This window comes from Girardinichthys multiradiatus, chromosome 15 (assembly GCF_021462225.1).
Source record: "Girardinichthys multiradiatus isolate DD_20200921_A chromosome 15, DD_fGirMul_XY1, whole genome shotgun sequence".
Classification (NCBI taxonomy): Eukaryota; Metazoa; Chordata; class Actinopteri; order Cyprinodontiformes; family Goodeidae; genus Girardinichthys; species Girardinichthys multiradiatus.
The window spans coordinates 38211498-38283586 of NC_061808.1; the positions used below are offsets into that span (position 1 = coordinate 38211498).

Below are 72089 nucleotides of genomic sequence, written 5' to 3' on the forward strand. Positions count from 1 at the left end.
TTAGGGTTTATGTATCTTGATTTCAAACAGAGAGGGAGTGGGAACTGGTACTAGCAGCCCCTAGATGTTGCTGATAAAAGCATAACTCACTCCTCTCCTCCATCTCCATCCTGTAATCTTCTTGCAGGATAGTGGCCAGGTCACTACATGATACTGGTGGAGGAAAACGCTTCCTGACTTGCTCCTCCAAAACACCCCAAAGTGGCTCAATAATATTTAGATGTGGTGACTGTGCAGGCCATGGGAGATGTTCAACTTCACTTTCATGTTCATCACACCAATCTTTCACCAGTCTTGCTGTGTGTATTGGTGCATTGTCATCCTGATACACGGCACCGCCATCAGGATACAATGTTTGAACCATTGGATGCACATGGTCCTCAAGAATGGTTCGGTAGTCCTTGGCAGTGATGCGCCCATCTATCACAAGTATTGGGCCAAGGGAATGCCATGATATGGCAGCCCAAACCATCACTGATACACCCCCATGCTTCACTCTGGGCATGCAACAGTCTGGGTGATACGCTTCGTTGGGGCTTCTCCACACCGTAACTCTCCTGGATGTGGGGAAAACAGTAAAGGTGGACTCATCAGAGAACAATACATGTTTCACATTGTCCACAGCCCAAGGTTTGCGCTCCATTGAAACCGACGTTTGGCTTTGGCATGAGTGACCAAAGGTTTGGCTATAGCAGCCCGGCCATGTATATTGACCCTGTGGAGCTCCCGACGGACAGTTCTGGTGGAAACAGGAGAGTTGAGGTGCATATTTAATTCTGCCGTGATTTGGGCAGCCGTGGTTTTATGTTTTTTGGATACAATCCGGGTTAGCACCCAAACATCCCTTTCAGACAGCTTCCTCTTGCGTCCACAGTTAATCCTGTTGGATGTGGTTCGTCCTTCTTGGTGGTATGCTGACATTACCCTGGATACCGTGGCTCTTGATGTATCACAAAGACTTGCTGTCTTGGTCACAGATGCGCCAGCAAGATGTGCACCAACAATTTGTCCTCTTTTGAACTCTGGTATATCACCCATAATGTTGTGTGCATTTCAATATTTTGAGCAAAACTGTGCTCTTACCCTGCTAATTGAACCTTCACACTCTGCTCTTACTGGTGCAATGTGCAATCAATGAAGACTGGCTACCAGGCTGGTCCAATTTACCCATGAAACCTCCCACACTAAAATGACAGGTGTTTCAATTTCATTGTCCAACCCATGTATGTGCAACAGGTGTTGTTCAACAAAACGCAAACGCCCCCTGTTGATGCTGTTAGAATATCCAAAGCCATGTGGTTCTGAATTATCATGGCTCGCATAGTGCTCATTTCTGTGTTTTGGCCCTCTTCTACTATTATGGAGTTATTCAAAAACACCCCTAATCGGTAGCTTAAAGTTTCCACACGCAGCATTAGTTTGCCCACACCTATCCATAATAACAAATTGTACCAAAAACATCTCAATAGATCTACTGACCATGATGTCAAGACAATAACTCTCTAAGAGACGCATCAACTGGTATGAAGCCATCACAGCTACAGCTGTGAAAAAACTCCTGTAATGACATATTTTTACATGTACATTTCTTGTATGTATGAAAGACTTAACAATATCTGCATTGTTGTAAGCTGTTGTAAGCATCAGACATCACTTTTATTTTCTTATTACATGTCAGGAATCCGGGGGTTTGTGTTCTGTATGGGTCTATCTTTTGGAGTCCCTAGCTTCTCCACTCGAGGGCGCACTTTCACCTGTGCATGAAGCGTTGGAAACCTGAGTACTGGAGGTGTGCTGCACACCTGTCAGGAATCAAGCTCGTTTAGAGGAGCTGGCTGCCAGTCCTTGTCGCTTGATTGTTAATCTATAGTGGTAAACCAAGCCTCCTGAGTTTCCTTATGTGTCTGAGTAGCCTGACATTCTCCTCTCTGCTGTCTTCCGGCTTACACTGGAGTATCCCAGGGCCCTACAGGGGTTGGACAATGAAACTGAAACACCTGGTTTTAGACCACAATAATTTATTAGTATAGTGTAGGTCCTCCTTTTGCGGCCAATATAGCGTCAATTCATTTTTGGGAATGACATTTACAAGTCTTGCACAGTGGTCAGAGGGATTTTAAGCCATTCTTCTTGCAGGATAGTGGCCAAGTCACTACAGGTCCTTCTCAAAATATTAGCATATTGTGATAAAGTTCATTATTTTCCATAATGTAATGATGAAAATTTAACATTCATATATTTTAGATTCATTGCACACTAACTGAAATATTTCAGGTCTTTTGTTGTCTTAATACGGATGATTGTGGCATACAGCTCATGAAAACCCAAAATTCCTATCTCACAAAATTAGCATATTTCATCCGACCAATAAAAGAAAAGTGTTTTTTACAAAAAACGTCAACCTTCAAATAATCATGTACAGTTATGCACTCAATACTTGGTCGGGAATCCTTTGGCAGAAATGACTGCTTCAATGCGGCGTGGCATGGAGGCAATCAGCCTGTGGCACTGCTGGGGTCTTATGGAGGCCCAGGATGCTTCGATAGCGGCCTTTAGCTCATCCAGAGTGTTGGGTCTTGAGTCTCTCAACGTTCTCTTCACAATATCCCACAGATTCTCTATGGGGTTCAGGTCAGGAGAGTTGGCAGGCCAATTGAGCACAGTGATACCATGGTCAGTAAACCATTTACCAGTGGTTTTGGCACTGTGAGCAGGTGCCAGGTCGTGCTGAAAAATGAAATCTTCATCTCCATAAAGCTTTTCAGCAGATGGAAGCATGAAGTGCTCCAAAATCTCCTGATAGCTAGCTGCATTGACCCTGCCCTTGATAAAACACAGTGGACCAACACCAGCAGCTGACACGGCACCCCAGACCATCACTGACTGTGGGTACTTGACACTGGACTTCTGGCATTTTGGCATTTCCTTCTCCCCGGTCTTCCTCCAGACTCTGGCACTTTGATTTCCGAATGACGTGCAGAATTTGCTTTCATCCGAAAAAAGTACTTTGGACCACTGAGCAACAGTCCAGTGCTGCTTTTCTGTAGCCCAGGTCAGGCGCTTCTGCCGCTGTTTCTGGTTCAAAAGTGGCTTGATCTGGGGAATGCGGCACCTGTAGCCCATTTCCTACACACGCCTGTGCACGGTGGCTCTGGATGTTTCTACTCCAGACTCAGTCCACTGCTTCCGCAGGTCCCCCAAGGTCTGGAATTGGCCCTTCTCCACAATCTTCCTCAGGGTCCGGTCACCTCTTCTCGTTGTGCAGCGTTTTCTGCCACACTTTTTCCTTCCCACAGACTTCCCACTGAGATGCCTTGATACAGCACTCTGGGAACAGCCTATTTGTTCAGAAATTTCTTTCTGTGTCTTACCCTCTTGCTTGAGGGTGTCAATAGTGGCCTTCTGGACAGCAGTCAGGTCGGCAGTCTCACCCATGATTGGGGTTTTGAGTGATGAACCAGGCTGGGAGTTTTAAAGCCTCAGGAATCTTTTGCAGGTGTTTAGAGTTAACTCGTTGATTCAGATGATTAGGTTCATAGCTCGTTTAGAGACCCTTTTAATGATATGCTAATTTTGTGAGATAGGAATTTGGGGTTTTCCTGAGCTGTATGCCAAAATCATCCGTATTAAGACAATAAAAGACCTGAAATATTTCAGTTAGTGTGCAATGAATCTAAAATATATGAATGTTAAATTTTCATCATTACATTATAGAAAATAATTTACTTTATCACAATATGCTAATATTTTGAGAAGGACCTGTACGTGATACTGGTGGAGGAAAACGTTTCCTGACTCGCTCCTCCAAAACACCCCAAAGTGGCTCAATAATATTTAGATCTGGTGACTATGCAGGCCATGGGAGATTGAACCTCCACACTCTGCTCTTACTGGTGCAATGTGCAATCAATGAAGACTGGCTACCAGGCTGGTCCGATTTAGCCATGAAACCTCCCAAACTAAAATGACAGGTGTTTCAGTTTCATTGTCCAACCCCTGTACCTCCTAACAGGAACTCCTGGATGGTTTCCTTCACAGCCAGCAACTTCAAGGCTCCTCATTTCCCTCTCCTCTGTGCAACCAGTTTGCCATCTGACACTTAAGTCAAGATCCTCTGACATCTCCTGTTTCTCTGCCCTTTATTTCCATCTCACACACACTCGGACCTAACACCCAGAGTCTGCTCATTCCCCTCACGCTGCAGTCCATTTCCCTTGTGAAGAACCTGGTCAGGACCAGATCTCTTTAACCATTTAATTATTGTATTCAATAAACCTTTTAAAATATTTCAATCTCCTGCGAGTGTTGTGCATGTGGGTCAGGCACTTAAAAAAAACCATGACATAACTAGTATCCAGGCCTCTAAGCCTTAATGCTAGTTACTTGTTTTGGGTTATGTTTTAAAGTTAAAAACCAATTTATACAATACATACATTAATATTTGTGTTAATGATATATAAAAGTACATGTGGAGCGATTGAAACACGTGGTTCCTCGGGAACAAAGTCCTGGTAGACTGGCTGGAGCTGAATGGACCAGGATACCAATCTGTCTGTGGTTCTAGAGCACCTCATATCTCGCGCAGCAGGGAAACATTATGTGGATGGGAGAAAGGCACATCTCATTTAAGGATCCAGGGTCAGGTCTTTGTTCTGCAGTTAGTTATACGAATGCTGAATACACAAACAGCTGAGCTCAATTCGTTTCTCGGACAGCAGAGAAAGAGAGGTTCTCTTTTTGAAGTTCTGGGTTGAAGTCTTCTTTCTTCAGGCATGTAATAAGCTGGTCTCTGGTTTGGATCCAAAGTTCTTCAAAGAGGGGGACTTCTTTCAAATGGCCAGCAAGTTTGGGAGTATTATCTAGCTAGGTTTCTGCATCCAGCACGCTGCACTTCCTGACGTGAGAAATATCACCAAAATGCTAGTTCTTGTCTCTGTGCTGTGCTTTTATAGCTCTATGATGTCACTCTGACCGAGGGATACCTCTGTAGGGAGGGAACTCCCTCAGCCAATGGGTTTAATTCATACTTAGGTGTAAAATGCTATGACTGTTGGGATTTGGAGTCACACACTATTGTTTGTTCTCTGGCATGTTGTCATGCATGTTAAGTTACACACAGTCCTTTGTTCAAATAATTAATTCCCATTACATGTGTCACACCAAAATGTTGCTACACAAATGATGCATTATTCATTATGTTAGATTAGTTCAATACCTTTCTTGCTTAAATTATAATGAAGGCACTCAGAATTTTCCGATCAACTTATAACCTACCAGAGAAATTTCATGTGCATAAAACCTCCCTGATGAGAAAGTTGACCAACAGCTACTATTGGTGATCACATACAAAAGGTAAGGCACATTCGGATCTTATAAGGCGCATTGTCCCAAATGACAAACAAAGCTGAGCTTCACCACTAAGGCCATTTGGTCAGGCTGCAGCTCACCATCCCTTTACCACTTATTAAGTATGTTACATTGGTGGAACATTGTGGAAAGGTCACTCTTTGCTAGCTCCATCCGTTGGTGCAGCCCCTGCCAACTTCAACTGGCAGCAGCTTCCTGTGTCAGAATAAGCAAACATGAGAAAGAGCAAGATGGTAGTTTGCTTTATGTATTTGTTTATGCTTGGGTCTGGAGTGTCCACTGTGCTATAATGTACATGTACAATATAGCACAGTGGATGCTGTAGAAGTATTTTCTCTGATTACTTACAATAAGCATGTTGTGTTTCATGTAATCCATTTCATAGTGTGGAGATTTAAAATGCAGGTAAATTTCAGCTTTTCAGGTGTAGCAATTTCTTCATATAGAATTTTGATTTAAGTATGGTTGCAGAGAGTAGTCTTTTCCTCTCCAATACAATTAAACACTGTAAGTCTTGTAAGGGACAGTAATATCCATAATACCAACCTTCAGCACTTAAAAGCCATAAACACAAGACAAATGTTCATCAGCTGCAAAAGTGAGCTGTAATCAATCATGTGACTTAGCTGAACAAACAGATTATTTTCTATGCAGGAGAGTGCTGATGCTGACATAAGAATATAAATGAATGCATGCTAATTGTGAAGAATTTCCTTGTATAGAGGCACACAAACAGATGAAATATACTGGCCTCATCTAAGTGGAGAGAAAGAAGGAATGCTGACTGATCACCAGCAGATCTACTGGAGGGTGAAACCAGCTATTAGAAGTACGACAGCAACACCATGTGGACATAAAACACACCACCTCCAGCTCTGAAGAAGACATCAGAGAGAGCCTGTGTGTTCACACTGAACAAAAATGCCAGTTCAACAGAGCCTTCTTCAAGCTTTTTCTGAAACACTCTATGTTTTAAAATAACTCCTAATAACATATTCTTACCAAAACTACTACATCATGATCAACCAGAAGTCATACATTGATTCAAGCAGATATTTGGAACAAATATATTTTTGTTTTTGAATGTTTCCCATGGATTGTTTTTAATTTTACTGTGTGGGATAAATGTCACATGAAAGATGGAAAACGGTTTGAAAACTTCTGATGTATTATTTTTTTACATCATGAATACCTGAATATGTATAGGGTGTGTTCATTTTTTAGATTTGCTCTTAGTATGGATAAGTATCTAGAGTTATTACAGCTTCCTGATAAGGTCACGTACCTCAAGAAAATTACGGTCATCAACAAGGTGGATCCATATGTACTGCCTGTTAGTTTGTTTAGCGCAAATCCGGACGATTGGCCGTACAACTATTTCATAGCCACAACATGGGCAAAAGTCCATAATAAGTTCAATATTGCCTTTTTTGGATAATTAGATAATGGTGATATTACTAGATAATACATAACAGTAAAGGTAAATCACAGCCTACAGCTTACTGCAGTAGGTCATTCTTCAGTAGACTCTTTGTTTTGTCCAACAGCAACAAAACAACACGCCATGAGAACCATATCTTTACATTATTTTTTTTTTAGCTGAAATAGGCTTATAGATGTTGGTAAGATCAGGTTTATTCTTGGGTTGATCATGCCTGTTCTGTCTCATTCATGGCGTGATCTCTTCACTTTCATTTGGCATGTTCAGTGACGGCCAGGTTTACATGCTTTCTCTTCTTCAGTTCAGTCATGATGTGGCTTGATGCCAAATGGCGAGTTTCCTAAGAACCAAAGGTGAAATGAACTGTTGAGAATTAAAATCATTTAGTTTTATACTATGTGTTCAGTTTGCATGGGTATGCATAAAACTGAAATGTATAATGTATTGTGAAACTAGGACCACAGGGAGAGGGGTCACAGCAGGGGAGAGGTCACAACAGGCTTCAGGCTGGAAGAAGGGTCAACCTCAGGACAGGATGTTTGCCAGCAGCTGTAAGCAGTAAAAAGCTGGCTGTTGGGCATGGTATAGATAATAAAGTACTCCCATGGGGGGTGGCTGATTTACAGACGCGTCATTAGGGACCTGTGGCTTCGTAAATAATTCCTGGAGGGGAAGTTTCAGCAGTCAGCTTTGAAGTTCGTTAAAGGTATAAAAAGCTTTAACATTGATAGTGAAACAGACCACTCAGAGAAAACAGCCTAGCTTTGCTGACCCGAGTCTCTCCCTAAGGCCTTAGGTAATCTTTCTTCTTTTGTATTATTCTTTTGTATTCATGTATGCATTGGAAATCATTGAACTTATATATCAAATTAAACTTGTGTTAATCTTAATTTCCTACTCTCTCTGTTCTTTCTCACAAAATCTCGAGTGGGTGAGGTTGAGGTCGTGTGTTATTAGTGGTACAATTATTTTACCTCAACAGAACTTAGAGGCAGTGGTTCATATGGTCTTATTTTCAGATTTTTACCAGCATGTGATGTCTTTTTGAGCACAGGTCTCAAACCACATGCCAGCGCAGGTAGTCACAGAAACATTTCCAGGTGAAAGTATTTTAATCACCTTTGAAATAAGTGATTAGAATAATTATTCCATGGGAGAGGGATGGCTCTCGCTATTAACAACCCTCTGTTCAATATCACAACAAATTAGTTCATGCTCATTAGTATGAGTTGTGCTTGCCTAGTGGTTTGGAAAGGCTCCACTGGGAACTCACTTTATTACTCCCTGTGTGAGGAGCATGTAATTAACATTCATCAACTGCTATGTTTATAAAACAACCACCCCACCCCTATAAATGTAACTCTGCTATTATATATGTGTAACAAGCCCAATCATGGAGGGGTTGGGCATGGAGTGTTTAGAAGGTTATCCCACAAGTTGTGGGAATTGTGGTTTTAAAGTACTTCAGTGCTTAAATGCATGTCCTGCATGAAGAATAATGAGCAAAATATGAAAGTACAGATATATACAAAATGAAAGTAGTTGATACGGTTGCTTGGTCACTCCAAGCAACCACTCCAGCAATACTTTGTATTTAATACTTTCATAGTATGGTTTGGGTCAATGTTGACCAAGGCTAAGAATTCCCTCAGATTAGTGTCTAAACAGAATCCTGAACTACAAAATAATTTAGAATGTATAAAAAGGCTACTTAATATCTGAATAATTAATAAGGCAGAGTGGACTTCATTAGCTTTTACTGGACTGGTTTTTTGAAAACATTATCCAATGGCACATAATAGCATGCCCTGTTTTGCCTTAGTAAAAGCTAAAAAGGCTTCACCTTTAATTCCAAACACTACCTGGGCCGTTTTGTGGCAGATTTCTTCATGCTTATTTCTGAAAGAACTTAACTTTCTGGAAACCTTTTTATTCAGCTGGGACCTTTTTTTTTTATCTGCGTTTCCACTGTACCAGGTCAAATCGGTAGATTACATCCCCTGAGCATATCCTCCTCTTACAGGAGTAATCTCCTCCCACCTCCTCCCAACAGCAGATTCCAGAATGTCATTAAAAACAGTCAAATCAGAGCAAAACAACATCAATCTCAGACTTTTTTCATAGCTGTTATGGGTTAAAGCCACTGATTGCCATTGTGCTAAAATGTTTAGGTAGAATAGACTTTAAATTACCTTGATGTGGTGTTTTTTACTTCAGGATTTTCTTCTGTTCTTTTTGTTAGAGTCAAAGTCTGGTTCCGCATTGAAGAAGGGCACTATTATTCAAGGACTTCTGATATTATTTGAGTATAAATTGTTTACGTAAATGATGGTAAGGAATGAAGGGAAAGAAATTTAGTAAAACTTACAATTATATAATGAGTTTGGCTACTTACTAAAACTAAAACAGTTCACTAAGTTTATTATTACTGCTGTTGAAAAATATTTCCATTGCCTAGATCTTGGGCTTTTACTTATATCATTATTATTATTATTATTTATTTACTATTATTACTATTATTGTTGTTTTTAGGAAGACAGCGAGAAAATTTCAGCCTTTTAGTGTTCAGGGGACATAATTGCTGTGTACACACACTTCCTGATGGAGCTGCTGAGCTTCGGCGAAGAATAACACCGAGAGAAGCAGCTTGACGAGTTGGAAAAAGTTGTTTGGCTGTCCAGTGGACAGGGAGAAGCGTTTCCTAAACATGGACGGTATTCTTCGGCTTCCAGAACAGGAGTGGTAGAGAACATCCCCATGTCACTGCTGACACATCTATAACGAAGGGTTGGATTGTTCAAGTCCCCATAGCTAACAGCAGCTACCAGGCTAGGAGGCTAACGTAAGATGGCTATCTTTCACATGTAGGCCTTGGTAGAATAACCTGGGACTGTAGTTTGTCGAAGGCAAAGTCGTGGTTCATTCCGCTCTACATTGATAATGTAAGATTTGCATCGTCGAATTAACGACTAGAAAGCCAAAGTTTTGCTTTATGAGTATGGTGAGTTTTTTTTTTAAGGGACTGTTTCTGTTAGCCCTGCTGAGTAGCTGCTGTCATTATGCCGTTCTGACAGCTTGCAACAATGTGTTAGAAACATGGTTCACCCAATTATTCATTGAATTAGACATTTTTTAATAACATTATAACCAAACGATTGTGCTATTTTTATTCTTGATTTGTTGAATTCGGCTACACCCTTCTATTCCTAATTTATGGTAATTACAAGTTGTTATAAACATTCTCTCTATCTTCCAAATGTCTCTTTTTTTCAGTAGTTTGCTAGCTTATTTTAGCTAGTAATGTCTCAAACGTTGCCACCCTCTGATATGCTGGAAACACCACCTGGATATCCGTTTGAAGAAATAAACTATGAGGATATTGAAGTTGAAGAGGTGGGTTGCGTCCATAGAACATGGCTTTTCCTTAATGTAGTATTACTTTGATCCTGATTGGTAATCACTTTGTTGTTAATTATCTGAGTAGGTGGTGGGAAGAGGAGCTTTTGGGGTTGTCTGCAAAGCCAAGTGGAAAGGCAAAGATGTTGCAATCAAGACCATTGAGAGTGAATCAGAGAGGAAAGCGTTTACTGTTGAGGTACTGTTCATCTTTACTTACAGCACTGTATCACGTACAGTAACAACACTGCCAAGATGTAAATCCTGATTTTTGATCAGTTGGTTTAGGTTTAAAACATAAATGTGTACTATATTATGTGTTATCATAGTAATCACGGCAGCATCCATAGGGTTTTCTGGTTTGCCACTAGATCACCTTTGACTCTTACCTGAACTCTGCTGGACCCCTGAAGGTCTGATGTAGTATTTGTTATGTATCCATCAGTAAAATATCTTTTAATTCCTGAAGGACATGGAGCCAAAATGTCACGAAAGTCAAAGCTTGTATCTACAAATGGTGACACTCAAGTGGAGTACTTTCTACTTTGAAGTTGGAAAACTGGTGGGATTTGCTAACTGTTCTGGTGTTAACTTCTAGTAGAAATATGAGCCAATGCAATGTACAGTGGGGAGTAGAAGTCTTTATTTTTTATCATAGGTACTTTCCAACTTTGAGTGACAGAATCTAAAACAAACATCCAGAAAATCACATTGTGTGATTTTTAAGTAATTAATTTGCATTTTAATCCATGACATGAGTATTTGATCACCTAAACACAAGTAAGGATGCTGCTCTCACAGGCCTGTTAGTTCTTTAAGAAGCCCTCCTGTTCTCCACTCATTACCTGTATTAACTGCACCTGTTTGAACTCATTATCTGTATCAAAGACACCTGTCCACACACTCAATCAAACAAACTCCAACCTCTCCACAATGGCCAAGACCAGAGAGCTGTGTAAGGACATCAGGGATAAAATAGTAGACCTGCACAAGGCTGGGATGGGCTATAGGAAAATAGCCGAGCAGCTTGGTGAGAAGGCAACAACTGTTGGAGCAATTATAAGAAAATGGAGGAGGTTCACGATGGTGGTGAATCTTCCTCAGTCTGAGGCTCCATGCAAGATCTCACCTCGTGGGGCATCAATGATCATGAGGAAGGTGAGGGATCAGTCCAGAACTATGCGGCAGGACCTAGTCAATGACTTAAAGAGAGCTGGTACCACAGTCTCAAAGAAGACCATTAGTAATACACTATGCTGCTTTGAATTAAAATCCTGCAGAGCACGCAAGGTGCCCCTGCTCAAGCCAGCGCATGTCCAGGATTGTCTGAAGTTTGCCAATTACCATCTGGATGATCCAGAGGAGGAATGGGAGAAGCTCATGTGGTCTGATGAGTCAAAAGTAGAGTTCTTTGGTCTAAACTCTACTCAGTGTGTTTGGAGGAAGAAGAAGGATGAGTAACACCTCAAGAACACCATCCCTACTGTGAAGCAGGGAGGTGGAAACATCATTCTTTGGGGATATTTTCCTGCAAATGGGCCGGGACGACTGCACCGTATTGAGGGGAGGATGGATTGGGCCATGTTTCAGGAGATCTTAGCAAACAACCTCCTTCTCTCAGTAAGGGCATTGAAGATGGGTCGTGGCTGGGTCTTCCAGCATGACAACGACCCGAAGTACACAGCCAGGGCAACTAAGGAGTGGCTTTCTAAGAAGCATCTCAAGGTCCTGGAGTGGCCAAGCAAGTCTACAGACCTGAACCCAATCAAAAATCATTGGAGGAAGCTGAAATTCCGTATAGCCCAGCGACGGCCCAAAAAACCTGAAGGATCTGGAGAAGATCTGTATGCAGGAGTGGTCCAGAATCCCTGCTGCAGTGTTTGCAAACCTTGTCAAGAACTACAGGAAATGTCTGATATCTGGAATTGCAAACAGTGGCAATAAAATGCTAATTAATTACTAAAAAATCCCACAATGGGATTTTCTGGATTTTTGTTTTAGATTCATTTACTCACAGTTGAAGAGAACCTATGATACAAATTAAAAACTTCTACATGCTTTGCAAGTGGGAAAACCTGAAAAATCAGCAGGGTATCAAATATTTGTTCTCTCCACTGTAGTTCAGATTTGTATGTGTTCAAACACAATAGGAATATCTTCCATATTAGAAATGTGTGCCGTAGTGCGACAGTTAGGGTTGTCAAAATAATCGATATTTCAATATGATCGATAGTAAAAAACTAAATTATTTAAAGATGCGACCCCCACCTCCATTACTTCTCCGGTTAGTTGTAAAGACATTGAGGGCTAATGTGGCTAATATCATCAGGCAGTGGAGCCAGATTAAGGCTGACCATTAGAGCAGAAGTAGAAACCCATAGCTACCTACCGTGCTGCTGTTGTTGGTCGCTAAAGAAAATGTGCATATTTACCTGAAAGACAGAAACTGTTCAGACCTGCTGAATATATTTGCCCTAACCCTGGAGAAAATCCGTGTTCACACTAATATGTTTTGTATGCACCATATTCGTGGTTGTTTTTAAAACACAATTTATACATACTTTATTTGTCCTTCTACTGTAAAATGACTTATATCAACATTAAATTAACAGACCGATGAAAGCACACAGTGAAACACTAAAAATAAGCAGTCATCTTCTACCGCTTATTCTGTACTGGGTTGCGGGGAAGCTGGTGCCTATCTCCAGCAGTCTATGGGCTGGAGGCAGGGGACACCCTGGACAGGTTGCCAGTCCATCACAGGGCAACACACAACCATGCACACACTCATTCACACACCTACGGCCAATTTAGAGGGTCCAATTAACCTAACAGGCATGTTTTTGGACTGTGGGAGGAAGCCGGTGAGAACCGGTTTGCATGCACGGGTAGAACATGCAAACTCCTTGCAGAAAGAACCCTGGCCGGGAATCGAACCCAGGACCTTCTTGTTGCAAGGCAACAGTGCTACCACGTGCGCCACCGTGCAGCCGGGTTGTTTCATTAGAATGGCTTAAAAATACGCCATTATAATAATGTAAAATAACTGCGCGACTAAATCAAAGGTACATCCCTAATGGATATTAATAGAAACTAAGTGTTATCTTGTCTTCTGTTCCAACAACCAGGGAAGTAAAAGTTTTAAATTAGATATTTGTTTTTAAAAAAGGGCTGAATTGTGCACTACCTATTGGGTTTCCTCTAATTAAGGAAGTTGAAATATAATCATATTTTTGGTCTTAGCTAGAAAGAACCCTGTGCCTTCAAAAGATGTTACAGTAGTATTGAAAATGGTATTGAGTGTCAAGTGTCTTTCTTAGTATTGGTATCGAGTTTGAAAGTTTAGTATTGTAACAATCCTAAGAGAAATTGCCAGAAGTGCTATTAAATAGTTTACACCAGTAAGTGGTCTGAAATCTCTGGAGTTTTTACCTTGAAGTTCTGACTTCAGGGCACTGAAGTCAGACCACTGTTCTGTAGCACTGTTAGACACTCATTAAAAATACAAGGGCATATACTAATATGATCTGCCTTGTCAGGTTATTGATGTTGTATCAGTGCCACATAATTTGGAGCATTTCATGCTTTCTAATTTGTCATAACTTTATAGCTGACACCTGCACCAAAGATGTTCTCGTAACACTGGAAAAGCAATGGTACATTTTGCTCCATACATCACAGAATCTCCATAATATCCAGTCTGCTCTTTATTTTCTTCTTTTAAGCATACACTGCTACTGCTATTTATGTTCCTTTTTCCGGCTGGTGTTCCCTTTGCGGCATCTCTCTAGTCTTTAGCATACTGACAGACTTTCAGCTGAAGATTCTGAGATGTGCATGGAGCTTCAAAAGAAGGAAACTTTTGTTCTGAATTAATCACAGGCTATCTACTCAGGGTTGCTTTTGCTTCTTTTTGTGTGACCATCTGCCTCAGCCCAATATTATAACTGTTAGGAACATGCCTCATGTTAAAATTTTTGCAGAGTATTAGCTTGTGCTGCTTTTGTATTTACTATTCACTCCCTGACAGCCACTAAAATAACTTTATAAGTATTGTAAATGCCACAAAATTCTTTTTTTCATAAACTCTGCTTACGCCTCTTGCAGGTATTGTTTCTGTAAAGACACTTTTAAGCCTTTTTATCCTTTTGAAAAATGAGCAATTTAATTCCAGAATGTATCAATACTTTGGCAAATAAGTGTGAAAACATGGAATAATATCAGAGAATTCCACTCACTGCAGTCACTCTCCTAAAAACAAGATAAACTGATAAGAAAGTAATGCTGCCACACTCTGGAAATGGCAGCAGCATAAGAGGAGTTAAAATAACAAACAACACATTTAAACTTACCTGCACACTCGACAGTTGTTGCTTTAGAAGAACAAGATGAGAGAATATTTTTGCTAAAACAAAAAAGTAACCCACCCATAGACTGCTGCCAACTGCAGCACTTTAAAAGTCCCGTGAAGCTTCTCATATGCCTGTGTGTTGCCAGCCAGCTTGACTAGCAGTATTTTTATTTGTCGACTTCATCTACACAACAGGGCAACACAAGAACAACTTCCTTTCTTAGTTTAAGAGTCAAACATAGATACAACATGGTTTCAAGTTTAAATCACTGGAGCTCCAGTTAAAGCCATGTTGCAGCAATATTCTCCACTCTACTTGATTGCATTATTGCAGCTAAACAGTGGTTGGGCCGTTTTTTTTTAACGTATGTACTTTATTTAGTGGCATCGCCACTACAGATGTCAGTGCGTTACTTTTAAGCTAATGAACATTATTAAAAACTATGGGTAATATTTGATAAGGATTCTACATTTAAAAAATCCAGTTGACTCTGTTGTCACCCTTTTTAAATTGTCCAGACCTGGAGATGACCATTCATAAAATATAGTCAATCAAATGTTTAATTTTATCTTCTAACACCAGTTTGTGCTACAGCACCATGTTTTACAGTGCGTCCAGAAAGTATTTACAGCGCTGCACTTATTCCACAATTAGTTATGTTACAGCCTTATTCCAAATGATTTTAAATTAATCTATTTCCTCAAAATTCGACACACATCACCCTATTATAACAATGTGAAAGGCGTTTGTTTCAAATTGTTGCACATTTAGTACAAATAGAAAACAAAAAAAACATTTAAATTCACAGTATTCACAGCTTTTTCCACGAAGTTCAAAATTTAGCTGAGGTGCATACTGTTTCCACTGTTCATCCTTAAGATGCTTCTACAGCTTAAATGGAGTCCACCTGTGGTAAATTCAGTTGATTGGACATGATTAGGAAAGGTACTGTCTATGTAAGATCTGACAGTTGACTGACAGAGCACAAACACCAAGCATCCAGTCAAAAGGAATTGTTTGTAGATCTGACAGGAGAACCTTCCAGAAGGACAACCTTTGGATGGTTGTCCTTCTGGACAACCATCTCTGCAGCAATCCACCAATCCTGCCTGTATGGTATAGTGGCCAGACGAAAGTCACTCCTAAAAGGCACATGGCGGCCCATCTGGAGTTTGTCAAAAGGTGCCTGAAGAACTCTCAGACCATGAGAAACACAATTGTCTGGTCTGATAAGACAGTGATTGAACTCTTTGGTGTGAATGCCAGATGTCATGTTTGGAGGAAGGAGAAGCAGAGAGGACAAACGCTGCTGTCTGGATGGTAAAGCTCCAAAGTTTGCCTGAAGAAGTTACAATTTTGAGCTTTATGTGGAAGTTTTTGTCCCAGCCACGGCAATTATGAGGATAAAGATTAAAGCGCAAAACTGTCAACGTTTGACCACGGTGAAATTAGTTTTAAGTTGGATATTGGATATTTGTTCTCTGTGGATTGAGCAAGGTTTTTCTATTGTTTGAACTGATGTAGGCAGTGTGATTACGGGCAGCTTCTCTCTGTCTGCTCCCTCCTACTGCAGCCGGTGGTTTGCCCAAAGACCATCCTTAAATTTCCGAACCAAACACGCTGTTTTATGGTGGTATTGTTTTGTGTGTTTTGTTTGTGCGTCTAAACAGTGGATTTATTTTTGTTTGATCTTCTGATGTTATTAAATACAGCACCCATCTGTTGATGTATCCTTTTTCTCTTCTTTCAGCCTTCAGGCATGGGTATAATAGGCATATAATTTGTAAATAGTAAAATTATATTTCGGTTTGATCCACTGCAGCCATTGTGGTCATTAATATTATTGTATTTGAGTTTTCTTAACTTATCCCTGCACTACCTCGGTAATATACTTCTCATTCCTCCTGGTCCCATGGCCAATCAGTGAACAGCAGTCTTTTCACGTCACAAATGGTCCCTACTCAGCCCCGGTCGTACTTACTACTAGTTTTCTATTTGTAATGAATGTGCAACAGTCTCAAACAAACCTCTGTCACATTGTCTTAATGGGGTATTGTGTGTAGAATTTTGAGGAAAGAGATTCATTTGAAGCCTTTTGGAATAAGACTGTAACATAACTATATGTGGAAAAAGTGCAGCGCTGTAAATACTTTCTGTATGCATTGTAACTATAAAGGCTAAACTTGTTATTGTCTTTCATTAGTCAACTGTTTTTAACATGTGACACATCATTTCAGAGCAGCAAATATTGCCAGCTGATATTTTCTGCCTGGGGCCATTTTAACGGGATATATTTATTTTGCCTGTAAGCAGTTCAGATGTTATTGCAGAGAGAATGATCTATGATGCTTCTTCTTTGTCTCCAGCTCAGACAGCTTTCACGTGTGAACCACCACAACATTGTGAAGTTGTATGGTTCTTGTAAAAACCCGGTAAGTTAAGTAAGGTGTTACTGCACACTATGCAGCTTCTGTCTGGATTATTTGAAGAGGGTTTTCTCTGGTCTTCTCTTCCTTTAGGTCTGCCTCGTGATGGAATATGCTGAAGGTGGATCATTGTACAATGGTTAGTCCAGATACTGTTCTGGAGAACAGTACATTATGCAACGTGTGGTGGCTTCTGTTACACTCTCTTTGGCATAAAGACCACAGCTGTGAGATGAGAAACAGCCCTGTTTCAGTTGATCCTTTCACTGTATGCACGATCAGTTACTTGTTTGGTTCCTTGACAAACCTGTCATTGCACAGTGACTTTCAGTGCTTGTAGTGGTTGGGCATGTTGTATATATTCTAATGGAACTTGAGAAGATATGAGCAACAAAAATCAAATTGAAAGTAAGATTTGTATGTTATCCTTTTCACCAAAGACAGACGAGCACACAAAGTAACTCCTGATTTCTTGCATGTATGTCCTTTTCTGAGTTAAGAATGAATTTCCACTTTACATAATGTAGGATTTCAAATACTTTATCTAAATGTTACCTCCACTATGTCACAGGCATTCCGTTTTTTACAAGACCTTTGTTTGAAATCCAAATAAACTTTCAGTGGTTTGCTCTCAAACTGAGCACCAGCTGTTGGTAGTGCAGACGGACCATTAATGGCTATTCACCGAGTTCACGGAGTGAAGAAAGCCTCTGCTCAGGTCTCTGGTCAAGTCAGACAGGCTGATTTATGTTAATTAAAGAAGCTGGAAGGTGTGCATTGCATTAATTAGAGCTGGAGGTATTTAACACAGCCTACTAGGCTTGTTTTTGGTTTCTGTTCTATAATCTCTCTTGTTCCAAAGTTACTGAATCTCTGTAAAAGTTACTCATTGGACCCATATTTTAGGACCATAGCTTTGGTGATCTTTGGTTCTTTGGTTCTACTGTGAATGCTGTTATCAACACCAATGTGCTAGTTTTAGCTTTTCTATTGCTGAAACAGCTTCTAGATGGAGACAGTCAGCGCGAGTCTTTTGAAATGTTGAGATATATGACCTACAGGACCCAGTTTGCTGCCTGGTTCTATGAGTCTGTTATCCATGGTGGTGGTTGTTTGTGACAGTGTTCTCTTGTTCACAGTGCTGCATGGTGCTGAACCCCTCCCTTATTACACAGCTTCCCATGCCATGAGCTGGTGTTTTCAGTGTGCCCAGGGTGTGGCCTATCTCCATGGCATGAAACCAAAGGCTCTCATTCACAGGGACCTCAAACCACCCAAGTATGCTGCTCCTGCTCACTATACACACTGCTGTCTATCATTTCACTATCACTAAAGGGCCTTGACCTTACTTTCTGATCTTGTAAGGAAGGTGTTTACAGACAGCATACCTGGTTAAGCTTTTTCATATTCAAATAAGCTTGTTTTGAAATGTAGCTTGAACTAGAACACTAGAAGTTTACCTCGACAAGTAAATAACCTTTTACTTTCTAGGTCATGAAGCTGTCAAACTCTGCCTCATATTAAAAATGTAGTTGATTAAAAAAAGTAGGGCTGCAACTAAATATTATTTTGCTAATCGAATAATCTGTTGACTATTTTTTCGATTAATCAGTTAGTTATTGGATATCAAAAGGAGCTTAATAGGAGATTTTTTACAGAATTTTAACGAGGTGAAGCTAAGGCTGTGCCACTTGAGGAGTTCTGGATAGAGCATATTTACAGGCAGATAAGGTTTTTCAATCTTAAATGCAAAAATAATTTTGTAGAATTTTGGTCTAATTATTGTTCTGAGTGGGTTGATCTTTCAACAAATAGTATGTTTTACAGTCTGTATACTACAATTAACAATTATTCGATTACTAAATTATTTGACGATTATTCCAATAATCGATTAATCACGATTAATACAATTAATTGTTTCAGCCCTAAAACAAAAACATAATACAATACTGAAAATGTTTAGTTTAATTCAAAGACTTGGCTGCTTAAAAAATGTCAAGTTGCTAAATAGAGTCTGTGTGGTCAGAGGTTTGCAAGTTGTCCCTGTTGAGCAGTAGTGAACAGGTAAGCATGTACACACGATACCAGGTCTAAAACTGCCACAAACAATCCTCCCAAGGAAGCAGGGGGGGCTGCAGTAGAGCTGCAGGGGAGCACAAGATTGAAAGGTCCTAAAAAGTTATGTTGCCTCCTAATTCAGTATATCTACTCCACTGTACAGTTAGTGATATATATTATTTGATCAAATCTTTGAGATCTAGTATTTTTAAAGCACTTTAAACATGTTTAAAACCGATTCATTCATAGATAACCTAACTTATTCTACTGCATCACTAAGCATTAAATCACAAATTATTTTCTAACTTTTCAAGTTGTGTTTTAAAGACCAAGATTTTCCAGTGTTCCACATCAAAAACAAGACTAGAAGAAAATTAGTAAAATGTATTTTATTTTAAAGACAAAAAAATATCAAAATTTGCAATATGTATTTGAACTGCTTATATTTCTTTTATTTTCTCGTTTGAGCAAAAGGGAAAATTAGCTCTCTTTCACATTGTTTTTTTCCAACACAAAGAAGCAATAAAGTAGGAACTTAATTTTTGTTAAAAGAAAATAATCTGCTCCTTTAACATTTACTAATAGAAAAATTATTTTAAGGTTTATTCCAGGTCAAGAAGAAAACAGATACAATACAAAAAGAAAAAAAATAAGTATAATATACTAAAGAATACAAAAAAGAATACTAATAATACGTATACCAATAGAAAAATAGTAGTAGTAAACGTGTTATCATATAAGAACCATTGAGTTACTTTGCTAAAAGAAACCAAAGTATAAAACTACATTTCCTTAGCCTCATAGCATAATTGCCTAAGTCATATTTTGACTTACGGTACATATCAATAAAACCATATAATTTGATAACTGAAAAATGTATTTTTTCTCAGGTGAATTTGGTACAGTTTCTTGAAAAATAATTTAATAATCCTAGTTCAATTCCCAGTCCTATAAATAGGAAATATAAATCATTCAACTAATTGCAGCTGCGAAGATCAGCCTTTGGTCAGTGTTTCTGCTTTGGAAGTCTAGTGATTAGAAGCCGACACACATCTGCCAGAGGAGAGGGAGATGTGAATAAAACTCTAAACTAAGGTGTAGTGTGTTTGTGTTATGCATTCGTGTAGTATTGACAGCGTTCCGAGTTACACTTTATGTAATATTAGCCATGTGGTTATGTTTACCAAGGTAAAAAGAACCAAATAATGATTATAGAAAGGAATGTCTATGGCTGAGAGGGTGTTTAGGAACCAACATCACATGGATCTCTAGTTTTGCTGACCAACGTGGAGCAGATGTTTTCATGCTTCACATTATTTCTTTCTCTTTGTTTTTTCACTACATTCTTTGTTCCAGTCTGCTTCTAGTGGCTGGTGGCACAGTGCTAAAGATATGTGACTTTGGAACAGCTTGTGACATTCAGACCCACATGACCAACAACAAAGGAAGTGCAGCATGGATGGCCCCAGAGGTATTTGAAGGTAAGTGTAAGTGGCATCCTTGCTGGCCTCCTGGTTTTTTTGGAACTGAATGCATCCTCATTTGTTTCTGTTTGTTCATTTTTGCCCATTCTCTCTGAATGACCACAAACGCTTTCAGGTATTTATTTGTTTTCTTTCTAGCACATAACTTTGTGCTGGCACACTTTTCACTTTAATTGCATCTTGGCACTGGATACATTAATCGTAAATTCATCCTCAGCCATCATAATCTTCTGGTTTATTGATGGTAGTCGCCAAAGCTAGGCGAGAAGATGGATGGTTTGGTACTTGTGCCTTTATTTCCCCAGGGACACTACACTGTAGAATTTGTGTTCTCATTCAGCCAGGAGCCTAACATATCGCTATAAGATGAGATGTGTTCCTGGCGAGAAGGTCAAGAGAAAAGATGAAATAACATCTAGTCATTATCTTGTTTTTGGAGGCGAGAAACACGACTCAAATGCAATTAAACAACTTACTTCTGGCCTCTCTATGAACTCTTCACAACTAATTTGCATCGGTGTGAAGAGTAATCAAAACACACCAGCACAGCAAGTTTAGAATAGGTTTGTGATATGGACTTTTATTCTTCAACAGAGGCCATGTAATTAAGCAACACAGGAGCTGTTCATCAGTAAAAATTGCTTGCATATTTTCATCCTTCTCCCTTCTGAAAGCAGTGAGGAAATAAAAACAGCTCTTCTGCTGCTCTGTTTTCTCTGGCACATCTTTCTCCATCATCTTAAATTTGCCACAGAGAATTGATTTTATCAGTCATCAGTATGAGAGGAAGAGTTTTGTCTGTTTGAAAACGTTTGTGGGTCCCTCTGTATTTGCAGGCAGCAATTATAGCGAGAAGTGTGATGTTTTCAGCTGGGGTATCATTCTCTGGGAAGTGATCACTCGCAGGAAGCCCTTTGATGAAATTGGTGGACCAGCTTTTCGGATTATGTGGGCTGTTCACAACGGTGAGTCACAATTTGTGTATGAGTGCGTCTGTCTGTGGGGGGGATCTAAAGGCCGTAGTCTAGCTGTCAGCCACTGCCATAGACATGTGCAGCACCACCTGCAGTTCATTGTCTTGCACAGATTGGTAAATGAAGACAAAAACATTACCTGGGAATATGTTTGTCAGTATTAAATCTGTATCACTGGGTTTTCGCTAACTCGTTCTCAGGATTGAGGATGTAAACAGTTTGATTTTTTTCCTATTTGTTCAAGCCTTAAAGTTTTTTTTTAACTTGATTTGTTTGGATTCAGGTACAAGACCGCCACTGATTAAGAATTTGCCCAAACCCATTGAGAGCCTGATGACTCGCTGCTGGTCTAAAGACCCCTCTCAACGGCCTTCCATGGAAGAGATAGTCAAGATTATGACTCATCTAATGAAGGTAATATGTCATCTCCCATTGGTCTCGCCATCTGCACTTTTAATGAACCCGTGGTGGTCTTCCACCTGTAGAGCAGCCACAGCTAAGGAAAGATGTTCATTCAACCCTAGTTAGGCTGTCGGCTGGTTCACATCTATTCATGGTACAAGGAGTAGAGCAGTCTGTGAACCTTTGTCTAGACCAATAGGAAAATTCATATTAAGTTGTTCATGTTACTACTAACTTTCCTCAATGAAGAAAAAGAAAGATACTTCCTGCAGCGTTTCAGCTAGGTTGGAGTGAAGCATTGTGGAACGGTTTTCAGACGCCATACAGAGACTCTTAGGATTGACCCAAGAATGCCTCCAGAGAAGAAAAGCAGCATACTAATTGTTTTACTGCTTTTTGTAAAGAGAAAATAAAGTTTGAGTTTGCCAAGTTGTCTAAATTTGGAGGGCTGTAAATACCACTTGCAACGTCCCGTAGACAAGTGAGACCACAGCTGAGGTCTTTAGTTATAGTGCACAGTAACGTGTTAGGAGAAACTAATCAGAGCAAAGAACTTCATACCAGCTGCCAGTAGGAACAGTATGACTATGGTTAGTCTTTCATGCATGCATTTTCTCATGCTCAACCTTCAGATTCCCTCTTATACAGGAGGCCACATTCAAAAGAACCTGTAAGAATTAAAGTGAAAGTGTTAAAGTTTTATGCAAGTATGCCAACTACCTTTCATGCACAGCTAGTGTTAGTTTTTAAATGCTAAATTGAGCTGGAATAAAATGGAATTCAGAGTGTTTTGTTTTTTTCAATTTCCCTTAGTACTTCCCAGGATCAGATGAATCTCTGCAGTATCCATACCAGTATTCAGATGAGGCACAGAGCAACTCTGCAAACAGTACAGGTACAGTTTTCTACTAATGTGTCCATCCTGCCTTGATGCTGTTCTTGTCTTCATCTGGTTGAGATAATACCTTCTTCAGTTTAGTTGTAGAATAGAGGGACCATTTTTCCTTTGGAATCTAAACATCTTGAATCCCATTAACACCTTCAGAGCCAAATAAAATCACATATCCTGTTTTTATCAGCAAAGTTATCAAAATTAAAGCATGTCTCTAACATTTTTTTGCCATTCCAAAATTTTATAATAAAGCCATAATGAAAAATAAATGCCAAAGTGGGTGTCGTTTAGAAAGTAGTTTGGTAAACCCCTGCTTTAGAGTCAAACCTTTCTAAAGAGATATTTTTTCGGCACTAGTGGCCTTTATTTTTTTATTTTTGACAGTAGGCAGACAGGAAAGAGGGGTAGAGAGAGGGGGAGACATTTGGCAAATGTCACCGGGTCCGGGACTTGAACGCGGGACGGCTGCTTCCAGGGCTGTAGCCTCTGTATATGGTCACGCGCTTAACACCTACACCATCAGCACCGCACCCAAGTCAAACCTTTCTTAACATTAATTATCTGTGACTGGTTGAACTGGCATTGCTGCATTGTGATTGGTGAAATATGAGTGTAAAAAGTTGTCTAAAGCTGACTTCTTACATAACAAATGAGTAAATGATGAATCTCTCCTCTGGGGGAATCTACACTTTGGACCAATTATTCAGCACCACTGGAAAGGTTGCTAACTTGTAGCATCACACATCAAGTCCTGAAAGCACTAATATGTTGATTTTGTTTCTTTAAAGTTATGAAACTATTTTTTTTCTGGAACTATTTTGTTTTTTCCACAATTACTGTTAAATCAAATTCTTCTGTAATGTGATAAAAAAAATCAATTACGTTCATTTCAATACAAAGATTGAAACACTTTTTGAAATAAAAAAAAATCTTCAGGGGTGCAGTGCTGATGGTGTAGGGGTTAAGCGCACAACCATATACGGAGGCTACAGTCCTCGAAGCAGCCGTCCCGGGTTCGAGTCTCGGACCCGGCGACATTTGCTGAATGTCTCCCCCTCTTTCCTGTATGCCTACTGTCAAAAAATAAAGGCTACTAGTGCTGAAAAAAAACAAAAAAAAATCTTCAGTTACCTGCAGGTAAAAGACAACATGATAAGGCAGGTGGTGCTACAGTAAAGACTGTTGATTTCCTTTATGTAAAGGTCTTACTTCAGTATCTATAGTTTGTGTTCTTTTATCTTTAGTCTAAAGGACCTTCTACTTTTACCTTTAAATGTTGAAAGTACAATGTGTTTTCAATATTTTTACACTATAAGTTGGTTATTTCTTTCTTGTTGGAAGACGTAATAATTTCTATTTCAAACACAGAGAGTGACCTGTATTGAAAGAAACTAGCAGCTAAGATTACAGGAATCAGGAAAAAATCTGTATTCAAACAAGGTATTTAAAGTGAGTGACTAATCTTACACAGCCTGCTCAACATTGTTTCCAGATTACAGTATTTCTTAATTAGTGGGGCGTGCCTCCGCAGGGGAGCATGTTTAGGAGTCAGCGGGGCGTGAGAGGCAAGGTGGATTCAACTGTCTTTAGTCATACGTGAACGATGAACAAGCCTCCAGTCACTAGGTGGCAGCAGTGCTCAAACAAACCAGCAAGCTGCCTGTACCAGTGGAAGAAGTGCACAGCATCGGTGTAAACAGAGCCGACGGAGTAGGGATGGAGAAGTTTGATGTCGTAGTAAAACGAAAACAGAGGATTTGTCAGTGGGGTTAACATAAAATCAGAAAATATGACAAAGTCTACCTTGCCCTTGGATTCACCGTTAATACGGTCGAAAATAAGGACATACAGGTTGTGTTTTGTATCAAAAAACTCTGGCAGCTGACAGCATGAAACCAAACAAATTAGGGCAGCACCTGGATACTTTACACCCCAGTTGTACCAATAAGTCATTAGACTTCTTTCATCAAGTAAGTTCTAGAAAAATGCATTCCTAGTGATTCATTTGCACTTTTTTTCTTTGCTATGTGAATTACAAACTGTTTCACAGTTACAAATGGAGTTAATAAACTGAACCTGGAAATGGTTTAAAGCTGTTGCAGATGTTATATGTGCTTATTTTATTAGTCTGTTTTACGCAGCTATTACGCTGGTACCAGCTACTCATGCAGTGGTTTGCGGATTAAAAATATATTAGGTTCTCTATTTAGGGGGCGGGGGAGTTTATAATGGAAGTTGTTTTGTAACCCTGAAAGCCGTTCTCTTGTTAATTTTAGTCTTTAGGCAAGCACACCACGTTCTCTTGTATTTTGATCTATTGTTGATCTCTATAAAGCACAGGTGTCAAACCCCAGTCCTCGAGGGCCGGTAACCTGCTTTCAGATGTTCCTCTGCTTCAACACATCTGAATCAAATAATTAGCTCATTAGCAGGACTCTGGAGAACTTGACTGCATACTGAAGAGGAAATGCAGCCATTTGTTTGAGGTGTGTTGGACCAGGAACACATCTAAATGTTGCAGGACACTGGCCCTCGAGGACTGGAGTTTGACACCCCTGCTATAGAGCATCCAAAATATTTTCACAGCGCTTCCCTGTTTCCACATTTTGCTATATGACAGCTGCTTCAGTCCTGGTGAGCTACTGTCCTGCAGCTTTTAGATGCATCCCTGCTCCAACACAGCTCAATCAAATGAAAAGCTCATTGCCAGGCCTTTGCCAAACCTGGCTGTATTTCTGGGTCATTGTTCTGCTGAAAGTTGAACTGACGCCACAGTCTGAGGTCTGGAGCAGGTTTTAAATCAGAATATCTTTGTACCTTGCTGCATTCATCTTTCCCTTTAAGTTCCTGTGACTGAAAACATCCCCACAGCATGATGCCGCCGCCACCATGCTTCACTGTAGGGATGGTATTGGTCACGTGAAGAGCGGTGCCTGCTTTCCTTTAAACATGCCTGGCATTTACGCTAAAGAGTTCAGTTTTTGTCTCTTATAGGCTGTTAATGCATGGAGACAAGTTAACCACACAAATAACAATTATATGTCCCAGTATCCCTGCAAACAGATGCTCTAATATCACCATCGTAGTTTGTAAATGCTGTTTATAACAACTAGTGCTTTTGAATGCTTCACAATACTAATAAACTGATATCTCATTCACACAGGCTGAAAATCAAGACTTGAATAAGTTTTGGAACAAGGTTTATTAAACCATCTGGAGATTTAAACTAGAGCCGTTAATGGCGTTCAGGGAAACATAATTAGCTATGAGTGCCACTGTAAGGGACCTATTGACCTACCTAAACTTTGTGACAGGCGATTTCAAAATAAAATGCGGGATAAGGGACAGTCGGCCTATGTTATTCCGATGCTAATCAGGGATTTTTTCTATCTCTGAAGCATGGTTTTTTGTTTTGTTTTTTTAGTGATCAGAAACTAAACTCCAGAAGTTAATGCTTTGTTCCTTTAACCTCCGAAGTTGGAACTGGGAACACTGAGTTTACGTCATCCCCAAGATGTAGCTTTCCAGTTTCCTGTTTGTTTTTGTTTGTATTGCTAGCAAATTTAACAGCAGTCTTAAAAGGATAACAATGACAATAAACACTGTTCTGTGCGTTTTTTTTGTGCATATAAACAGTGTTGAAACAGATGAAACCACTAAAAGAGCTGCATCCATTAACATTAACTTTTCCTTCCTATAGAAAGCACTCCTGGATGAGTGCTTCTGTTTCTGTCTCTGCTCTGTTCTCTCAAACCTCCAGTTGGTCGTGGTAGATGGCCACTCACACTGAGCCTGGTTCTGGTTCTGCTGGAGGTTTCTTCCTGTTAAAAGGGAGTTTTCCTCTCCACTGTCGCTACATGCATGCTGAGTATGAGGGATTGCTGCAAAGTCAACGCCAGTGACTGTCCACTGTCTCTACATGCTCATCCGGGAGGAGTGACTGCTACATGTCTCTGACTCGATGCAATCTGCTGGTTCTATTTCGTATAGGCTTCGCCCTTTAAGGCTATCGCTAGTGGGTTTAGCCCTTCACGCACAGCACAGCACTGAAAACTTTAGTCCAAGTCCACCTGCTGTGTGGGCCCCACCCCGGTCTGTATAAATTACGGTGAAACCGGACAAACGGCTCCCATTTTTCTTTAGCGACAGCATAGTAGCACTTATACTACAAGATCAGTGGCTAGCGTCGGCACTGTCAACCTTTGCCCGGCTTGTAATACCGGCTACATCATGGGCTACGACCTGCATGCCATCTGCGAGGGCTGCCTCGGTCCCGATCATGCTAACCTGGCCCTGACCCCGCAGTCCACCTGCCCTTCCTGCAGGCGTCTTCCTCCGGAGGAGAGGAAACGGTGGCTAGTCATTTTCTCCCCGCTAGAAGGGGAATTCCCCGTCGCGGACCAATGCTCCCTTGGTGAGGCATTGGGCATCTTCGATGTTGGGCGGGAATCGGACACTTGTTAGCGCACTGCCGGATATCATCGCTAAAATAGCTAATGCTAAAGGTGTCCCTGTTCCCGCGCCTTTATCCCAGCATCCGACTGATGACCTGGCGGGAAAATGCGCCCCAGTTCATCCAACTCGACGAGATCCGGTTTGGCCCCATTTCCCTGCGGTAACTGCTTGCCTGTCAGGAGTGCCGGCCGATGCGTTTCAACTGAAGGCACCGGTCTCCACCTTCACACCTATCAAAAGGGTGGAGTCCCTGACGGATCAGGGGTTTCCCCAGTTCCTGCGTTGGAGCCCAGTCTGTCGGCAGTTTTTGGGGTTAGGTCAGCCCGGCGCGTCGGACAATGGCCTGTGCCCCCCTCCCCATCAATCAGATCACGGCCAGGCTGAAAGATCGCTCCCACCAGTGTGCCGCTCAGATCGCTGCGCGACGAACAACACCGCCTTCTTAGTCTACTCCATCTCCAAGAAGGCTCGGGAGATGGAGCTGCCACCGGAAAATGTGGAGTAATTCTGCAATTTTGTTGACACCATCCTTAACCTCTGTGCGGCATCGGCCGTGTGCTCCTCCCTCATCACTGCCTGGCAGACCTTGCTACAGCGGCAGATGTGGCTTCGGCTCTCCTCCTCCATTCCTGAGGATTTTAAGGGGGAGTTACTGGAGGGACCAATCAGTCTGGATGGGCTGTTCAGCCCTCATTTCCAGTCTGTGCTGGGGCAGATGCAGACCTCTCAAGAGGAGCTTGAACTTGTCAGGAGACACGGGTCTCTTAGTCGCTCTGGCTTCCGTTCCTCCCATACCACCGGCCGATGGCGGGATCGCCGTGATCAGCGGCATCAGCAGAGACGCTCCACGGCCGCTGTCACGGCTCCCCGAGTTCCTCCGCCCACTGCTCCTTCTACTCAGCCGCAGCAGCATCGCAGAGGTCGGCAGTTGGCGTGCGCCTGGTCCAACCCTCCGCAGGAGTCACGGTGGAGATTTAAGAAATGACTGGTGGGGGGAGATGTGTGTAAAACTGCTGATTGTTTTGAAATAAAACAGAATTTTCTCTAAGAGCAAGTTTCCGGTTTATTCCGGCTCAGCCAGATCGTACGATCCCGCTGTGCTTTCCTCACACACATCCGCCACTCCAAATAAGACGGCCCCTTTTAAACGGCCGTTTAAGAGGCCCCGCGATCTCACAGTTTCAAAGCATGAATCTATGAGAGCATCCTATGCTGCTCCGTTAGAGCCGCACTCGCTGCTTTCTCCCTCCTGTCCTCCCCAGCTGTCAGCGGGTGAGATCACAGAGGATGCACAACAGCAGCTCCCTACGAAGCGGTGCACCAGTGATGCCCCCGCACAACACCAAGCTGCGAGCCTGGGTGAATATTCCCCTGGTGAGACTGGTTTACAGCCCTTTCGATCAGGGCAACCCATGGGTTACCTCTGATCAGAATCCGTATCGGTTAACGGCGGTAGGGGCTCTAGCCTGGCTCGTATCCATGACCACCACGGCACGGCAGATAAATGCACGACCGCTCTCAGAGCACTACTCAGAGTGGCGGCGCGTATGTTCCCTAGACAGGTGGATGGACAGACTGATCAGCACGAGGTTACACACTGCAGTTCCTGTCACACCCGCCACCGTTCAGAGGGATTTTGGAGACAGTCCTGTCCTCCCCGGAGCAGAGCTCCGCCCTTATGTCAGAACTGCAGGAACTCCTGGTAAAAAACATCATTTCCAGGGTTCCTCACGGGGAGAAAAACACAAGGTTTTACTCTCGATATTTTCTGATCCCCAAGAAAACAGGAAGGATGAGGCCGATTCTCAATCTGTCCCTGTTCAACAAAGCGATAATGGAGAGACGTTTCCACATGCTGACAGTCACACAGGTGATGAAGAACGTTTGCCAGAATGACTGGTTCACCTCCCTAGATCTGAAGGATGCTTATTTTCACATCCCCATCATCCCATCATCAATACAACCGCACGGGCACGCACGTTCTCCAAATGTGTGGAGACGGCGTTGCAGCCGCTGCACTCGGCAGGGATGAGAATCCTCTTTTATCTGGACGACCTGCTTATGCTGGCTCGGTCCAGAGAGGAAGTGGCGGTACAGACAAAGGGGCTGGCCGCACATCTGACAGTCCTGGTGTTTTCCATAAACTGGCAAATAGCTCTGTTTTCCCATCCCGGATGATCGTTTATCTGGGGGTAGAGTTAAACTCAGCCACAATGAGAGCCCGGCTCTCAAAGCCGAGAACAGACAGTCAGTGCTTCTCCGCCATGTCAAACCCCACAACGTAGTGACAGCTCTGTCACTTTTGCGATAACAGGGAATGATGTCAGCGGCTCACGTGGTTGTTCCGCTGGGTCTGCTTCCTATGAGACGTCTTTAGAGATGGTTCATCCGCCTGCGCATAGATCCTGTGCGTCAGTAGAGGTGGATGATCTCAGTCCCTCCTTCAGTGGGACCCGACCTGGCCCACTGGGGAAATCCCCGCATCTTGTCAGAGGGAGTTCCCCTCAGCAGACCGGCGTCACATGTCTAGTGTTCACAGACGCTTCCCTGTCAGGATGGGGAGGAACATGTCAGTCTCAAGTGGTGGGAGCACAGTGGCCAGACCACATGTCTCTCCACATAAACGTGCTGGAGCTTCTCACAGTGTGGAAGGTGACACAGCATTTTGCTCCACTGCTGTGGGATCAGCATGTTCTGATCCACACAGACAACAAGAGTGGCAGCAGCCTACATAAATCATCAGGGAGGTGTGCGCTCGGCTCAGCTGCTAAACATTTCCAGACGGCTGCTGCGCTGGGCGCGCATGAACCTGCTCCCCATCAGAGCAGTGTGCATCCCCGGCGTCTTGAACAGAGGAGCGGACATCATGTCCAGAGGTGGTTCTTGTCCCGGGGACTGGAGTGTCCACCCTGAGCTGATTGTTCAGATCTGGAGCAGATTTGGGAAAGCAGCAGTGGATCTTTTTGCCACACGGGAAAACGCACAATGCCAGTTGTGGTTCTCACTGAGCCCACTGGAGGATCCACCGTTAGGAGTGGACGCCTTTGCTCACAGCCCGTGGCCGAAAACGCTTCTTTACACTTTTTCTCCAGTTCCGCTGATCCCGCGGCTCCTGGATGGAGTTCGAGAGGAACAGCTCTCAGTGATTCTCGTAGCCCCCGAGCGCAAAAGCACGCCATGGTTTCCGAGCCTGCAGCAGCTGGTGTCAGGTCGCCTGTGGCAGCTGCCGTGGAGAGAGGATGCACTCCTCCAGGCAGGAGGGGCGATCAGGAGCGTCCCAGAGGTAGGTCAGTGTCTCTGGATCTGGCCGCTGAACGGGAGCGCTTAGAGAGGCTGGGTCTCCTGCATGATGTGGTGCAAACGATTCAGGGCGCACGAGCCGCCTCTACAACAGCGTCATTCACATCAAAGTGGGCAGCTTTTCAGCGTTGGTGCGCAGAGAAAGGCATGGAGCCCTTTTCATGTCCATTAGGCTGCGTATGTCATTCCTCCAGCAGCTAATGAACAGAAGTTTAGCTTTCAGCACCATTAAAACTTATGCTGCAGCTATTTCCTCCTGTCATGAGGGTTTTGGTGACAGAACGGTCTTTAACCAACCGCTGATTAAGCGTTTTCTGTGGGGTGTACGTAGACACAGACCCGTGTCACGCCCTCTAGTCCCTCAGTGGGATTTAGCGCTCGTCCTGCGCACACTGGTTAAAGCCCCATTTGAGCCCTTAGATCAGGCTCCACTTAAAATTCTGTCTTTTAAAACAGCCCGGCTGTTATCTCTGACATCTGCAAAGAGAGTGAGCGATTTAGCTGCACTCTCTGTCCCTCCTTCATGTCTCAGAATACGAGTCGACGGCAGCTCAGCTGTGCTGTGTCCTAACCCTGCTTTTACACCTAAAAGCATCACGAGTTCGTTCAGATCGAGTGATAACTCTGGATGGCTTTTATCCTCCTCCTCATAACTCTGAGGAGGCCACTTCTCATCTCCTCTGTCCCGTGCGCGCGCTTTTGTGTTACGTGGCGCGCACAGCTGCATGTGCCGCTCCCGGCGTCTGTTCGTGCATTACAGAGAAAACTCTACAGGACGTCCTCTATCTGTCCAGCGCCTCTCACATTGGCTGTGTGAGGCTATTTCACAGGCTTATATTTCCTCTGGATTGGATCCTCCAGAGAATTTCAGAGCTCATTCAATCAGGGTGATTTCATCCTCCACGGCTCTGCATGGAGGAATGACAGTGGAAGACATTTGCATGGCAGCCTCATGGTCATCTCCATGTTCATTTATTAGTTTCTACCTGCGAGATGTGTCAGGTTTATCCATGACTCATTCTGTTCTCAGGGTTCTGACAGAATGATTATTATTTCGTTGCATTTATTATTGAGTCACCCTTCCTTCGTTTTCCTATTGAAAGCAGCAGGTCCGTTATCTCAGCCTTTCCCTGACCAGAGATATTCTTCTCTGTTCATTGTGATGCGCAGGACGCTTGGTGTGCGTAATTACGCATTCAGAAGGCTGAGTTTGGTTTCATCCATGCGAGCAGATGCTTCAGGATGGACCCAGTGAGGCATAGACTACATCCTGCTTCGCCTTTAACCCACAAGCGATAGCCTTCAAGGGCGAAGCCTATACGAAATAGAACGTTGGTTATGTACTGTAACCCCAGATTCTATGAGTATAGGCGCAGCCCTTTAAGCTCTGGGCCTCACTGGTTCCTGAATGACTGAAGAAAAAATCTATTTGGGACCCGTTTGTCCGGTCTCACAGTAATTTATACGGACCAGGGTGGGGCCTACACAGCCGGTGGGCATGGACTAAAGTTTTCAGTGCTGCGCTGCGCGCAAAGGGATAAACCCACTAGCAATAGCCTTAAAGGGCTGCGCCTAAACTCATAGAATCTGGGGTTACAGTACATAACCAACGTTTTCCTTAGATAGAAAAACTTTTTAACCAATTTGAATAAATAACTGAATCTGACTGCACTGTTAAATGGTTAGGATTAATTGGAATGTATGTACCTGACTTTGTAAAGTGCCTTGAGACGACATGTGTTGTGATTTGGCGCTAAATAAATAAAACTGAATTGAATTGAAACATCTCCGCTTATAAACACTGAAGGGTAGTATGTGTACATCTGACTAAATATTACATAAATAATAAAGAACTGCTAAAAACAGTAAATGTAGGAACGGTTTACTACTATTGATGCAAGTAGCAACCATCTTGAATGCGGAAGTCAGGTATGGTCGTGTTGCCCCAGCTTTGTGATTCGTAATTCCGGCTTCCAGTTGACATTTCTTACTGGGATGTCGGAAATTCCGACTTCCGAGTACAAATGGAACGCAGCATTACACATGGGGCTCACAGATTAATCGGCTGCTGTTCCCCACGAACTTGCCCCTAGAACCGTTTTTTATCCTTTGGTCCAGCAGGGAACTAGTGCTAGTTTAGCACTGTCGTTTTGGAGGCTAGGGCCATTGTTTGTCACATTGGAGAACTGTTGCTTAGGAAACTCTAGAACCAGTTAAGCCCTAAAACCTCTCTCAGAGCTCTAGAGTTAATTCCTTTGACATCGTGCTCTGACATGCACTGTGAATTCTGTGTCCAATCAACTGAATTTACCTGAGGTGATCTCTGATTCATAGAGCAGTAGTAATACTATTACTACAAATAAAATCTCCCTGTCTTCGTTGGGTGTAGAGATCTAAAGACAAAATTAATTTAATATACTTTGAAATAAGGCGGTAAAAATTGGAAGTGCTGTGAATATTTTCCGGGTGCACTTTGTTATGGATTAATGATTTGTGCTTTCATCTAGACAAAGATTTTTTAAGCTTAGTAAACATTCTGTTTACAGCCTGTTAAGTCAGTATAATATCAAAGTATCAAAAGAGAGAATGTATAAAATCCTTAAACATTTTTGTGTTCTTTTCTTGTTTTTTGGTTCTTAGTTTCATATATGGACTATACTGGCACCAGCACAAGCAACAGAAGTGACCCAATGGAGCACAATGATTCTCAAGGAAGCAATGACACTATCAAGATCACACCTCAGTTTGCACCTCATTTCAAACCAAAGGTAAGACCAGAACCATTATGGTTGGGTTCTGGTGTTCAGTGCGGACATGTGGCTCAACACAAACAGGGCATTGTTTGGAGACAAGTATTTTTCTTGGTTTAAAATGGAATTTTGACTAATGTGATCTGAATCTTCTTAGTTTTCTGTATAGATTTTAATATCATTTTACCATTTATTTTGCAGTTTAGTGGGTACAAGTTATTTAAACTAGCCATGAACAGCTGGAATTTCTCAACCATTGAGCTTGGGGTTTTAATCCTGCTTTTTTTAATTCAGGGGCAGGGCAGCCCTGCTTTAAAGACTTTAGTTCAGAGATGTAGCTAAATGGGTCTGGAGTTAGGTGTGTATTTGGTCTTCCATGATCAGCCGTTCACCATAAACACCAGCGCGTTAACAGAGGCCAGTTTTATGGTGATTATAGCAATGACTTGTCGATTTAACTTAATGCAATTTTGCTCAGGTTTGCTGTTTAAATAAGAAAAGGAATCCGAAACAGAAAGGTATAAAATTGAACAAAATGCACAACATTACAGAAGAGAAAAACAGTTGAATCAGTATTTAAAACAAATATAGATTAGAAACTAACAGAAATTTAAACCTTTGAGAAGAGACCCTTTTCTTGAAACATTGGCTGAACCGGGCCCAGCAGTAATCCTGGTTGTATTGTACTACTGTGTACTGTGACATGGGAGCATTGTCAGTTGTACAATATGACAGCCACTGAAAGAGCTTCCTTCTGCAATCCGAGTCTTGGATGATTTTGTCCCGCTGTGGTGACTTACTTGGCATTCTTTATGTCTCCCAGCTCCCCTTGGACACAGTCTGAGCCCTCAGATGGGTAAAATTATCAGGCAAAGACTCCGGCCCAGTTTTCTTATAAGCTCCCTTCAAAACACTTAAAACTGGGACTTGAATGCCGAGGGGACAACTGGGGTTTAAATTAACCCGCCACTGTTATGCCCCTGACTTATCATGTCAGGTAGTCTCTGCCCCATATCATTGAACCTGTGTAAAGGATAAACCACTGCTGTGCAGTGCATATTTGAAGCAAATAATTTCTTCCCATCAAAACACATTCAGCATCATGATTAAAACTCTATAGTTCAGTTTCTGATTGATCAAATGTAAAACATAAGAATGGTAAAAATATTGTGCCTATGTCAGATTAGCATCAGAGTAGCACAGACTGACTGTTTTTAAACTTCCCTTAGTTCATTTTGCAATTACACTGCATATAGCTCAAAAAGGTGAATACACTGCTTAAAGCTAACAGCTCATTAACTTCCAATGAACCCATTAAAGCCATTTCCAACTCAGTTATTTAACGCTGTCCATCTTTTCATCTCGCCAGGTGGTGTTAACAGATCTTGTTCTAAAAGGTGCTTTGAACTCATCTGATTAGGAGTGTGATACATTCGCAAGCATAACTGGTGGTTTAAGACAAAGTTGATAAACAAAGGTGGTGATATCAGGCCATTTGTCTGCAGGGATGCTGTGATAAATATTATTGCTTGTGTGGTTAAATTGTCTCCATGCACTATGATCGTTCATAAATGCACAATATGAAACAGAGGGAGGATCAAACAATTATTACATGACACATTTACAGTATTATGACATATTGATCTATTGACCAGGCTCTGAGTTTGTAAAAAGCCAACATTTACAGAAGAAGTTCAGAGCTGGCTCTAGAACCAGCCCTTTTTAAGAACAAGAACCTCTTGAGTGGAAAGCCTCAATTTTGTGCAAAGTAGAGGGCAGGGAGGCTTAACTACAATCTCCAGAAATAAGAACAAGGGCCTGGGATGCTGTGTCTGCAGCATGCTGGTGACAGAACATAGGGTATCAAAGCCTGTGTGGATAGTGGATCCTAAAATCAGATCTCACATATAGGGTAGTGTGAACAGTAACTTCCACACCAGGCTGTCCTTCACCAGGCACCATTTTAAAGTGCTGAGGTGGCAGATTATGTGAAATTATGTGAAAGGTATGTCGATGCGAAAAGGTAAGATTACATCAATAGAAGGACCTGACCATCAGGGTTTATTATGCATTTCTCACAAGATAAAGTTGTAACACGAAAAATATTTGAATCAACTGTAATGGAATGAAATGAATCAACTTTATCATCGCTTTTAAGACTCCCGCATTCCCTATTTAGAGCAAGCACAAAGATAAAACAAATAAATCAAGCTAAAATACTAAATAAAAAAATTCAAAACAAATCTAAAATTATACATTATTCAGATATACCAGATGGTTTTCTAATGTAATTTGAATATGCATTGTCTTACTTTCATGGTCTAGTCACATTTAAAATGATCTAAGGGTTTCCCTTTCATCATTGTTTAGGAGGTAATGGTTATAATCCAAACATTTCTGCGTTTTCCACTCTTTACAGGGAGACTCGTTGAGGACTCTGTCTTTGTCCAGAGGGGGCAGTGTTGAGAGCCTACCAGCAAGAACCCAGTGCATTGCATCCTCCGACGGCAAACGAATGAGTGCTGACCTGTCTGAGTTGGAGCCCACAATGCAGTTTGCTCCCGCAGGTACAGCCAGACATCACCCTACACAGAAATAGGCAGAGAAAATAACAAGTAAAAATTATTAAAAGATTTTTAAGAAGTTGTTTCTTGTTTATAAGACCCATGTGTTTCCTCAGACCCATGTCACTCTCTTTTTATGTTCTGTGATTTTTTTTACAACTTGGTAAGCTTCATATTTTAATGAACCAAGTTTCTTTTAAACCTTAAAGGGTAGCAAGGACCAACTGGTAGTTATCATCATAGTTTCCCTTACAGGCTCAGACATGAAGCTGGAAACACACCCTGCCTTCATTTTAAGTTCAGTGTTTGTTGTATTGTTTTCCAGGCTTTGATACTGTTTTTAACAAATCGTTTCTGTAATTTCTCCAGAATGTCTAGCATTGCAGATGAATGCCTGCTGATGTTGTGCTCAGAAATGTTGCACTGTGCCGCTCCACTGCTCCTGGAAGGGGCAGGGTGCATGTTTTTCTTGCAAGTTCACTCTCTGCTCTGCATGTATTTGACGTATGTTAGCAGTTATGCTGTGGGCCCCAAGTCCGTCTAAGTCTGCATGCTTGTTGTGTACGCAGCTCCATGTGTGTATATGTGTTTTTGCAGCACGCACCCAGTATAAGCGAGGCCATCGCAAAACTGCATCATTCGGGACCATTCTGGATGTCCCCAAGATCGTCGTCACAGGTATCACTGGTCCACTGGGCTTCCCGGTGATTGGGAAGAGCTTGCCTTGGCTGAGCTTTCAGCTGACATGGTTCTTTCATTTGTGTCAGTCCAAATTATACCTGTTTATCCCCACTTAATGTCCTAGCTCTTTAGTTGTCTGATACATGGTTTATTTGTGCTGACACAGGGGAACCAAATTTCAGACTCTTCTCATGCCTCCTCCCTTTCTGGTTTCGTTTTTAGTTGCCATGACCAGAACATGAGTTAATTTTGAGCTTTATCATCTGATATCACAATCTCTAAAATCAGTTTTTAGTTGACTTTGACTTTTAATAATTTATTGAAAATCCAGAAGGCTATCAGTGAGTATATTACTACAAATCAAGTGTTCAGATGAGATCACTTTGCTAACTCATGGCTCTGTGTTCTGATATCTCCCTGTCTTGACTACAACAAATCATGGGCATAAGGAGCTCACCAGTTCTTTGGGACTTGTCCTTGACTTTCATACATAAAGGACCAAGAGGAAGCATGGTTCTTTTTTCCTCTCTTTCTCTCTTTTCATGCATTAACTTTGCAAAAGTCATTTTGATTAATTTCCCTCCCTTTGAGGGTCAGAGCTATTAATACTAGCAGAGATATGAATATGAAGGAATGGGGACAGCTCTGGATGTCAGAAAAGGCTTTTGTTCTCAGCTCATCTGAGACACACTGAATCTGACCAGTTAGAAACTAAGACAGTCAATGATTTTCTGGCACTTTTAGTTTTCTGATATGAAACTAACAAAAGTAATTAGAACCTTTTTTGGTTAACAAGAAAAAAAAACAACATACAAACAATATGACAGTACGGTTATTGTTCTAATTAGTGCAGAACCATTGAGTAGTCAGCAAGTCAGACGTTATTTAGATAAAAGAAGATTTACTGTAGCAAAAAAGTTGACAATATAGTGCTTTCTATAAGTGTTAACATCCATCATGAAGTAGTATGCACCTTGGGATCAGTTGTTAAACAAGTTGCTTGACACCATGTTCCCTAACATTGTAAGCAGGGATCTCATCTGTACAAATTCTTCTTCAGATTTTTTTTTTCCTTCTGGTAGTTTTTACATCGTATTTTCTTTAAAAATTAGTTTGACTTTTTTTCTTGTTGTCTTTTTTATTTTATTTTGTGGCACTAGTGACCCATTATTTTGTAAGTTGCCCAACAGGAAATGGGGTGGAAAGAAAGACGGGAACACATGCAGCAATGGTCAACAGACCTGAACTCGAACTCGCTGCGTCGAGGGCTGTAGTCTCCCTACATGGGTCGCATGCGTTACCCCTGCACCACTGCCGCATCTAGTTGTCTTTTTTTCAGATTCAGACTGACAACCGTATAAAAATAAAATTATCTATTTGTTAATTGAACCCTTTTCATGAACGTTGAATGCACAGCATGTACAATGTTTTCTTCTAAGCACTTAGATGAAAAAGCTTATGTGAAAAGTTTGTCAGTGAGAAGAAGATTACATCAATAGAAGCACCTAACCATCAGGGTTTATTATGCATTTCTCACGAGGTAAAATGGTAGCAGGAAACTATATTGCTGAATAAGAATTCAACAGTAGAGCAAATTAAACAGTCTGACAAGAATTACAGTGTGGTCACAGTCAGCAATGTTTTATTAATAGACAAATAATATTTTTGGCTATTTTCCTGAGTGAGTAATTTGTTACTGACCTCTGTGCCGTGGTCCAACTTTAGCTCGAACAGTTGTGTTAGGACTCATTGCTTTAGATGAGGGATGCACCACTGTGAAAAATAAAGACATGCGCTATTAAGATTGCTGTTCAGGCTGCTAACCAATATTTACCAATATTGTATATATTTCCCTACCCTTTCGACACCAGGAACGAATAACCACGCTGCTGACATTGCTTATCTGCTTAAGATAAACACCCCACAGTCATGACCTGCATCACTGTCACATGACCAAACAAATACCACATGGCCGACCCCTAACCCCACCCCCCTCCAAACGACAAATGGCGGAAAAAAAGGAAATGAACAATGGTTATTAATATCTACACAATTTTACTTATTTATTGAACCAATATTGATCTTAATGCCAATATTTTGTGCATCCCTACTTTATATAACGAATTTCTCTGGCACGTTGTTTTGCATTTACTTTAAACCAAATAAAATAACCAATAAATCCCTTATGGCCATTGCAACATTTCTCATATACATGCTAGTCAGCCTTGTTCAGCTCTTTTATCTGCTGTAAAATGTTTCTTAGACAAGTTCAATATACAATGTTTGACCTCGAAGCATTCATAGAAAAGGGATTTGCAAAGATTACAAAGTAAGTTTATAATAGTTTTATAGAGAAAACATTCTAAAGGTTTAAATGAATTTGAAATATTAGAATTGAAACACACAACATCTGTTAACTGTTAATATCAGTTTGTGCCAGTGACATCCAGATTTGCTACTTAACTCACATCTTGACTTTGTGTAGGGTTAGACTTTGTGTACATCACCTTAAGATTTCAACATTGCAAATTGTGATTTAGTTTAATGAAAACAAATTCACAAGTCTGCAAAGTCAAGAACTGAGTGCTTTGTGTTATTTTGCTGTGTCCTTGTTTACATGTGTCCTCGTGTTTTATAGCTGGATTTTCTTATAGAGTGTGATCTCAGCTAGACTTAGATGAACACTTGAATCTGGTATAGAGTTCTGCATGATGAATGCTGGTTTGCTTAATTTGAGTTTTTCATGGACTTACAACCACAAACACATGACATCATCTTTTATGCTACGTTAAATTTGAGGCTGCTATGGTGTCTGCTTAATGAACACAAATTGATTTCTTTTAATCCTGTTGTGTTTCTCTATAGATGTAGAATTTATCTTCCTCAGGAAAAGCCCGAATTAATATACAGAGGGGAGAACAAGTATTTGATACACTGCTAATTTAGCAGGTTTTCCCACTTGTAAGGCATGTAGTCTTTATTTTTTATCATAGGTACTCTTCAACTATAAGTGACAGAATCTAAAACAAAAATATAGACAATCCCATTGTGTGATTTTGAAGTAATTAATTTACATTTTATCATGACATAAGTATTTGATCACCAGTAAGGATCCCGGCTCTCACAGGCCTGTTAGTTCTTCTTTAAGAAGCCCTCCTGTTCTCCACTCATTACCTGTATTAACTGCACCTGTTTGAACTCGTTATCTGTATAAAAGATACCTGTCCACACACTCATTCAAACAAACTCCAACCTCTCCACAATGGCCAAGACCAGAGAGCTGTGTAAGGACATCAGGGATAAAATAGTAGACCTGCACAAGGCTGGGATGGGCTATAGGAAAATAGCCATGCAGCTTGGTGAGAAAGCAACAACTGTTGGCACAATTATAGGAAAATGGAAGAAGTTCAAGATGGTGGTCAATTTCCCTCGGTCTGAGGCTCCATGCAAGATCTCACCTCCTTGGGGCATCAATGATCATGAGGAAGGTAAAACATCAGCCTAGAACTACACAGCAGGACCTAGTCAATGATCCGGAGGGGAGCTGGTACCACAGTCTCAAAGAAGACCATTAGTAATGCACTACGCTGCTTTGGATTAAAATCCTGCTGCACACAAAAGTCCCCTGCTCAAGCCAGCGCATGTCCAGGACCATCTGATGTTTGCCAATTACCATCTGGATGATCCAGAGAAGGAATGGGAAAAGGTCATGAGACAAAAATAGAGCTATTTGGTCTAAACTATACTCACCGTGTTGGGAGGAAGAAGTCTGATGAGTACAAACCCAAGAACACCATCCCTACCGTGATGCATGGAGGTGGAAACATCATTCTTTGGGGATATTTTTCTGCAAAGGGGCCAGACCGACTGCACCGTATTGAAGGAAGGATGGATGGGGTCATGTATCAGGAGGTCTTAGCCAACAACCTCCTTCCCTCAGTAAGGGAATGGCTCATGGCTGGATCTTCCAGCATGACAGCGACGTGAAGCACACAGCCAGGGCAACGAACGACCAGCTCTGTCAGAAGCATCTCAAGGTCCTGGAGTGGCCAAGCCAGTCTCCAGACCTGAACCCAATCAAAAGTCTTGGTAGGGAGCTGAAAGTCGGTATATCCCATCAACAACCCCGAAACCTGAAGGATCTGGAGAATATCTGTATGGAGGAGTGGTCCAGAATCCCTGCTGCAGTGTTTGCAAACCTTGTCAAGAACTACCTGAAATGTCTGATATTTGGAATTGCAAACAAAGTTTTCTGGATTAAATATTGAGTTTTCTTTTTCTGATGTTTCAAATACTAATGTCATACAATAACATGCAAATTAATTACTAAAAAATCACACAATGGGATTTTCTGGATTTTTGATTTAGTTTCTGTCACAGTTGAAGAGTACCTATGATAAGAATTAAATACTTCTACATGCTTTGCAAGTGAGAAAACCTGCAAAATCAGCAGGGTATTAAATACTTGTTCTCACCACTGTATAGTTATGACATGAATCTCTTAAAGTTACACCTTGACATCTGTGAAAACGACAAACAAGGCAAACTTTGACCAACTGAATAAAATTGTAACAGAATGTCACTGCAGACTTTTATCTCTATTCTCTTTGAAGATGTTTGAATTAATACAGCGTGTAAAAGAAGTATTGAATGCGTAAACGTTCTCTGTGAATGTATTTCCAATATTTCAATGGATATGAAATTCACACCAGATGTCGGTAATACATCCCCCCCCCCTCACTTCACCTCACCTCATCCTCCCTCACTTAAGTGCAAAACATAACCGAATATGCTTAACATTATAGCGCTGCTACGGCAAGCCAAAAGGGTCAAAAATTATCCGTATATCTGTGATTTCAACGCCTTGTCCAGCTGTTGACTTGTTTGTCAGCTTTAATGAAGAGAGGGAGATATACAAACATACAAATTAGACCATTTCACTAATTTCACTTAATTATTTTGATGTTAAAGTCTAAGGAGAAAAGAAAAAACATGGCTATAACTATTTTTCTGAACGTCTAGTAGCCTAACTCAAACAATAAAAGTGTTCAAAATAGAAAACAAACGTGCAGTATTTTATAATTACAGGATGCTGGCCAAAACTGTTATGTGAAGGTAAAAGTAATTTTTACTCAAGGAGCTGTTTTCATGCAAGCATTTCTGCCCCAACAAGTGAGGAATAATTTTGATAGGTAGTCAACATTACAGGCTAAGATATGTTGTGAAGGCTAAATATAGTGTTCTATGATATAGAGCAGCAAATAAAAAATGGTGAATAAATAGGAAAATGTTACTTAGCTGCCTGTTTGATTTTATTAGCATAATAATAGACCCAATGTTAACATTAACTACCTCAAGTAGGTTTGTGATTTGAAATGAGAGGTAGGTCTTAAGTTCAGCTACATGAAAGTGTGGTGAGTTATAGTGATATTGATAATGGTATATCATTAGCGTAATGTTTCAGCTCTGTCAGAAAACAGTCAAATAATGTATAGTTTTCTCACCTGATTCAGTGAGTCTTTTGATTATGATGCATAGCAGAACATTAATTTATTTCATTTACAAAGTTTGCTTTAGAATGCCAAGAAAAGTGAGGCTAGAAAAGCATAAATGTGTTTTTATTTAAATTTTATACTTAAAAAATTGGTAATGGATGCCTTTTTTTGGCTTAAGCACCTACATCCAAAAATGTCTGTGCATGTTCTGACCAGCACCAGCTTTGTCAAAATAAATGCTATGAGTAAAAAGACACATTTTGACATGTGTAGGTTTTTACCTTTCTGCCACACAATGACAACTATTTTGATAGAATTTTCCCATAAATAATTTCTAGAAGCCTTCCGAATGTTGTGAAAGCAGCCCAAAAGCAATTTCTTTCCAGCCCAACTTGTTCAAAAGAATCCCAACTGGCGGGAAAACCAGTCAAGTCTGGCAAATTGCACAGCACTACACAGTTTACCCCAATCCCATAAAGAAAACACGAGTCAACAACAACAATAAACATGCCAGAGCATAGTTTGTCTGCATGATGTTGATCCCTTCACATTTCTGCCTGCTCCTTCATATATGCATGCCTAGAACCGGCACTGGTAATACCCCAAGTAAGTCAGACATACAAAATACTCAAAACAAATCACTCCATTAATTAAATTGTGTATAATAATTTGGAATGGTACAGGGGATACGTATTGAACACGACAGAAAGGATGTGCAAACTGGCATAGACAGCCAAGAAACCAGCTGAAATCTGTCAATATTTAAAAAGCATTCCTCCTGCTATATGCAATTCAATATCAACTGCTTTAACTGATGGCTTATAAAATTGTTTATCATTATCAAAGTATTGCACAGAGGGGTATGAGTGGTAAAAGCAAAGAGATCTTTACAAAAAAAAAAGTCTTACTGTTGTAAAATATACTAATGGCAATGGTTATGGGTACATTTCTAATCTTCTGAATTTCAGCATCGTTTAACCAAGCGAGTTATCCAAGAGCCGAGGAGAGAGCTTCAGAAAGACCCAAAAATAGCAGGTGCAGTTTTTTCCATGAAAACATTAAGCAATTCACTTAAATGCAATGGTCTTTATTCACACTCACTGCAGAAGACTCCACTGCTAAAGAAAGTTTTCTGCAGAAGATTTAGACAAGCCGATGAAATACTTGGAGAATCTAGTCTGGTCAGATAAGGGCCAAAGCTGAAGTCTTTGGATTGTATTGCATACACCATGTTTGGAGGAAAACGGTTCCTTATACCCTAAAACACCATGCCAAAAGTGAAGTTTGCCAGACTTTTATAATATATATAACATATAATTGAAGCAAGGATGAATGGAGAAATGTACCAGGAAAGTTTTGATAAGAATCTAAAGATTAAATGAATATGAATTTCAGAGCAAGAAAATTATCCCAAACACATAGCCAAGAAAACTAATTATTGGTTTCAAGGAAATAAATTAAAACTTTTATGGCCATGAATAATTGAAGATCAGATTGCATATTAAAGAACCCTAGTTTGTGTGGACGAATGGGTTCAAAATCTCACATGAGCAATGCATGTGACTAGTTTCAACACACACTTCTTATTAGTCTAGTCTTACCATACAAAATACTGATAGCGATAAAAAATAAATACTAATACTAAAGTCTTAGTCTTTAGTATTAGTTTTCCATATATTTCTGTGTTCAATACTAATTTTCAGTCAAAACAGTTGTTTACCTATAAGTAAATTTGAACCGCCACCTTAACGTGTTGGAGGGGTTTGAGTGCTCGAATGATCCTAGAGGCTATGTTGTCTGGGGCTTAAATGCCCCTGGTAGGGTCTCCCATGGCAAACAGGCTCTAGGTGACGGGTCAGACAAAGAGCGGTTCGAGAATCCCTCATGATGACTACAGAATCGAGGCACGTGACGTCGCCCGGTACGGCGGAGCTGGGGTCCCACCCTGGAGCCAGGCCTGGGGTCGGGACTCGTCGGGACCCCGCCGGGCCAAGCCCGAACGAGAGACTCGAGACCATCCCCCAGTGGGCCCACCACCTGCAGGGGGAACCGTGAGGGACCGGTGCAAAGAGGATTGGGCGGCGGACGAAGGTGGAGACCTGGGCGGCCCGATCCCCGGATGCTTAGGCTGGCTCTAGGGAGGTGGAATGTCACCTCGCGGGGGGGGGGAAGGAGCCTGAGCTGGTGCGGGAGGTCAAGAGATATCGACTAGAAATAGTCGGACTCGCCTCCACGCACAGCGTGGGCTCTGAAACCCATCTCCTTGAGAGGGGCTGGACTCTCTTCTACTTTGGAGTGACTCGCGGGGAGAGGCGGCGGGCTGGTGTGGGTTTGGTTGTTGCTCCCCAGCTCAGCCGTCTCGTGTTGGGGTTTACCCCAGTGGATGAGAGGGTCGCATCTCTGCGCCTTCGGGTTGGGGAGAGGTCTCTGACTATCATTTCGGCCTACGGGCCGAGTGGTAGTGCGGAGTACCCGGCCTTCTTGGCGTCCCTGTCGGGGTGCTGGATAGTGCCCCTTCTGGGGACTCCATTATTCTGCTGTGGGACTTCAACGCCCACGTGGGAAACGACAGTGACAACTGGAGAGGTGTGATTGGGAGGAATGGCCTCCCCGATCTCAATCCAAGCAGTGTTTTGTTATTGGACTTCTGTGCTAGTCACGGATTGTCCATAATGAACACCATGTTCAAACATAAGGGTGTCCATCAGTGCACTTGGCACCAGGATACCCTAGGCAGGAGGTCAATGATCGACTTTGTTGTCGTATCATCAGACCTTCGGCCACATGTTTTGGACACTCGGGTGAAGAGAGGGGCTGAGCTGTCCACTGATCACCACCTGGTGGTGAGTTGGATCCGCTGGAGGAGGAGAAAGCCGGACAGACTTGGCAGGCCCAAGCGCATAGTGAGGGTCTGCTGGGAACGTCTGGCAGAGCCCTCGGCCAGGGATGTATTCAACTCTCACCTCCGGGAGAGCTTTGACCAGATTCCGAGGGATGTTGGAGACATAGAGTCCGAATGGACCATGTTCTCCACATCTATTGTCGATGCTGCTGCCCGTAGCTGCGGCCGTAAGGACTGCTGTGCCTGTCGCGGCGGCAATCCCCGAACCCGGTGGTGGACACCGGCAGTAAGGGATGCTGTCAAGCTGAAGAAGGAGTCCTATCGGCTGTGGTTGGCTTGTGGGACTCCTGAGGCGGCTGATGGGTACCGTGGGGCCAAGCGTGCCGCAACCCGGGCGGTGGCAGAGGCAAAAACCCGGACCTGGGAGGAGTTTGGTGAGGCCATGGAGAAGGACTACCGGTTGGCCCCGAAGCGATTCTGGCAAACCGTCCGGCGCCTCAGGAGGGGGAAGCAGTGCTTTGCCAACACTGTTTACAGGGGGGGTGGGGAGCTGCTGACCTCGACTGGGGACATTATCGGCCGGTAGAAGGAGTACTTCGAGGATCTCCTCAATCCTGCCATCACGCATTCCCTGGTGGAAACAGAGGCTGGGGACTCGGGGTTGGACTCTTTTATCACCCAGGCTGAAGTCACCGAGGTTGTTAAAAAGCTCCGCGGTGGCAAGGCTTCGGGGTTGGATGAGATCTGCCCTGAGTACCTCAAGTCTTTGGTTGTTGTGGGGCTGTCATGGTTGACATGCCTCTTCAACATTGCGTGGCGGACAGGGACAGTGCCTTTGGATTAGCAGACTGGGGTGGTGGTCCTCCTTCATAAGAAGGGTGACCGGAGGGTGTGTTCCAACTACAGGGGGATCACACTCCTCAGCCTCCTTGGTAAGGCCTACGCCAGGGTATTGGAGAGGAGAGTCCGGCCGATAGTCGAACCCCGGCTTCAGGAGGAGCAGTGTGGTTTTTGTCCCCGCCGTGGGAGACTGGACCAGCTCTATACCCTCTACAGGGTACTCGAGGGTTCATGGGAGTTTGCCCAACCAGTTCACATGTGTTTTGTGGACCTGGAGAAAGCATTCGATTGTGTCCCTCATGATGCCCTGTGGAGTATGGAATTTGTGGCTCTTTACTAGGGGCCATCCAGTCTCTGTACGAGCGGAGCAGGAGTTTGGTTCGCATTGGTTCGGCACTAAGTCGGACCTGTTCCCGGTGCATGTTGGACTCCGGCAGGGCTTCCCTTTGTCACCGGTCCTGTTCATAACTTTTATGGACAGGATTTCTAGGCGCAGCCAAGGGCCGGAGGGGGTCTGGTTTGGGGATCAGAGGATTTCGTCTCTTTTTTTTGCAGATGACGTGGTCCTGCTGGCCCCATATAGCCAAGACCTACAGCATGCACTGGGGCGGTTCGCAGCCGAGTGTGAAGCGGCTGGGATGAAGATCAGCTCCTCCAAGTCCGAGGCCATGGTTCTCGACCGGAAAAGGGTGGCTTGTCCTCTTCAGGTTGGAGGGGAGTTCCTGCCTCAAGTGGAGGAGTTTAAGTATCTCGGGGTCTTGTTCACGATTGAGGGAAGAATGGAGCGGGAGATCGACAGACGGATCGGTGCGGCTGCCACAGTAATGGGGGCGCTGTCCTGGTCCGTTGTGGTGAAGAGAGAGCTAAGCCGAAAATCGAAGCTCTCGATTTACCGGTCGGTCTACGTTCCTACCCTCACCTATGGCCATGAACTTTGGGTCATGACCGAAAGAACGAGATCCCGGACACAAGCGGCTGAAATGAGCTTCCTCCGTAGGGTGGCCGGGCACTCCCTTAGAGATAGGGTAAGGAGCTCGGTTATCCGGGAGGGGCTCGGAGTAGAGCCACTGCTTCTCCACATCGAGAGGAGCCAGTTGAGGTGGCTCGGGCATCTATACCGGATGCCTCCTGGACGCCTTCCTCGGGAGGTGTTCCAGGCACGTCCCACCGGGAGGAGGCCCAGGGGACGGCCCAGGACACGCTGGAGGGACTATGTCTCTCGGCTGGCCTGGGAACGCATTGGCCTCCCCCTGGAGAAGCTGGAAGAGGTGTCTGGGGAGAGGGACGTTTGGGCGTCTCTGCTGAGTCTGCTGCCCCCGCGACCCGGTCATAAAGCGGAAGACGACGAGTACGAGAGTACGAGTAAATTTGTGGATTAATTTGCTTTGATCTCTTTGCATGTGTGGATTACTTGGATGTTGCCGACATCTGATGTGAATTTCATGTCAACAGAAATATATTTACTGGGACAAACGTTGACGTGTTCAATACTAACTATACCTGCTGTATATCTTTTGACTGCAACTTCTTGAAATATGGTATTAATGTTCAGTAGATAAATGAATATGAAATGAAACGGGCAATAGTAATACCTATCAGTTACACCTGTTCATCATCTGCCTTTACTTGAACCCAGCCAGTCAGTGCACACCCATTAATAGAACCTGCTGCTGATGTGGATAGGTTTGGTCTGCATTAACAGTGCCCTGCAAAAGTATTCACATCCCAATTCTTTTTTTGTTTTCGCATTTTGTCAAGCTACAACCTCAGACTTAGGTATTTTATTATATGCACCAGTGGCTTCTAAATGTTTTGCAAAATTCACCCAAGTTGAAGGTTTTTGTGAGTCATAAAACTTGAAACATGCAAAAATAATTTTATTTTGATTTGTTTTTTTATCTGATCAACAATAAATTAAACTTGCAAAATTTTATTAGAACAAACAAAAATGTCTGAAAGGTCTATGCTCAGCAAAAAAGAACAGCACGTTTAATTAATGGGACATGTTGAGTAAAAATTACTGGATGTCTGTGGGCCTACTTGCTAGGAAATTACTACATAAAAAAAGTTAAGGAAAAGGTGAATATTTTGCGTTATACCTTATATTTTCCATTTTAGGAAGATTTTAATTTGTCAGTGAAGATCTTGCCATGAAACGTTTTGTGTCAATCTCTATCAACTGACTGTGCTGGTGGGCCAGATTTGTACCATTCGTCAGCATAAAATCACTTTGGACACCCCTCGGATAGAAGAACACAAATTACTGCCTTTAGATGTCACCAAACTATTAAATGTAGTCCTCCTGTATGTAATTTAAACTCTGTATAAACTCAGGCATGGTCAGATGAAACCAAAATACATTTTTTGGTCTGAATGGAAAACATTATATGTGAAGGAAAAATTACTGTTAATGAACTCACCATCACTGGTGTGAAACAGGGATGTAGCATCATGTAAGGAGACTTTTCTTCAGCAGAAACTGAAGAGCTGGTTTGATGGTAGGATGAATGGAACTAAACACAGGGCAACCCGAGGAGGAATGCAGTTTCATCGGGCTTCAGACTGAGGCAGAGGTTCGAAGCTAAACAAAAAGCTAGATCTACTTTAGTCCAGATCTAAATCTAATTGAGAATCTTTGGCAAGACTTGATAATTCCTGGTCACAGAAACCAGCCATCCTTTTCTTTTCTCATCACAACCAGTGCTACTTTATGTTGATCTCTCCCTTGAAAACAAAATAAGACATTGAAGTTTGTGGTTGTAAGATGACATTATTTGGAAAAGTTCGAGGCATATGAATACTTGCACATGTATGTGTGTGTTGAACTGGTAGCTATGAAAGCTGTGGTCACAAGCCTCTAACTTTACAGTATATAGAGACAATAACATAAACCAATAAACTAGTCCCATGTGGAGCTGTGGCTCTGATTTTCCTTGAGACCACAAGCCAATGGGAATCTGTCTCCCACCACACCTACCTTAACCTCTCAGAGACTCATTCTGTCCCTTGTTTTTCCTTGTCCTTTCCCCTTGTCCACAGCCACCTGCGAGGCTCAGAGACGTCGGTCTGTCCAGGATCTGTCAGCTATTGGTACAGAGTCCAGTCAGGTATGGTGCCCTACAAAAAGAATCAACTGAAGTTGGGTTTAGTCACTCCTAAACATTTCAAATTTTTATACAAATTCTTGATGGAGTATTGTATGATAAGTGGATGAAATGAAGAGTCCCATGTGGTGTTTCTAACCCTGCTTTGAAATCTACCAGGGCTTTTATTACAATGACAGTGTAAACATGTCAAGCCTGTAGAGTCTGTAATGTGTAATTGGATCTATATTTTACAACATTTTGCTCAACCTTACTGTTGTTTTTAAAGTGCTTAATAAATAAAGTGGTATGGTATTTTTTAAGTACCATACCAAAATGGGTTAAGTAGGTTAATCAATTCACTATATTGCCCTTTAAATATTTCCTAAAACATCCCGAAGTGTTTTATTCTTGTTTTTTTCCCTCTATCTCGTAGGACACAGCCACAATTGTCAATAAGCGTTCGTCATGCTTCCGCTAATGATGTTAACCTGCAGAGCCACATGTGGAAGTATTAGGCAAACATTAGCGTCTTTCAGTTAAATTTGCACGGACATCATTTTTAAGAAACGCCATCCTGCTTCCTAAAAGTAGTTTTCTGCTTTGAAATCATGTTTAAGCTGTGCTCTCTCTCCTACTGCAGAGCCTCCTGAGGATAACTCAGTACCACATAGATAGATTCAACATCGCATTACTTACATCATCCATGCACCCTTTTGAGGGAACGTAGGTGTCATGGTTTGAATGGTAGTCAGTGCAACCTCTGGATGTTCCGTGCAATATGAGCTCAAAATAAGCAAGTAGATGGGTTCAGTCAATGTATAACTAATTATAACAGGCAACTTTTTTTAGAATCATTAGCATTTGAAGTCATGTATGAATAATAATAATAATTTAGACTTTATTGATCTCCCAACGAAGAAATTATTCTCTGCATTTAACCATCCCATAGGGAGCAGTGGGCTGCCATTGTGTGGCGCCCAGGCAGCATTCAGGAGCTAAGGGTCATGTTCAGGGACCCAGGGTGAGAAGCTGTGGGATTCAAACCAGGGTACTTGTGGCTTCTCCAGGACTCAAACGCCCTGCTCTCTAACCACTAGGCCACCACTCCCCGACACTGTTTGTCTCATTGCTATACATGAGCCACTGTTGGTGTAACACAGTGAAGACATCTCAGTGTTCATGGTGCCTTGAAGGCAGCAAGTAACAAATAATTTTTAAAGAATCCTATATGTAAAAGGCAATGCAAGTCAGTGTCCTGTAAGGCCCATTTTAATCTGATATGGAAATGAGTTGTCTGTGTGAAAAACGTTTAATCCTCCACCTCTGTTGTTATTGTAGATCATATTTACAACTTCAGATTAGTTGAATAGTTAGTAATAATGAAAAGTTTGAAATGCTGCATGTTTTTATGATGTCTATGATAAATTACTTGTCTTAGTTTACCACAGAATTTTTACTCCAGATAATCAGTAGCTTTGAAAGGCTTCTATGATGACCAAATGTGTTGTTATTCACTCTTTCAGGGGAGCAGGAACAGCAGCCGGTCCTCCAGTCCAAGTGTGAGACCACCTGACAAGAGAAACAGCAGAAGCTACTTCCCCCATGACGATCCTACAGGTATCCTCACTGCTTGTACACTTTTGTATTTAATGGAGCACAAACATCATCTGGGGCCTCATGTATAAAGCGTACTGACGCACAAATATCTTGTGGCACAATGTTTTATGCACAACATAGAATGTACAAAAATGAACATTGCGTGAAAGTGTGCGTAAATCCACGCAAACTTTTGACCTGCTGTGAAAATGTGCGAAAGCCGCACAAACCTTTTCAATCGACAATAATAAACTACAGAAAACTAAAACTCAGCTAAATCCACAGAAATATGACTCCATTGAGCCTAACTTAATCCATGGAGCACCAAACCTGATGTTTTTTTCATGAGTTTGAGCTTTTATGGATTAAACCAGAGCGATGAAAGTGAATCAAATTTCTCGTCATACAATAACGTAACACACCTCCGGAAATGATAGAAATAACCTCATTTGGATATAAACTGTGAAACGTCCTCTGTTTCTGTCACCTGTAGATAAAAATGTGCATCTGTGTGCTGACGAGCATGTATTTCATGTAAATCATCTAAGGGGCACTTTCATTATGACTGAGAAAGAAAACTGTGTCGCATCAGCAGATTAATTCCAAACAAGTCAGGTTTCATGATTCCTAAGGTGGACAAGCTGAAGACAATCACACTTGTCCATAAATAGCTGTATAAAGTTGCCTGTTATTGTGGAACGGAAAGATTTGGCACAGCTGGAGGACATCACCAATGGAAGAAGTTGGAGGGAGCGCTTTTTTCAGAGATCCTCATGATCTGCTGGTACATGATGATGCATGGCTTATCAGCCGCTTTAGATTGCCCAGGGCAATTATTATGGAGCTCTGCACGTAGCTGGCCTCAGTGTTACAGAGGGAAACCAGGAGGAACCATGCGTTGCCACTGCCAGTTCCAGTTCTCACTACACTGGGATCCTTTTAACCTGAGCTTTTTAGAGGGAGCTGACTGACAGGTCGGGTATTTAACTGTCATCCCATTCATGCACTCATACTGCTTTAAGGGCAGTAGCTCCAAGTGAAAATGCTTTTATGAATATAGATTTAATTCAATATATATGCAACCTATTTGTGATGCGCAAATGCAGTGGCACAATGGCCTCCTCAACTTATGATTCCTTTATACTATCAAAATAATTATTATTAATCTAATAATAATAGTTGTGTTGGGAACAAACCTCTGTGCGCAATAGCTGGCTACTAGGTCATTTTTTTATGTAACATCCTGAATTGTTGTAAAGATTTAAAGTACCGTACTTCACACAGTGTCTGTGTGGTGACAGTTTTCCTAATAGGAAAAAATGGGAGGCATATTCACATCATTTGATGATCAGTATTAAGCTATGAATTGGCTTAGTGCAGCAGTTAGCACCGTTTGGTTTAGATACACACATTGTAGAACTAAACCGGTATGAGCCGAAAAACGTTTGATTTTCAGTCAGGTTTGAGTCGCTGATGTTATTCAAGTAGTAGTAGGTTTGCTGTAACTGAATACAAACACCCCTCATGGTGTGTAGACACAGTCTCTCTGAGCGTTTATCCGCCGAAAGGAACCGGTTCTTGACTGTCACAGCACCGTTGCTGTTGTTATTTGGACATGTGATGGGAGACTTCCGGCTATTTATACTACTTTGCATATGTATTTAGGGGCAGGGAGCGGGCGGTCCAATTGCCACGTCCAGGTACGTCATATCCACCACAAATTGGGATATATGAAGGCAACGTGTGCGGTGACGTGTCTACGCTGTTTCGTACATATGAATTTTGTTGTGCGCTGCAAGTTTCAAAATTTCTCCGTACTGCCAACTTTTTGTATGAAAGCTGTGCACTCGTTTGTACATGAGGCCCCTGGTACATATCACACCATGTCATTACTTAGTAAGAATGTTAAGCACTGCAGAGCAGCACCAGTGTTATCAGTAACAAACTCATAGCATTTTACATTTATGTGTTTGTTCACTAATGTTCTCCAATATACCTCTGAGGTCACAAGAACCGTGTACTGAGATGAATTACTCACAACAGTTGTTGGCGCACGAGTTCATGTAGCAATCTCAGAGGAAAATGGGCTGAATGCACATGTCACAAGTTTTTTAAATTTTATTTGGAAAAAAAATCTAAAACCTTCAGTCATTTTCCTAACACTTAACTATTATTCACTACTTTGTTGTTGGTCTGTCACTCAAATACCATTAAAATAAATTAATACAAGTGGTTGGTACGTAACAGAATCGGAAAACTTGAAGAGGTTTGATGAGGCTAAAAGAATTGCTTTTTGAGCACAGAGACAGAAGCTGTCTTCTCGTTCACAGACACTAATGGCTCAGACAACTCAATTCCCATGGCTTATCTGACCCTGGATTACCAACTGCAGGTACATCATCCTTTCAGCTGCCAGCTCACTGGGCACTGCTTCATTTCAATGTTAGCTGGAAGCTGTGTTTAATCAACTGTTGTCTGCTGCAGCTTTCTGTTTCCTCTGCTTGTATTAGGTGCATTGCATCCATTGTACGTTTAACACAGGTACTGTGTGCACACCCTCTCTCAGCCACTGGCTCCCTGTCCAAACTCCAAAGAATCCATGGCCGTGTTTGAGCAGCACTGCAAGATGGCCCAAGAATACCTGAAAGTCCAAACAGAGATTGCCCTGCTGATTCAGCGGAAGTAAGTGGAATTTCTCTGTATTTATGTTAGACTAGGGCTGGGCGATCTGGCCTAAAATCAATATAATGATTTATTGAGAAGTTCATCTCGATAACGATAAATGGATAATAAGTTCCTCCCATTGGACCAGGTGGTTGTGCTGCAGGTGATGGAAGAGGTTGGATGTATTGCCTTGGCTTATTGCCCCAGTCTTTTCATTTTTTTAAAACACAGAAAATACCGACATGAGCAAAATGACATCGGTTATTGTTGTTCATTTCTGTGTCGGTAAATTTTCGGTCAGACGTTTACCATCTGTTTTTATTTTGTGTGATTGACTATAATTTGACTATTTTAATACATAACTGAAGGAAGTAAATGTAAATGACAAGTTAAAGTTCCTTCATCTTCAGTAAAATATTGATTTGTAAATATATTACTCATTGATTGAAACCAGTTGGAAATAAAAGGTTTCTAAGCAACACATTAATGAAGACAAAGTAGGGTTACAGTGGTGCTCTGGTCATTAGAATTGGACTAAAATACATTTTATATTACGGCTGTTAATGTGTGATCATCACATATGTGAAAATGCCCAAGATAGTTTGTCTGTATTTGCATGTGTGCACCAATTGATGTCTCTACAAGGCTGCATTTTCTTCTGACCCTGTACTGTTGAACATCTTCTCCTGTAACATGTTTCCGTGTGATCTGATTTTCAAAGCAGGTGATTTTATCACAGCCAAGAGAGCACCTTAGCATTAGAACAGTCCTCTGTAGAACTATTGAAACATGTTGTTTTAACAGACTAAACAACCTTTGTGGCAGTCTAATAATTTAATTTACCATTTAAAAAGAAAGCTATTTCTAATTCAGTTTTACTCGTACTTCTGCTTTATCCGGGACCGGGTCGCGGGGGCAGTAGACTCAGCAGAGACGCCCAGACGTCCCTCTCCCCAGACACCTCCTCCAGCTCCTCCGGGGGGAGCCCGAGGCATTCCCAAGCCAGCTGAGAGACATAGTCCCTCCAGCGTGTCCTGGGCCGTCCCCTGGGCCTCCTCCCAGTGGGACTTGCCTGGAACACCTCCCGAGGAAGGCGTCCAGGAGGCATCCGGTATAGATGCCCGAGCCACCTCAACTGGCTCCTCTCGATGTGGAGGAGCAGCGGCTCTACTCCGAGCCCCTCCCGGATGGCCGAGCTCCTCACCCTATCTCTAAGGGAGTGCCCGGCCACCCTACGGAGGAAGCTCATTTCAGCCGCTTGTATCCGGGATCTCGTTCTTTCGGTCATGACCCAAAGTTCATGGCCACAGGTGAGGGTAGGAACGAGAGCTTCGATTTTCGGCTTAGCTCTCTCTTCACCACAACGGACCAGGACAGCGCCCCCATTACTGTGGCAGCCGCACCGATCCGTCTGTCGATCTCCCGCTCCATTCTTCCCTCACTCGTGAACAAGACCCCGAGATACTTAAACTCCTCCACTTGAGGCAGGAACTCCCCTCCAACCTGAAGAGGACAAGCCACCCTTTTCCGGTCGAGGACCATGGCCTCGGACTTGGAGGAGCTGATCTTCAACCCAGCCACTTCACACTCGGCTGCGAACCGCCCCAGTGCATGCTGTAGGTCTTGGCCAGAGGGGGCCAGCAGGACCACGTCATCTGCAAAAAGAAGAGACGAAATCCTCTGGTTCCCAAACCAGACCCCCTCCGTCCCTTGGCTGCGCCTAGAAATCCTGTCCATAAAAATTATGAACAGGACCGGTGACAAAGGGCAGCTCTGCCGGAGTCCAACATGCACCGGGAAAAGGTCCGACTTAGTGCCGGCAATGCGAACCAAACTCCTGCTCCGCATGTACAGAGACCGGATGGCCCCTAATAAAGGGCCACCAATTCCATACTCCTGGAGCACCCCCCACAGGACATCACGAGGGACACAGTCGAATGCTTTCTCCAGGTCCACAAAACACATGTGAACCGGTTGGGCAAACTCCCATGAACCCGAGTACCCTGTAGAGGGTATAGAGCTGGTCCAGTGTTCCACGGCCGGGACGAAAACCACACTGCTCCTCCTGAAGCCGGGGTTCGACTATCGGCCGGACTCTCCTCTCCAATACCCTGGCGTAGGCCTTACCAAGGAGGCTGAGGAGTGTGATCCCCCTGTAGTTGGAGCACACCCTCCGGTCACCCTTCTTATGTAGGGGGACCACCACCCCAGTCAGCCAATCCAGAGGCACTGTCCCCGTCCGCCACGCAATGTTGAAGAGGCGTGTCAACCATGACAGCCCCACAACAACCAAAGACTTGAGGTACTCAGGGCGGATCTCATCCAACCCCGAAGCCGTGCCACCGCGGACCTTTTTAACCACCTCTGTGACTTCAGCCCGGGTGATGAAAGAGTCCAACCCTAAGTCCCCAGCCTCTGTTTCCACCAGGGAATGCGTGATGGCAGGATTGAGGAGATCCTCGAAGTACTCCTTACACCGCCCGATAATGTCCCCGTTCGAGGTCAGCAGCTCCCCGCCCCCACTGTAAACAGTGTTGGCGAAGCACTGCTTCCCCCTCCTGAGGCACCGGACGGTTTGCCAGAATCGCTTCGGGGCCAACCGGTAGTCCTTCTCCATGGCCTCACCGAACTCCTCCCAGGTGTCTCTGCCACCGCCCGGGCCGCGGCATGCTTGGCCCCACTGTACCCGTCAGCTGCCTCAGGAGTCCCACAAGCCAACCACAGCCGATAGGACTCCTTCTTCAGCTTGACAGCGTCCCTTACTGCCGGTGTCCACCACCGGGTTCGGGGATTGCCGCCGCGACAGGCACCGCAGACTTTATGGCCGCAGCTACGGGCGGCAGCATCGACAATAGATGCGGAGAACACGGTCCACTCAGACTCTGTGTCTCCAACATCCCTTGGAATCTGGTCAAAGCTCTCCCGCTGTGCGTGGAGGCAAGCCCGACTATTTTTAGTCGATATCTCTCGACCTCCCCCACAAGCTCAGGCTCCTTCCCCCCCCGCGAGGTGACGTTCCACGTCCCTAGAGCCAGCCTAAGCATCCGGGGATCGGGCGCCGAGGTCTCCACCTTTGTCCGCCGCCCAATCCTCTTTGCACCGGTCCCTCACCGTTCCCCCTGCAGGTGGTGGGCCCACTGGGGGATGGTCTCGTGTCTCTTGTTCGGGCTTGGCCCGGCCGGGTCCCACGAGGAGCAACCCAGCCACCAGGCGCTCTTCGACGAGTCCCGACCCCTGGCCTGGCTCCAGGGTGGGACCCCATCTCCGCCGTACCGGGCGACGTCACGTGCCTCGATTTTGTAGTCATCATGATGGGTTCTTGAACCGCTCTTTGTCTGACCCGTCACCTAGAGCCTGTTTGCCATGGGAGACCCTACCAGGGGCATTTAAGCCCCAGACAACATAGCCTCTAGGATCATTCGAGCACTCAAACCCCTCCACCACGTTAAGGTGGCGGTTCAAGGAGGGGAATTCAGTTTTAATACATTGAAAAACTTTCTTTATCAAGTTATTGACAGAATAATAGGTAATAAAGACAATACAAACTGGTAACTGAAAACCTTAGTTTCTCTAGTAACTGTGTTTTATTGGTAAAAACCAGTAATTAGAAATCCATCAATTGAAAATGCATCAGAATTTTATCTTTTAACTGATATTTTGTTTTCATGTTTTGATACATACTGTTAACTCAATGTTCACACCGGTGATGGTAGCATCTACACTTTAATGGTTGCCATTACGAAACACTACTGGTCTAAAAAACATTGCACCAGCAAGCCCCAACCCCACATGCTTTCCCGCCTCCACATCCCTGCTCAACCCAGCCATGCGCAGCAGGTTACATGCAACATAACACATACTGCTCTGCATCACTTTAAGATCATTTACAGGTTGTGCAGAATTGCTGTATCAATAAATGATCACAGTTGGGACCATTTATAACCTGTTGTATATATTATGATGCTGCAGGATGATATCACCAGGATCTGGAATTTAATTCCATGATTTTTAAGTCAAGAATAGGGTGGAACAAATGGTGATTTAAATACTTTATTTCTTATTCCATTAAGTAAAAGATAAAAATCTGAATTTCTGAAAAATAGACTTCTCTTGTTTTAGATTAGCCATGTCAGTACCTAACACTGACCAGAAATAAATGCACACTCAATAGAACCTGTGGTTTATAAACTTGGTCTGATTTAGATGTTAAAAACTGGTATTTGTCAGATTTTATCAAACTGAATCAAGATATAATAGATCACAGCTGATATACAGTGACTTTAAATGTAAAGCCAAACAGAAGTGAAATCGTCCTTTAGCACACTACTATGACTGACTTCAGTGTTGTGTTGTTATGTGGGAAAACTAAACAGCAGCTAGGTTTACTGTACTTAAATCATTCTAGAGATGTGAGTTCAGTACCTTTGAACTCACATTTCCAGAATAATTTAACACCTGCTCTGAAAAAAATTATTTGAGTTTGGGAAAGAATGGAATTGTGGAAATTTGTAGCAAACCTGATTTAGGTCTCTATGGGATGGCAGCATAGCTAATGCTGGTTTCAAAAGCATTACTACAGTGGGTCTGGAGAGAAAGTTTTATTTGAAACGGCTATTTAATCCCCGTGTCTGTGTGTGTGTGTGTGTGTGTGTGTGTGTGTGTGTGTGTGTGTGTGTGTTCTTGTACTTGTTGCTGAGTGAGAACCATTTTTACAAAACATTTTCCTGGTCCTCACTTTTTCAAATTCCGTTCTTGGGACAGGGGTTAGGTTTAGGACTACGGTATGAATTGAGTAATTGTTAGGGTTAGGTATTAACTGGTTAGGGTGAGGGTTAGGCACTAAAAATCAAGGAAAATGAATGGAAGTCAATGGAAGTAACCAAAAAGTCCTCATAAAGATAGTAAAACACAGATGTGTGTGTGTGTGTGCAGGAAGGAGCTCATCGCTGAACTGGACCAAGACGAGAAAGACCAGCAGAATACGTCACGTCTGGTACAGGAGCACAAAAAACTGCTGGAGGAGAACAAGAGTCTGTCTACATACTACCAGAAGTGCAAAAAACAGCTGGAACTGATCCGGATGCAGCAGCAAAAGAGACAGGGCACATCATAAGGACATGCTGTCATACAGAGTGCTACCACACCTTCGTCCTCTAGCTGTCCACCCATCATCCTCTCTGCTTCACTGCAAAACACCGGCCACTGCTCCTCAACACACACACACACTCAAACATTTCCCCATCCAGCATGCCCTGCATGTTGCACTATAGACCCAGTGAGAAGATGTCTGTCCTCTGTACATACATTTGCACACCCCTACAGCATCTTCTGTGACTATCGACCATATGGTCCCATCCCCCCATCCTGTTGAGCCCAGAATCAGCTGCTGTGTCTCAGAGCAGTCTAATGGCGGTGACCTCCACTGAGCACAACAGCAGGCCGAAGAGCGTGGCTTGTGTGGGTTTTTTTTGTGTTTGCACTCAGGACCTCCAGGCTGCCTCGTGAGTGTGTGTTTGGAGGCCAACTACATCATAATTCTCCGAATGTGAAACCAAGACGAAGCCAATTTACCTAAATGGATGATCCTTCTGCAGAATTACCGAAAGCTATGAGGATGTTTGAAATGTGCCCGCTGTCCTTGTTACGTAAAACACACCTTCTCTCCTTGAAATGAACAGATTTGTCTTTAACATGTCCCTATTCTCATTCTGAGCCCTCTCCAAGTTCCTGGTCACATGTCACAGCAGCAGTAGGAGGTTCTTCCAGCGTGTTGTAATCATCTGCTCTCACCCTCTTCCAGCTCCTAGAGCCAACACAAAGCTGTGGATTCCCTTATTGTTTGACCTCAGTATTGTTTTGTGTGTAATGTTCTTGTTCTTTCTATTCAGCAGTTCATTTGGCATATTTGGTCCTGTGGGATTTTCCCATTAGAACAGATTTAACTGGTCTGGAAATACCCTTGCTGTCACATTGGAGGAGGCTGCATCTGAGCGTGCAAAAGGAATTTGGTTGTATTTCACATGTTGCCTTAGAGGTTGCCTGCATTTAAGTGCTTGTTTTATGGGACATATATTACAGATTAAAAAGCAAAGCAGATGTTCATGTAAAGAATGTGGTTTAACTGTTTTCTGGTGAGAAAGCAGTGGAATGTGTCTGTAACTGATCATGTTTCCTTCCAGCTTTACATGAACACTTTATGTAGTTTCTCTGCCTTTCACACCCCTCAGATATGTTTGCACAGTCACTGTTTTTAGTCTGGTTACATAGATGTTTTATTTCTTTTTTAGGTTCTGTTTTTAAAAGTGACAGACTTAAGAAGTCTTACTTTTAAAATTCCCAGTCCCCTTCATGAGTTGGATTGATCAGACACGAGGCGTTTCCTACTTCATGTGAAAGGGAGATCTGGAAGGCATTCTAAAATAAACAGAATGGTGAAAAGATGTATTACTGACTGTCAAATGATTGTTTATTGGTTTCTGTTTAACAAGCTAATCGTTTGTTTTCAGTGAAGTATAGACAAAGCTCTGTTTATCACAGGTAGAATGAGACGTGTCTAGAAAGTTGGACATTTGTGAAAAATAGTAACTAGGAGAAAAAGTTCCAGAACCGTCCAAATGTTTTCACATTGTGTCATGTTACAAACCAAACTACACTGTGATGTGAAAGGGTCAGCCAACACAAGGTAGTGCATAACTGTAACCTGAAAGAAAAATGATCCATGATTCTAAAAGATTTCTACAAATAAAAAAAGTGGGGAATAAATTAATGTCCACCCCCTGAATCAATACTTTGTAGAACTACCTTTTTATCCACTTGATTCTGACAGTCCACTTTCCACCAGCACATTTAGAGATTGACATTTTTGTTTTCCTTTACAAAACAGCTTAAGCTCAGAGTGGATGGAGAACATGTCTGAACATCAATTTTCTTGTATTGCTACCGATCTCAGTGTGATGTGGGTCTGGACTTTGACTGGGTCATTCTAACACATGAATATACTTTGATCTAAAACATTCCATTGTGGTTCTAGCTGCATGTTGAGCTCCCTTGTCCTGCTGGAACGTGAAGCTTTGCAGTTGGTCCATCTGCTCTCCATGTTCAGATGATGGGTTGAACAGAGCTCTGGGAGATGTTCAAAGATTGGGATGTTGTTTTAGAACCTAACCCAACTTCTCCAGACCTGTCTGCTTTGTTCCTTGGTCTTAATGTTGCTGGTTGTTTTTTGTTCTCTATGAAACTGCTCAGGCCTTTATAGAACAGCTGAAAATATTCTGAGATAAAGTTCCACCCTGTTTCCCAATTAGGGGACTTCTGAAAGCCGTTTGTATAAGATTCTATTTAGCACAATGTGAGTAAAAGCAGCTGAAAGCAAAAGCGCACTTCAGTTTGTTTGTAAGTGGGTCTTGACAGTCATTGGTTATTTCCTTCCACTTATTATTATTCTGTTTATTATTATTATTATTACTGATTTAGGTTGGTCTGTTTTGTGAAGTGCAAATGAAATAACCTTCAGATTGCAGTTGCAATGTGACAAATGATGAAATATTCCTGATTATTAGTGCTTCTTGTTTTTGGGTTGCTGTACCTGCTAAAGATAAGCAAGGTCAGAGGGTCGCTCCACAGATGGTCCAGTGACCTCTACCCTCAGCAGCTCAGGTAACGTGTCACTTTGCACAATGGGTGTTGGATTGGTGGCAGCATTCCCTGTGCTCATATTTTACTCCATATTTCTGCTCATTGTGAGAGCAAACTGATGTCTGATAACATGTTAACATGTTCTTTATTGCAGTTGTTAAACTCCAACCTCACTGTTTAAACACTGAACACCAGTGCTTCTCTGTGGATTCTTTGTCACAGTCAGTAATGACCTGTGGTCCTCCCACACAGTCTGCATCCATATGCTTGTTGTCTTTCAGAGATGAAAGAACTTCAGGTGACAATGTTGTTTTTTTATGTAATTATTACTGATGGACTGTTTCTGTAATTCAGATTCAAATGAAGTGGGACATATAGAAATGAGGAACTAAGGAACCCTGTAAGTATCTATAGCATAAAACTGATGTGAATCACCTGGGATGAGCTGTCAACAGAGGGGATAGATCTAAACAGGCCAACAGAACACTGGACTGGAAACCAGTTTACTATCTGCAACTTCAGGCTAGAATCAGTAACATCTACAGGATTAAAACTTTTCTACCAAGTAAAAATCAGACCAAACCCTGGAATTTAAGGAACACTTTCTATGTTTTTATCACAGTAGCAGCAAACTCTTTAATTCCAGTTTTCTGGCATTGTCAAACATTTGTTATCATCACTTTAAAATGAATCTACAAGTTTTATCATCCTGTATTCACTCCTGTTTCAGGCAGCTCACCAAACACCTGAAGTTCCCCTGCAGTAGCAAACTAGTTCAACCAGCAGGTGGCAGTAAACATCCAGAGATTGAACTTAAAAGCTGCACAGCGCCTCCTGCACAAACAAAGCATATATATTCAGTGTATCAGTCTGCAGGATCAAAACGAATCCTTTATAAGTCACACCACAAGTCCAGACTTGACCTAGATTGTAGAGAACAGTAAACTGCTGCTTCTCAGCCTCTGACTGACTACTGCTAGATTTCCTTCCTGCTCACAGTGAAGAAGCCCACACTTCTGATTTCCATTTAATTTTCTGTGTATTCTGCTGACAAAGGCTTGTTTTTTCTCTTTTCACTGGATGTTTTAACAGCTAAATGAGGAACAATGAGTCATTTCATTGTGGAGAAGTAACGTCATCTTCCCTCTCCTTTAAGATATTGTTTTTGTGTATGTGGTGATAATAAGGAAGACAGTGAGTTGTTGCCAGTTTTGTTCCTGGCTCTTTTGTTCTTAGAGGGCTATGCAATGTGTGGCCCACTATAAGCTGAGGGAAAGTCCACATTGTTTTGCCAGAGCTTCCTTCCACAGACCCAGCGGCTAATGTTTGCTTTGAAACAGACTAATTTACTGGTGATTATGCAGAACATTCCTTAATAATTCAATTGGGCACATCAGACAGTTTCTTGCATGTTCTGATTCTTCTCAAGCTGGTCTGTGAGCCTTGGGTCTTTGATGGTGAACCTGAAGACAACAAGGAGCTGCCATCAGAATAAGAAACAAACATGCACTAAGTCTCTGTTAGAAAAGTGATGAATGTATAATATAAACAATAGGATGAAGATTTCATGTTCGGCCTTAAGCGTTTTTTCTACTTGTTGCTACGGAAACTATTTGCGCCCAGGAAACTGTTCTATATTAGGTTCAAGTTCAGTAAAACAGCTCTCTAACTCTGTGTTTGCATAATAAAAGACTTATTTCTCTACATGGAATTGTTGATTTAGATAGTTTGATGTGTTTCTTCTCAGCTCATTAAAATCAGTCTGAAAATTGGTGACCAGTTCCATGAAGACCGGTGGAAGTTACAGAAAAATTATCTCATTCTTAGCATAACCAGCCTTTAGTGTTTAAGTGTCAGAAGGTTCGATTAATCAAAGCGTTTCAAGCCTTCTCTGACTGTTGGGATCATGTACCTCAGTTAAGCTGATCAGGAAACTACCAACAATAATCTGCTCTCCTAACTCAGCTTTGTCCAAGATGCATTAATGAATACAGAGACATATTCTCATTCCTCTTTCTTCTCTGGGAGGGAAAGTTGATGTTGCAGTTGCAAACTTTGTGTGCTTTAGATTTTATCTGTGGCATGGTAGTCATGGAAACTGGTTGACATAAATAGGCTAGCAGAGGGAAGGGGATGTTGCAGTTTTTAATAATGGACTGAATTTAGGTCATTATATATTGCATGTTAGTTCTATAAATTGCATCTTGTGCCACTTAGGATTCCATTAATCTGTGTGAGTCCCTGGTTGGTTCTCAGAGAGCCTCCGGGCAGTGATTTGAGAACTTAGTGAGGCCCCTTACAGTCTAAGAATTTTAAAAAGCTCAATGAGTCTCAAGATTTCACATCTAATTCTGTGTTTACTCCTCCTAATGTATTATGTAATTACACGCTGCAGTTTTGCTACAGTAAGAGTGGGCACACTAACTGGGATCGTGAATCTGGAAAGGCAGTCAGCTCTGTCAGTCCCCATTCATAATTTTATTGCAGCTCTAATTAGAGGAGCACTAATTAAACGCAGAGTAGCAGGAGAACCAACATCTGCTCTTGTACTAATGTAAAATAACTTAACATGAAATAACAGTAATTTGGTGCTCTGCCTGAGTTAGAAGAGAGAGCAGGAGATCAGTCTGCATGAGTCAGGTGAATCCTTAAAGAGGAAATCTAAGGCTATATAGCTCTGAAAATGCTGCCACCTAACAGATTTCTGTTGTTGCTTTTTTGTCAAACTGAAATCCATCCATCCTTGTATCAATCCATCTCCTATACCCATTTCTTCCTTACAGGATCAAGAAGGAGCTGATGCCTATCTCCAGCAGTCTATGGGCAGGAGGCAGGGTACACCCTGGACAGGTCGCCAGTCCATCGCAGGGCAACACAGACACACACCCATGCATGCCTAAGGGCAATTTAGAGAAACCAATTAACCTAACAGTCATGTTTTTGGACTGTGGGAGGAAGCCAGTGTACCTGGAGAAAACACACACATGCACAGGGAGAACATGCAAACTCCATGCAGAAAGATCCCCGGCCGGGAGTCGAACCCAGGACCTTTTTGCTGACAAGACAACAGTGCTACCAACTGCGCCACCGTGCAGTCTTATTGAATTGAATTCTTTTGTGACCTCCTAGATATGTTTTGATGCACTCTGAGTTATTTAGGTTTCCTGGCCACTCCTGGGATGGTTCACCACTGTTCCATGTTTTCTCCATTTTTGGATTATGGTTCTCACTGTGGTTCCTGGGGTCGGAAAGACTTTGTAACCCTTGACTGATGGATGTATTGACTTTGTTTCTCATCTGTTCTTGATTTTCTGTAGATCAAGCTATTATTTGTTGTTTTTTTAGATCTATTATCTTACTTCATGCTGTCAGATAGTTACTATTTGAGTGCCTTTTTGATTTGTTCAGCTAAGGCAGGGCCTGGGTGTGGCCAGCGTGCAGTCTTTAAAACTGTAATAACAATGGGGTTGGACTTGAAACTGCTTAAACCATTTTGAATGCAGAGCCTGAATTCATTATTGTGAACAATATGAACATTTTACATAAAAACTAAGAATAATGTATTTTGCCTGAACAGTGAAACACGGGTTAGATCAGTCAGATCACTGTGTTGTTTGTTTGGAGCCATTTTGCAGCTCAAGCCAAAAATCAACGTGGGTTAAATGTGAACCATATAGTCTTTGGACAACCAAGCCTTCATCTCAGGGCTAGCGGCATTTATCTTTCAACATTGTGGTTCAAATGAAGAATATACACACAGACACACAACCATGGGTACACTGGCTGGATGGGTGGATATGTATTTCAGATATGTATTTGAGTTATGGTTGCTCACAAAGAAAAAATAATGTTTTTCCTGTTTTTTCTTGTCTTGCTAAATATCTAATTGTGAAGCAGAATTTATACTGTGGCCTCTTATTTTGCTTCTTTGGTCTAATCCATGCAACTCTCCCCAGCATGTATTACAACCTACCCAGTTTATGGGGTAGGTCTGTATTTGGCATTAACATATGAGGTCTGTGGTCTCCTTAAATTAGTGTCACCTGTAATAAACATGTGGGTATTTTATAGAAAGGTTTATGACCTGTAGCTTCAACAATCCACAGGTGAGAGGGGCTAAAGCTACAATTGTTACAACTATACCTGTTCTCCTCTACTGCATCTCAGTGTGATATTCCAGCTTCACAGCTTTCTCCCCCAAGTTGAAAGGAGAAGCTGAACTGTTGTTGCACCATAAATGAATTGGTTCAGATCTCTGTGTACAGACCCACCATGGCAAAGAGGGTGAATCAAGATGTGTGACAGTTCAAACAAGTAGCTGCAGTGGCTGGTTTATCCATGCACTAGTGCTCATCCAGGAGGAGTGAATGCTGCATGTCACTGACTCGATGCAATCTGCTGGGTTTCCTTAGATAGAAAAACGTTTAACCGATTTGAATAATAAACTGAATCTGACTGCACTGTTTGATAGTTAGGATTAATTGGAATGTATGAACCTGACTTGAAATCTGTATGATTCGATTGAATGGACTTTGTAAAGTGCCTTCAGACAACATGTGTTGTCAATTGGTGCTTTATAAACAAAACTGAATTGAACTGAGTTGAATAGTGTAGGTCGAGGGTTCAGCAGCAGGTGCTGAAAGAGCCCCAAAGGTTGCGCTGAGGCTGTGTGACAGCCAGGAAAACGGTGAAATGTCTGTTACGAAACAAATGTTGAAACAAGCTAAAAGTGAGACTTTAAAGAATGAGTAAGTGATTTAGGATTTTAAAGAACAGAGCAGTTGAGTAATGAGACGTTTACACAAAGAGAATAGAAGGCCTCCAAAAGGTTCAATACGGATTGGTTTGGGTTTACTTTAAACATGTGTTTACATTCATATTATTAACAAATAACATCTTTACATATTACATTTCCTTCTCCCATGTTCAAAAAGGAGTGGGTGGAAGTTTTAGCTTATTTATTCCTTCCCTTGCACAAGTCAACTACTACTGAATTAATTACACCAGTTACAACAAAACATTATACCTAGTTTATTTACTGCAAAACAAGAAAAAAATATTTTTCTGCAATAGTTCCAGATTTTCCAGAGCCATTACTGTTTGAGATAAAACAACTGCTTCAGCTTTGTATTTATTTGAAATTTTAATTTTGTATATTGTTCTAAACAGATTTATCTTTTTACTTTGCTTACACTCAAGTGCTAGATTATTCAATAATTCTATTCCTGAGAATGAAATGCACAGCCCACAGCATTTCTAGATTCAGTTCCCCTCTTAGATTACAGAGGTTGGACAATGAAATTGAAAAACCTAATTTTAGACCACAATAATTTATTAGTATGGTGTAGGGCCTCCTTTTGCGACCAAAACAGCATCAATTCGTCTTAGGAATGACATACAAGTCCTACACAGTGGTCAGAGGGATTTTAAGCCAAACGTCTTGCAGGATAGTGGCCAGGTCACTACATGATACTGGTGGAGGAAAACGTTTCCTGACTCGCTCCTCCAAAACACCCCAAAGTGGCTCAATAATATTTAGATGTGGTGACTGCAGGCCATGGGAGATGTTCAACTTCACTTTCATGTTCATCACACCAATCTTTCACCAGTCTTGCTGTGTATTGGTGCACCGCCTTCAGAATACAATGTTTGAACCATCGGATGCACATGGTCCTCAAGAATGGTTCGGTAGTCCTTGGCAATGACGCGCCCATTCAGCACATGGTATGGCAGCCCAAACCATCACTGATCCACCCCCATGCTTCACTCTGGGCATGCAACAGTCTGGGTGGTACGCTTCTTTGGGGCTTCTCCACACCGTAACTCTCCCGGATGTGGGGAAAACAGTAAAGGTGGACTCATCAGAGAACAATACATGTTTCACATTGTCCACAGCCCAAGATTTGCGCTCCTTGCACCATTGAAACGACGTTTGGCATTGGCATGAGTGACCAAAGGTTTGGCTGTAGCAGCTCGGCCGTGTATATTGACCCTGTGGAGCTCCTGACGGACAGTTCTGGTGGAAACAGGAGAGTTGAGGTGCACATTGAATTATGCCATGATTTGGGCAGCTGTGGTTTTATGTTTTTTGGATACAATCCGGGTTAGCACCCGAACATCCCTTTCAGACAGCTTCCTCTTGCGTCCACAGTTAATCCTGTTGGATGTGGTTCTTCCTTCTTGGTGGTATGCTGACATTACCCTGGATACCATGGCTCTTGATACATCACAAAGACTTGCTGTCTTGGTCACAGATGCGCCAGCAAGACGTGCACCAACAATTTGTCCTCTTTTGAACTCTGGTATGTCGCCCATAATGTTGTGTGCATTTCAATATTTTGAGCAAAACTGTGTTCTTACCCTGCTTATTGAACCTTCACACTCTGCTCTTACTGGTGCAATGTGCAATCAATGAAGACTGGCTACCAGGCTGGTCCAATTTAGCCATGAAACCTCCCACACTAAAATGACAGGTGTTTCAGTTTCATTGTCCGACCCCTGTATATTTCCCTTCTCTCTCTGAAAACTATTTCTTTATTTTATTTGGAAGTAAATAATTTTTTGATGGGATGGTCTATTACTTCCACTGTGCCAAAGGTGGGTCTATACACTGCAACATAAAAGACAGTGAGTTATATATCTGCCAGTGACAAAAATAAAATCATCAGAAATATTTATTTAGCATCAGCAGTTAAACCATCAGCAGGTTTTGTTGTTTGGGAGAATACCCCAAGAAATCTCCACAGACAGACAGAGACCGTTTTACTCTGCTTACACTTCAATCAGCGTTTCATGAGTAACATAGAGGTTCAGTGTATTGTCTAAACATGGTTTCACTCTTGAGTTCAAACCACCTGATCTGGGTGAGAGCCCACCATCTAAGCCATGACTCTTGTGCTATATATTTTCATTTCTGCTGGTCAAAGTGACGTGCACTTGTGTTGGCTGTTGAGCAGCAGAGACATTGCTGCCTCATGCTAACAAAGTGCATGAGTAAGAGGTGAGGCATGTTTATGCTACGGTAGGATGAGCATGTTGTGCCCCGATGCCCATAGAGTGGGAAGTAATGAGGCCAGTGCTGTAACAAAATATCAAATGCCTTATGTACACCATCCACAGTCCCTTCAGATCTCATGTAAGCTTCCATTTTTGCTTTTTATGCACTGTCAGTTATAACATGATACACTGTATGTACAAGCATATGAAGGTCTTTAATATGCACAGTTTCACTGGAATCAGGGCTACTCGCTACTGTGACGTTACGGCATCAAAAGATTTTCTTGCAGCAGGTAAAGTTTAAATTATTTTCAGGACATTTTGTTTTGTTTTTTGTGACATAAACACAAAGTCTGCTACAACCTGCATAAATATTCCACCAATGGATGTCTTAAGAAAACAACAAACAGCGAAATGTCAAGAAGGTTTTTTTCACAAGCAGGGTTGGCACCAAGTCTTGTGCTATATATTTTTAATAAACTGAATCTGACTGCAATGTTTGACAGTCAGGATTAATTGGAATGTATGTACCTGTCTTGGAATCTGTATGATGATAAGACATATACTGTGTATATATACAGGTCCTTCTCAAAAAATTAGCATATTGTGATAAAGTTCATTATTTTCTATAATGTCATGATGAAAATTTAACATTCATATATTTTAGATTCATTGCACACTAACTGAAATATTTCAGGTCTTTTATTGTCTTAATACGGATGATTTTGACATACAGCTCATGAAAACCCAAAATTCCTATCTCACAAAATTAACATATAATTAAAAGGGTCTCTAAACGAGCTATGAACCTAATCATCTGAATCAACGAGTTAACTCTAAACACCTGCAAAAGATTCCTGAGGCCTTTAAAACTCCCAGCCTGGTTCATCACTCAAAACCCCAATCATGGGTAAGACTGCCGACCTGACTGCTGTCCAGAAGGCCACTATTGACACCCTCAAGCAAGAGGGTAAGACACAGAAAGACATTTCTGAACGAATAGGCTGTTCCCAGAGTGCTGTATCAAGGCACCTCAGTGGGAAGTCTGTGGGAAGGAAAAAGTGTGGCAGAAAACGCTGCACAACGAGAAGAGGTGACCGGACCCTGAGGAAGATTGTGGAGAAGGGCCGATTCCAGACCTTGGGGGACCTGCGGAAGCAGTGGACTGAGTCTGGAGTAGAAACATCCAGAGCCACCGTGCACAGGCGTGTGCAGGAAATGGGCTACAGGTGCCGCATTCCCCAGACCTGGGCTACAGAGAAGCAGCACTGGACTGTTGCTCAGTGGTCCAAAGTACTTTTTTCGGATGAAAGCAAGTTCTGCATGTCATTCAGAAATCAATGTGCCAGAGTCTGGAGGAAGACTGGGGAGAAGGAAATGCCAAAATGCCAGAAGTCCAGTGTCAAGTACCCACAGTCAGTGATGGTCTGGGGTGCCGTGTCAGCTGCTGGTGTTGGTCCACTGTGTTTTATCAAGGGCAGGGTCAATGCAGCTAGCTATCAGGAGATTTTGGAGCACTTCATGCTTCCATCTGCTGAAAAGCTTTATGGAGATGAAGATTTCGTTTTCAGCACGACCTGGCACCTGCTCACAGTGCCAAAACCACTGGTAAATGGTTTACTGACCATGGTATCACTGTGCTCAATTGGCCTGCCAACTCTCCTGACCTGAACCCCATAGAGAATCTGTGGGATATTGTGAAGAGAACGTTGAGAGACTCAAGACCCAACACTCTGGATGAGCTAAAGACCGCTTTCGAAGCATCCTGGGCCTCCATAAGACCTCAGCAGTGCCACAGGCTGATTGCCTCCATGCCACGCCACATTGAAGCAGTCATTTCTGCAAAAGGATTCCCGTCCAAGTATTGAGTGCATAACTGTACATGATTATTTGAACGTTGACGTTTTTTGTATTAAAAACACTTTTCTTTTATTGGTCGGATGAAATATGCTAATTTTGTGAGATAGGAATTTTGGGTTTTCATGAGCTGTATGCCAAAATCATCCGTATTAAGACAATAAAAGACCTGAAATATTTCAGTTAGTGTGCAATGAATCTAAAATATATGAATGTTAAATTTTCATCATGACATTATAGAAAATAATGAACTTTATCACAATATGCTAATTTTTTGAGAAGGACCTGTATATATATATCATTATAGAACATGAAAGAGGTGCTAACTGCATTAAATTATAACAGTTATTATACTAGAGTTACATTTACTCACATCAGTTTCATTGGCTTGGGAACAGAGTAGTAAGGATCTACTTGTTCTATATCTATGCAAGTGGGATTGGGGGTGACAGTCTATTCTGTCCATCTACAACTCACATCAGGTGGTGACTGACATGTGGCAATAACAGTTTGTTGTTTTCTTCTCCCAAAGGAAACTGAATACGGCATTACAGCTTCTGGCCTACATTACTGTTCTCACATACCTTGAGAGGCAAAATATTTAACATGGCTCCCACTGTTAGTTGTGAGATTGGGAGTACAACTTGAATAGAATCAGAAATTAAAACCTTTACAGGAATCCTTCCATCCTACCAAATAATAGGGGTTCAGGGGCATCCCACCAGAAATCAGGGTTTTTTCAGGGTTTCAAAGAACTCAACAAGAAAAGCCTGAAGACATTTTAAAGACGGAATTTAGGGTACAAGAAAATGTCGACACATTGGTGGAAACGGTTTAATTATTTTTCTGGTTGTTTTTTTATGCACAGATGAAATTATAATTTTTGCTCAAATTTGTCTCACATAATACTGCGTGAGCAGGTACAAATAGAATATCTTGAGGGCATACTTTATCTAAGGCCAACTGTAAGAGTTAAGTTACTTTGGGCATGATCTTCATTGCTTGTGTAAAAAAAAACATTACACGTGCAATAAGTGGGCATGTTGCGGACAATCTAAATAGACTAAGTGGCCAATGGATAAAAGGTGCAAAAGCCATTTGGATCACCCTAATTAAATGAGGATTTTGGGTGTGCTACTGGTTGTCACCATGAACAGTTTAGGAGAGTAGATGCTTCAGAAAGCGTGCATGTTTAAGAAAGATGAAGTTCAAAGCCATGAAGCGGGAGGTAATAGGAAGAAGAAGAAAGAGAGTAAATATTAGAATCCACTGTTTAAATGTAGTTAAAAGATGAAAATAATAAAAACCAAAGGAGAAAGATTCAAAACAAACATAAAACCTAGGAAGGATGACTGTCATACTGCCCAACCCAACAACCCCCCCACCCCCACCCCCATATGTGTGGACTTTCAGAAACATTGTTATTAGTTTTTCCTTTAATGTCGTTTTTTCTGGTCACTGGTGGCTGTTGATGTTCAGATTTGTTTGTTTAGAAGCATGTGACAATATTTCGGTTCAGTCATGGTGTTTTCCTTTCGTTTTAATTGCATAATTGGTTCTCGCCACAGTGACAGCAGACATTTTTCTGTGCCAGTTTGTATCTGCATTTCAAACTTGCTAAATATAAATGTAAAAACAGCACCCGCAATCCGTTTTACGTTTGAGAAATCGCATTGCGGGTGGTAAAGAATTAGATTTGCATGTCCTGCTCCCATTGTGGGAGGATAATGGTGTTTGGGTAATTTCCATCATGGGAGAACAAATGGAGGTGTTAGATGAATATAAATACCTTGTTGTTCACCTAGACAACAGAGTGAAGATGTAACAGTGGTGCTTTCTACAAGAAGGAACAGAGCAGATTGTATTTCTTGAGGAAGCTTATTTCCTTCAGTGTCTTAAAAAAGCCGAACAAACTGATAAAGAAGGCTGACTCCGTTCTGAAGGCTGATCTGGAGATTATGGTGCAAAGACTTGATAAGGAACATCATGGACTACCCTTAGCATTCTCTTCACAACACAGTAACTCAACAGCAGAGTGTCTTCAGAGAGAGAGGCTGAGCTGCAGAGTTCTGGCGGCCGGGTTCGGAGTAGGACAGTGCGACAGCCTGTTATTACAGCCCATGTGACTGACAGTGTGTGGGCGAGGAGGTAATTGTTGAAGTATGCCTGTGGTGAAGAGGGCCTTCAGGGGAGCGGATGTTGAGCAGACTGAGGCATGCAGACAGTACAAGCAGCCCAGAACTGATGACTCATCTCTCACAACCCTTTCACTCATGTTTGTTTACTTCCACTCCATCTCTAAACAGAGTCTGAGCGCTGACAGACAGGCGACTGTCACCTGGTGATTGGGCTGTCTTAAAGGATTTCACCTGTTTAGACTTCAGGACAAGCAGCTTAGTCTGTTCCCCGTGTAAACAGCCTCCAGAACTGGTGGGCTGGAATCATCTGTTAACTCACCTGAAAAGGGCATTCCTTTCATTATTTTATTTTCATTAGAGCAACAATGGAAACAATAAAATGAACCTTGTGCAGTTTA

The 72089-nt window shown here is 42.2% G+C and overlaps 1 protein-coding gene across 10 annotated transcripts; it reads left to right on the forward strand.

Moving 5' to 3' along the window:
- Positions 1 to 9396: 9396 nt before the first annotated feature.
- Positions 9397 to 59850, forward strand: map3k7 (mitogen-activated protein kinase kinase kinase 7). Of its 10 annotated transcripts, none has more exons than XM_047387692.1 (18): positions 9397 to 9650; positions 10082 to 10201; positions 10293 to 10403; positions 16923 to 16988; positions 17076 to 17121; positions 18122 to 18260; positions 20397 to 20521; positions 21361 to 21489; positions 21782 to 21912; positions 22714 to 22795; positions 33188 to 33315; positions 35717 to 35864; positions 36459 to 36539; positions 48759 to 48826; positions 50329 to 50422; positions 52732 to 52793; positions 52912 to 53083; positions 57998 to 58136. In XM_047387692.1, exons 2-17 carry the CDS (start codon positions 10109 to 10111, stop codon positions 53044 to 53046), a joined length of 1638 nt encoding a protein of 545 aa, XP_047243648.1. In that variant the 5' UTR covers positions 9397 to 9650; positions 10082 to 10108; the 3' UTR covers positions 53047 to 53083; positions 57998 to 58136. The 10 variants fall into 10 exon arrangements, 9 of the variants coding, with proteins under 9 accessions (XP_047243648.1, XP_047243642.1, XP_047243644.1 ...); XM_047387686.1 differs by having other exon boundaries at positions 9401 to 9809; positions 52968 to 53083; positions 57998 to 59850; XM_047387688.1 differs by having other exon boundaries at positions 9401 to 9809; positions 10085 to 10201; positions 52968 to 53083; positions 57998 to 59850.
- The last annotated feature ends 12239 nt before the right edge of the window (positions 59851 to 72089 follow it).

What these genes read in the sequence shown, in the direction of transcription:
- map3k7 (XM_047387686.1), top strand. Translation starts at nt 10,109, where the DNA reads ATGTCTCAAACGTTGCCACCCTCTGATATGCTGGAAACACCACCTGGA. An exon ending in GGAAAGCGTTTACTGTTGAG is followed by an intron (nt 10,404 to 16,922) that starts GTACTGTTCATC and finishes CTTTGTCTCCAG; the next exon opens with CTCAGACAGCTTTCACGTGT. An exon ending in CACCTCATTTCAAACCAAAG is followed by an intron (nt 33,316 to 35,716) that starts GTAAGACCAGAA and finishes CACTCTTTACAG; the next exon opens with GGAGACTCGTTGAGGACTCT.